Source organism: Salmo salar, chromosome 03 (assembly GCF_965601325.2).
Source record: "Salmo salar chromosome 03, fSalSal1, whole genome shotgun sequence".
In the NCBI taxonomy this organism is placed as follows: domain Eukaryota; kingdom Metazoa; phylum Chordata; class Actinopteri; order Salmoniformes; family Salmonidae; genus Salmo; species Salmo salar.
The window spans coordinates 58,973,937-59,046,025 of NC_138293.1; the positions used below are offsets into that span (position 1 = coordinate 58,973,937).

General features: G+C 41.3%; 2 protein-coding genes across 3 annotated transcripts; both read left to right on the top strand.

The window, feature by feature from the left end:
* Positions 1–21,572: 21,572 nt before the first annotated feature.
* Positions 21,573–52,431, top strand: LOC106600856 (uncharacterized). Its single transcript, XM_014192576.3, has 8 exons — positions 21,573–21,938; positions 30,721–30,750; positions 31,124–31,444; positions 31,604–31,915; positions 32,207–32,503; positions 37,243–37,563; positions 37,762–37,899; positions 38,085–52,431. The coding sequence occupies exons 1-8, from the start codon at positions 21,908–21,910 to the stop codon at positions 38,333–38,335; spliced, it is 1,701 nt and encodes a 566-aa protein (XP_014048051.1). The 5' UTR covers positions 21,573–21,907; the 3' UTR covers positions 38,336–52,431.
* An 8,335-nt stretch (positions 52,432–60,766) lies between these two features.
* On the top strand, positions 60,767–71,956 carry LOC106600858 (uncharacterized). 2 transcript variants are annotated; one of them, XM_082973627.1, is made up of 5 exons: positions 60,767–61,635; positions 67,313–67,636; positions 67,851–67,982; positions 68,225–68,321; positions 70,719–71,956. In XM_082973627.1, the coding sequence occupies exons 1-5, from the start codon at positions 61,233–61,235 to the stop codon at positions 70,948–70,950; spliced, it is 1,188 nt and encodes a 395-aa protein (XP_082829753.1). In that variant the 5' UTR covers positions 60,767–61,232; the 3' UTR covers positions 70,951–71,956. The 2 variants fall into 2 exon arrangements, with proteins under 2 accessions (XP_082829753.1, XP_082829754.1); XM_082973628.1 differs by lacking the exon at positions 60,767–61,635 and having other exon boundaries at positions 66,297–67,636.
* The last annotated feature ends 133 nt before the right edge of the window (positions 71,957–72,089 follow it).

A 72,089-nucleotide genomic window follows, 5' to 3' on the forward strand; every position in this document is an offset into this window, starting at 1 on the left:
GCCCAGGCATTGTAGGGAGGTCATACAGGCACGTGGAGGCCACACACACTACTGAGCCTCATTTCGACTTGTTTTAAGGACATTACATCAAAGTTGGATCAGCCTGTAGTGTGGTTTTCCACTTTAATTTTGAGTGTGACTCCAAATCCAGACCTCCATGGGTTGATAAATTGGATTTCCATTGATTATTTTTGTGTGATTTTGTTGTCAGCACATTCAACTATGTAAATATAAAAGTATTTAATAAGATTATTTCATTCATTCAGATCTAGGATGTGTTATTTTAGTGTTCCCTTTATTTTTTTGAGCAGTGTATAACAAACTTCACTTCAGAACATCTTTACCTCTCTTAAGGCTTCTGCAAACTGCAGCTGCAAACCCTGTCTGTGTGTGAACACTTAATAGCTGTCATGTCCTTGAATTGGAGAAGAGGATTTAAGGTCCCTCCCCCAGGCCTCCTCCTCCAATGAGCTTTGAGAGGAATTGAGGAGCAAGGGTGGAGGAAGAAAGTAAGAATTTGACAGCTCTTCCCCTCTCTCTTGTTCTGGGTTGGCCTTTAGTTTGGCCTGAAATCAACAGCCTTTCCATTTTCCTCTTTTTTCATTTTTTTCAAAACGCTCCTCTCCCTCCTTCCTTCCCTGCCTTTCACACCCTCTCTTCAGAGGTTGTTTTCAACCCTTAAAATATATAATTTTCTCGCTGTACTTGTGTGCACTCCTTCTAATGTCATTGAATTATATTGTCGCTAACCTTCCTTTCGTCACGCTTCTATCTATTTTCTCCGTAAGTAAGCAGAGCTACATTAAATAGTGTTTTATCCTCATGCCTCTTTTGTTCTGTTTAATGAGAAAGGTGCAAGTGAGTCTTCTCTCTCTATCCATCTCTCTTCTCCACTCTACTTAATGGATGTCCTCCATAAACACATTTACAATTCTTCTACGTTTTGGAGATTCCTCCTTCTATTTCAGCCATATCAGACATCAAACATGTTGCTCTCTCTTGGAGATCATAGCCTTTGAGAACTGAGTCTTTACTTAGCCTACAATTGGACTCTTTTGGCCTATTTTATGATGGCTGACAGACAGTGTAGCTGAAGGTCGACTTTTTATCATGGCCGTAACTCCATATGTTTCAAATTGGGTCTCAAATGACTGTTGAGAGTAGGAATAGTAGAATATATTAGGTGCAATTTAGAAACTTAGTTGTGCATCAGCAGTTTTCATCGTCTTATACAGTGACTTCAGAAAGTATTCAACCCCCTTGACATTTTAAACTTTTTCCACATTTTACAAGGTGGGATTAAAATTGATTTAATTGTCATTTTTTGTCAATGATTTACACAAAATACTCTGTAATGTCATAGTGATGGAAAAATTAGAACATTTGTAAAAATGAATATGAAAGCTGAAAGACTAATATATATTTTTATTTTATCTATTTAACCTTTTTTTACTGGACAAGTCAATTAAGGGACATGGGCAGCTGTGAGGAGGAGGGACTTGGTGGAGACAATCTAGCACTGAAGGTGTTCCTTGGTAAAGATTGCCACTCCACCAGATTTTGGAAGATCGGTCTTGCTGAAAAAGGTTATAAGCAGAAAGGTTAACATCAGTGTTCAGAACACTCTTTAACCATGTCTCAGTAATGACCAACACATCTGGATTGGAGCTGTGAACCCACACATTCAATTCATACATTTTACGTAATACGATTATAGTGTGCAGAAAACCCAGACTTTTACGAGAGCATGAATCAGCGAAGCAGAAATTAGATCACAAGTCAGAATTGGGGCTAGCAACAGTAAACGGGCCAGGGTATACATGCATATTTCCAGATATCATCAGCAGTAATACAATCAGGGTATGGCAGAAGACAGTAAGAGCTTTGCAATGTTGTTTTTTCATGACATTTGAATGTGCATCAGATGGCAACAAGATCATAATGTACAGCAATTTCATCAGGTAACATGAATACAAAGCCGGTGAGGGTGGGTTATGATGGGACGCAAAGAGTCCGTGTAACTAATACAAAGTCAGAGTCGCTAGTGTGGGAACAAACATGATCTGTCCCACGGTCGGGTGAATGAGCAAGTCATGGAGTCATGGAGCAAATAGCACAAGAAAAAAATTAAATGGCTTGGGGCTAGCCATTGTAAGTTCAAAGAGTCACTCACCCAACAAAATAACGTGAGAGAGCTCTCTATGAGTCCAGTAGGCTATAAAAGTCTAATTTAAATATATAGTAGCCCTATCCTAGTTAATTAAAGTGTTTCTGAGTAAAGCTCACACAATAAGATTCACAGGTTAATTAGCCTACATAAAATTCAGATCAATCCAAAGTCTGTGGTGTGTGTGTGCATGTATGTGTGTGTGTGCTAGAGGCGAGCGAAAGCTCGTGAAAGAGGGGGGAGTGTGGTGGGGGTACCTGTGCCAGACAGGGGAGACAGGCCAGAGCAGACGGGGAGCAGATCGGTGGGTGGGATCCAAGCAGCAGTGCAGCAGGCAATGAAGGAGAAGCTTTTGTCAGGAAGCTGAGTAGGAGAGGAAGCATTGAACCTTACCAGACCGGTGCGTGGTGGGGCAGATAAAAACATCCAAAGTGAAAAGCTTAATGAAAAACATTGGGCATAGACAAAACCAAGACGCGGTAAAAACGCTGAATTCGTAAGCCAGATCAAACAACAATTAAAGTTAAGAGCTAAAAAGTAAATGCTGCATGTGGACATATGGACATATGCAGCGTTACTTTTCCGGGTCACTGTAGTTGTCTGTATCTTGATTACATAAGTATTCCACCCCCTTTTAGAATCACCTTTGGCAGTGATTACAGCTGTGAGTCTTTCTGGGTAAGTCTCTAAGAGCTTTGCACACTTGGATTGTACAATTTTTGCACATTGTTATTTAAAAACATCTTCATACTCTGTCAAGTTGGTTATTGATCATTGCTAGACAGACACTTTTTAAAGTCTTGCCTCAAATTTTCAAGATGATTTAAGTCAAAACTGTAACTATATCATTGTATATTTGGCCTTGTGTTTTAGGTTATTGTTCTGCTGAAAGTTGAATTTATCTCCCAGTGTCTGTTGGAAAGCAGACTGAACCAGATTTTCCTCTAGGATTTCGCCTGTGCTTAGCTGTATTCAATGTATTTTTATCCCCAAAAAACTCCCTAGTCCTTTCAAATGACAAGCAAACCCATAACATGATGCAGTCACCACCATGCTTGAAAATTTGAAGAGTGGTGCTCAGTGTAGTGTTGTGTTGGATTAGCCCCAAACGTGACGCTTTGTATTCATGACATAAAGTACATTTCTTTGCCACACTTTTTTTTTTTTTTTTTTTTTACAGTTTTACTTTAGTGCCTTATTGCAAACAGGATGCATGTTTTGGAATATTTTTTCTTCTTTACAGGCGTCCTTGTAATTCTATCATTTAGGTTAGTATTGTATAATAACTACAATGTTGTTGATCCATCCTCAGTTTCCTCCTATCACAGCCATTAAACTCTGTAACTGTTTTAAAGTGACCATTGGCTTTATGGGTTTCCTTCTTCTCCAGCAACTGAGTTAAGAAGGACGTCTGTTTCTTTTAAGTGACGGGGTGAATTGATACACTATCCAAAATCGAATGAATAACTTCACCATGCTCAAAGGAATATTCAATGTCTACTTTTTTATATATTTTACCCATCCACCAATATGTGGTTTTCTTTGCAAGGCATTGGAAAACCTCCCTGGTCTTTGTGGCTGAATCTCTGTTTGAAATTCACTGCTCGACTGAGGGTCCTTACAGATAATTGTATATGTGGGGTACAGAAATGAGGTAGTCATTCAAAAATCATGTTAAACACTATTATTGTACACAGAGTGAGCCCATGCAACTTATTATTTTAATTTTTAAGCACATTTTTACTCCTGAACTTATTTAGGCTTGCCATAACAAAGGGGTTGAATCACTATTAACATCACGACAGTTCAGCTTTTCTTTTTTCATTAATTTGTAAAAATATCTGAAACATAATTCCACTTTGACATTATGGGGTATTGTGTGTAGACCAGTGACAAAAATACCTGTTTTAAATCAATTTTAAATTCAGGCTGAAACACAACAATATGTGGAAAAAGTAAAGGGGTGCAAATACTTTCTGTAAACATTGTACTGTATGTTGAAAAGGGTTGGGCTTAAGCTGCATCCCTGTCTCACCCCATGGCTCTGAGAAAGTACATCTGTGTGTTTATTGCCAATTTTAACAGCACAATTGTGACCAGATTCAGGAAACTAGGCCTATGTCTAAAGTCACGACTTCACAGGAGAGCCATTTGAACCTACATTTTTTTATCAAAGTGTGTTTTTGGGCAGAAATGCCTTCTCGAACATGTGACCTTTCATCAAATCAAATCAAGTCAAATTTTATTTGTCACATACACATGGATAGCAGATGTTAATGCAAGTGTAGCGAAATGCTTGTGCTTCTAATTCCGACTATGCATTAATATCTAACAAGTAATCTAACCTAACAATTTCAACTACCTTATACATACAAGTGTAAAGGAATGAATAAGAATATGTATATAAAAATATATGAATGAGCGATGGCCGAACGGCATAGGCAAGATGCAGTAGATGATATAGAGTACAGTATATACATATGAGATGAGTAATGTAGGGTATGTAAACATTATATAAAGTGGCATTGTTTAAAGTGGCTAGTGATACATTTATTACATCAATTTTTCATTATTAAAGTGGCTAGGGATGAGTCAGTATGTTTGCAGCAGCCACTCAATGTTAGTGATGGCTGTTTAACAGTCTGATGGCCTTGAGATAGAAGCTGTTTTTCAGTCTCTCTGTCCCCGCTTTGATGCACCTGTACTGACCTCGCCTACTGGATGATGGCGGGGTGAACAGGCAATGGCTCGGGTGGTTGTTGTCCTTGATGATCTTTTTGGCCTTCCTGTGACATCGGGTGGTGTAGGTGTCCTGGAGGGCAGGTAGTTTGCCCCCTGTGATGCGTTGTGCAGACCTCACTACCCTCTGGAGAGCCTTATGTTTGTGGGCGGAGCAGTTGCCATACCAGGCGGTGATACAGCCCGACAGGATGCTCTCGATTGTGCATCTGTAAAAGTTTGTGAGTGTTTTTGGTGACAAGCCGAATTTCTTCAGCCTCCTGAGGTTGAAGAGGCGCTGCTATTCCTTCTTCACCACGCTGTCTGTGTGGGAGGACCATTTCAGTTTGTTTGTGATGTGTACGCTGAGGAACTTAAAACTTTCCACTTTCTCCACTACTGTCCCGTCGATGTGGATAGGGGGCTGCTCCCTCTACTGTTTCCTGAAGTCCACGATCATCTCCTTTGTTTTGTTGACATTGAGTGAGATTATTTTCCTGACACCACACTCCGAGGGCCCTCACCTCCTCCCTGTAGGCCATCTCATCGTTGTTGGTAATCAAGCCTACCACTGTAGAGTCGTCTGCAAACTTGATGATTGAGTTGGAGGCGTGCATGGCCATGCAGTCATGGGTGAACAGGGAGTACAGGAGAGGGCTGAGAACACACCTGTGTGGGGCCCCAGTGTTGAGGATCAGCGGGGTGGAGATGTTGTTACCTACCCTCACCGCCTGGGGGCGGCCCGTCAGGAAGTCCAGGACCCAGTTGCACAGGGCGGCGCTTAATGACGAGTTTGGAGGGTACATGTTGTTAAATGCTGAGCTGTAGTCGATGAACAGCATTCTTACATATGTATTGCTCTTGTCCAGATGGGTTAGGGCAGTGTGAATGCGATTGCGTCGTGTGTGGACCTTTTGGGGCGGTAAGCAAATTGGTCTCAGGTCTCAGGGTGTCAGGTAGGGTGGAGGTGATATGGTCCTTGACTAGTCTCTCAAAGCACTTCATGATGATGGAAGTGAGTGCTACGGGGCGATAGTCATTTAGCTCAGTTACCTTCGCTTTCTTGGGAACAGGAACAATGGTGGCACTCTTGAAGCATGTGGGAACAGCAGACTGGGATAAGGATTGATTGAATATGTCTGTAAACACACCAGCCAGCTGGACTGCGCATGCTCTTAATATACTTGTCTGCTGGTCTCCGCATGTGCCTTAATATCAAACTTGTATGTCATCTGTAAATATGAATAAAATTGTTAAATTACGAGCCTAGTTTGTTTAGCCACAGAAAAAGAGAGCCACCTTCCCTCTAGCCATGATCGGCTGAGATAATGAGTGGGCTGGACATGCCGAGAGATGAGTTTGGATTTGTCTGCACTGTAGCATCTTTTTGTCTATAAAATGAGCTGCTCGTAATGCGTAGATAATCCTTTCTACTGCAGTTTTTTCGAAAGATATAACCTTAGCCATGGAGAACTGCATATATGTTGCTACTGCTCTCAATAACATTGCTGCCCTGAATTTATCAGGCACTATCGAGAAAGGTCAGTGGGAAAAAGTTGTGATGGACTACTTTCTGGAGGACGATCGTGCCATGCTGACTTGCTCTGACTCAGAAAATGAATCAGGAAATCCCTGATTTAGGTAAAAACTTTTTCATTGAAGAAGACATTGTAGAGTCTTGTGATGACAGTGATGGAGAAGAAATGGTGACAATCAGTGTTGTTGTCACGGAAGTAGTTGATCAAGTTTTGAAATCTGTGGAATGTCTGGTAAAAGCAGTGTATGTGTAACGGGTGTCGTATGAAGTAGACCAAGGTGCAGCGGGAAAATGTATACTCATCTTCTTTAATTGTGAAAAGAAGGAAAAACAAACAAAATACGTATACAAAACACAACAAACGACACTAACAGTCCTATCAGGTGCATAGACACCAAACAGGAGACAACTACCCACAATTCCCATTACCAAAACACCCCTATACATAGGACCTTCAATCAGAGGCAACGAGGAACAGCTGCCTCCAATTGAAGGCCAAATCAATAAACTAAACATAGAACTAGAAAGACTAGAAATATATAGAAATATACTAACATAGAACATAAACCAAAACATAAACATAAACCACAACACTCTAATCAAACACCCCTCTACAAAACACATAGCCCAACAAACCCCGAAACACTCTACACAAATACTCCCTGCCACGTCCTGACCAAACTAATATAACAAATAACCCCTTTACTGGTCAGGACGTGACAGTACTCCCCCCCTAAGGTGCAGACCCCGGATGCACCTCACACAAAAAACACAAAAACTCCCCCCCCCAAAAAATAATCTCAACTAAAGGGAGGGAAGGGAGGGTGGCCACCATCACCGACGGTTCTTGTGCTACACCCCCCCCCTCCCCAACCCACCTACTATGGAGGTGGCTCAGGCCTTACTCCCCAACCTAACCTGTCCACCCCCGCTAAATATTTATTAATTGTTACTCTTCCCGAAGTCTCTGGGCTATGGCGCATCGCTGAAGACCTCGGGCTGATGTGCGTTGCTGGAGACCTCAGGCTGATGCGCGTCGCTGGAGACCTCGGGCTGAAGGGCGACTCTGGCTGCGACGATTCCGGACTGTAGAGCGACTCTGGCTGCGCTGATTCCGGACTGTAGAGCGACTCTCACTGTGTCGATTCCGGACTCTAGGGCGACTCTCGCTGCGCCGATTCCGGACTGTAGAGCGACTCTCGCTGCGCCGGTTCCTGACTGGGGGCCGTCTCTCTCGGTTCCTGACTGGGGGCCGTCTCTCTCGGTTCCTGACTGTGGGCCGTCTCTCTCGGTTCCTGACTGTGGGCCGTCTCTCTCGGCTCCTGACTGTGGGCCGTCTCTCTCAGCTCCGGACTGTGGGCCGTCTCTCTACGGGGCACTGTCGCCGGAAGCTCTGGACGGGGCACTGTCGCCGGACACTCTGGACGGGGCACTGTCGCCGAACACTCTGGACGGGGCACTGTCGCCGAACACTCTGGACGGGGCACTGTCGCCGAACACTCTGGACGGGGCACTGTCGCCGAACACTCTGGACGGGGCACAGTCGCCGAACACTCTGGACGGGGCACAGTCGCCGAACACTCTGGACGGGGCACTGTCGCCGAACACTCTGGACGGGGCACTGTCGCCGAACACTCTGGACGGGGCACTGTCGCCGGAAGCTCTGGACGAGGCACTGTCGCCGGAAGCTCTGGACGAGGCACTGTCGCCGGAAGCTCTGGACGAGGCACTGTCGCCGGAAGCTCTGGACGAGGCACTGTCGTCGGAAGCTCTGGACGAGGCACTGTCGTCGGAAGCTCTGGACAGGGACTGCGCACTGAAGGCCTGATGCGTGGGGCTGGCTTAGGACGCGCCAGACCAGGGACATGCACCATAGGGCTAGTGCGAGGAGCAGGAGCAGGACGAGCAGGACTGGGCTGACGCACTGGAGGCCTGGTGCGTGGGGCTGGTAGTGGAGGTACCAGACTGGAGACACGCACCCCAAGGCTAGTGCGAGGAGCGGGAACAGGACGTACTAGACTGGGCTGACGCACTGGAGGCCTGGTGTGTAGTGCTGGCTTTGGACACGCCAGACTGGAGACACGCACCTCAGGGCTAGTGCGAGGAGCGGGAACTGGATACACCTGGCCATGAGTGGGCACTGGAGGTCTGGAGCGTACCTCCTGCACAACCCGTCCTGGCTGGATGGTAATAGCAGCTCTGCACGAGCGGAGTGCTGGCACAGGGCGAACTGGGCTGTGCAGAGGCCTGATGGTTGCCGTGCGTAGAGCAGGCGTAGGGTAGCCTGGGCCTAGGAGGCACACCGGTGGCCAGATGCGCTGCGCAGGCTGGGATCGCTCGCACCGGACTGTGCGTGCGCATGGGCGAGATCGAGCGCACTTCCGCATACTCCAGTGCTCTCCACTCCATACACTCCCCATAATAAGCACGCGGAGTTGTCTTAGGTCTACTGCCTGCCCTAGCCAAACTACCTGTGTGCCCCCCCAAATGTTTTTATTGGGGCTGCCTCTCTGGCTTCCTTACCAGCCGTGTTCCCCTGTAGCGTTCCCGGTCTTCTTTAGCCTCTCTTATCTCTGCTCTCCTGGCTGCCTCCACCTGTTCCCATGGAAGGCGATCCCTTCCGGCCAGGATCTCTTCCCAACTGTAGGATCCCTTGCCATCCAGGATGTCCTCCCATGTTCAGTCCTCTTGCTGCTCCTTCCTCCGCTGTTTGGTCCGTTTGTGGTGGGAAGTTCTGTAACGGGTGTCGTATGAAGTAGACCAAGGTGCAGCGGGAAAATGTATACCCATCTTCTTTAATTGTGAAAAGAAGGAAAAACAAACAAAACACTTATACAAAACACAACGATCGACACTAACAGTCCTATCAGGTGCATAGACACTAAACAGGAGACAACTACCCACAATTCCCATTACCAAAACACCCCTATACATAGGACCTTCAATCAGAGGCAACGAGGAACAGCTGCCTCCCATTGAAGGCCAAATCAATAAACTAAACATAGAACTAGAAAGACTAGACTAGAACATAGAAATATACTAACATAGAACATAAACCAAACCCCGGAACACTCTAATCAGACACCCCTCTACAAAACACATAGCCCAACAAACCCCGAAACACTCTAAACAAATACCCCCTGCCACATCCTGACCAAACTAATATAACACATTTTTTTACATTTTACATTTTAGTCGACGATCTTATCCAGAGCGACTTACAGTAGTGAATGCATACATTTCATACATTTTTGTTTTTTTTGTACTGGCACTCCGTGGGAATACGAACCCACAACCCTGGCGTTGCAAACACCATGCTCTACCAACTGAGCCACAGGGAATAACCCCTTTACTGGTCAGGACGTGACAGTATGATAAGAAGATAAATAGAATTCTGGCGTTTGATTGCAAATGCATAGGGCTGTTGTTTAAAACTGTTTTATAAAACTGTTGTATAAAAACTGTTGTATAAAAACTGTTGTATAAAAACTCTGGATTCTTCAAACTAAGGGCAACCATGGCATCGGTGACAGAGAGGGAGAAAGATCTGATGATTCTTATGGCATTGCACTCGGTCAGTGTGAACGATTGGTGTGTATTGCTAGTTAAAGCTTGCTGTTAGCTAGCCAGCTGGAGTTCGATGGCTGGCTTGCTAAAGTTACTCTATAGATTGGGATTTTTGTTAATTTTTTAGCTAGCTAACATTAATGTTACATGACTAAATAAAAGACCCCAAGTTAAAGCTTGTTGTTAGCTAGCTAACGTTAGCGGAAGTTAGATGGCTGGCTTACTAGCTAACATTGAACATATTTTGGTTAACTTTAGCTGGCTATGACAATCGGTTTGTATTACTAGTTAAAGCTTGCTGTTAGCTAGCCGGCTAGACTTCGATGGCTGGTTTGCTAACATTACTCTATGGATTGGGATTTTAGTTCCTTTGTTAGCTAGCTAACGTTAACGTTACATATCTAAACAAAAGACCCCAAGTTAAAGCTTGCTGTTAGCTAGCTAATGTTAGTGGAGGTTAGATGGCTGGCTTGCTAGCTAACATTAACTTACATGTATGAAGTGTTTGTAACATTAGTATCTGGAATTTGTCTTTCAGCATCAGTAGAACACGCCTGACTCACCTCCACCAGTCATACAAAGAGAATGGTCTAATGCATCCCATCAAAAAGAGAGCTGGCCCAAGCAAGCACAGGTTACACCTGAAGCATGAGGATTTGCAGCGAGTGGTGAACTTCATCAACAACTATGCAGAGGCCTCATCAAGTAGCGCTTCAGAAAGTCCAGAGGGAACGCTATGTCTGAGATTGCTGGTGTTGTGAAGGACAGCACTGTGACAGGGGTCAACATCCCACAGCTGGTTAGACTGGAGGATGGTATGGTGCTGGTGGAAAGCTATGGCTGGCAACAACACCTGACTCCGTACTTCAGGCTGCTGCCACAAAACAAGCAGTACCAGCACTTCAGGTGAATATCATTTTCATTGCATTGTATGAGGTTATTCTTATCTAAACTTGGGAGGTGAATTGATGTTGTGCAAGGTTGTAATGTCTTCAAAATGCAACGCTGTCATCCTTCCTCCCATAGATGGTCTGCCTGTACAAGGACCACCTGGACTGGACACAGCTAGACAAACATATCTTTTTGAGAAGATCAAGGTTTTGTGACGAAGAGGCTATGGACATCACATGCCCTGCACTAAAGTCAAGGGCAGGACAGAAACAGGCTCTCTGAATATAGATTCCATTGTTCATGTGTGGTCCGGACGGACCAGTCATCTGCACTATCTGCAGTGCCTCTATTCACATGACTCTCTCTTAACACACACGCCATACGTTGCTGCTACTATAATTTTTTTATACTGCTGCTCAGCCACTTCACCCCTGATTGTGTGCATACAACTACCTCGTTTGTCACTATCGTTATCGAAGTTGTTCGTGTACATACTGTATATGATTTTATTTATATTGACATTATCTATTTCTGATATTGCTACTATGCAAGTAACCATTGGCTGTACAGTTTACACCTTCTGTAGAGACCCATCCACTTAGCAAGACTTAGCAAAATATAGATTTTTATAAATGAATATTGATATGTGTGGTCGTAACATGATTTTGTGACATATCACACCGACTGACTAAACACAAAATGCTTCGTTTGTAAAGTATGTCTGAGTGTTGGAGTGTGCCCCTGGCTATCCGTCAATAAACATTTAAATTGGGCCATCTGGTTTAAGGAATTTGAAATGATTTATACTTTTACTTTTGACACTTAAGTATATTTTATCAATTCCATTTACATTTGATACTTTCGAATTTTTAAAACCAAATACTTTTAGACTTTTACTCAAGTAGTATTTTACTGGGTGAGTTTTACTTTTACTTCAGTCATTTTCTATTAAGGTATCTTTACATCTGGACACTTTCTGTTTTCATGGAATTTTTCCTTATTGTAGGCTACTACCACTTTTAGTCTTAATCTTTACTAAACTGCTCACTGTTTAGCACATGACCTCAAATGTGAATCCTTAATGAGACGTGTGGGGCTGGCATAAGAGGGTGTGAACAATGCTGAATGGGTGTAGACAAAGGAGAGCTCTCGAGTAAGTACCAAAACATTCAAAGGCCCTTTTCTCAAAAGTGAGTTCACAAGTTTATCAACTATCAAAGCAGAATTAAATTCCCATTGTTCCTTTAAAAAATGCAGTGTATTATTTACCATTTTGTATTGTATATATAAATATATATATACTTTGTAAGAAACCCAATTTCCAATTTTGCCAAACCGAATCCAGGTGGTGAGTCACAATTGTTGTTTGTGTACATTCATTTTATAATATCGTATGTTTTCCCCCCAACACCGCTTTCCATAAATTTGGATAGCAGACACTCATGCCAAATTGAATCAAACACTTTTTTTTATCAACAAAGCATGATAACATTTTGCTTTTGTTTTGTTTGTTTCTTTGTCTATTACGGTGTGCATGGTGTATACGTGGTCTGTTATACGATATTTGGGTAATAAGCCAATTTGACATTTGCTCAGGACATTGTTTTCGCTGAGGAAATGTTGGAGTCTGCTGTTGATGATACTAGAGTAGATTTTTCCATCGATTTTTCCAAGATTATACAATAACTATTGGGGTCAAATTTATCTCCACTTTTGTGGATTTGGGTGATATTGGCAAAGATCCCAGAGCTGAGGATAATGTTGAAAAATTGAAGAATATAATATATTTTCATTTAGTATACCATCAACACCACAGGAGTTTTTGGGTTGGAGCCTTTGTATTTTGTCCTGTAGCTCATACAATGTAATTGGAGAATTCAGTGCATTCTGATAGTCTTTAAAAGCTAATTCTAAATTTAGCAAATTATCATGTAAATGTGTTTGCTCTTGGTTTTTTGTTATATGGCCAAAAAAGCTGAAGAAGTGGTTCATCCAAATGTCTCCATTTTATATAGATAGCTCTTCATGTTGTTTTTTGTTTAGTGTGGTCCAATTTTCAGAAGTGATTTGATTCTATGGATTCTTCAGTCACATTGAGCTGTTTTCTGACATGCTGTTCTTTATTTTTTATTAGTGTATTTCTGTACTGTTTCAGTGTTTCCCCATAGGGAAGGCATAGGTTTTGGTTGTCTGGGTGGATAGGTTTCTCAATTTCTTTCTTAGGTTTTTGCATTCTTCATCAAACCATTTCTAATTGTTGTTAGTTTTCTTACGTTTTCTGTTAGAATTGATTTAATTTGATATGTTAGCTGATAGGTCAAATATACTGTTCAGGCTTCCTACTGCTAAGTTTACACCTTCACTATTGCACGGAGACATTTTGCCCAGGTGGGATTGGATTTGTTGTAAGCCAATAGTTTTTTGGTAGGTTTCTACACTACCCTTCTTCCATCTATAGCATTTCTTAATAGCATGCCGTTTGTTTCGCTTCGATACTTCATGTTCATGTTGACTGCGATTTTTCTGTGGTCTAATAGGGGTGTTAGTTGGCTGCACTACACAGCTGATTATAATAATCAACTAATCATCAAGCTGTGATAATTTGAATCAGCTGTAGGGCAAAAACCAAACGTGCAGAGTTACTTTTAACCACTAGGCTACCTGCCACCCAATGGTGGAGTTTGCCAAGCACCTGCCCGGCTTCACCACCCTCACTATGGTGGACCACATCACTCAGCTCAAGTCTGCCTATCTGGACATACTGGTGAGAACACACACATTGGGACACAGACACACAGACACAAACTAAAACATACATACATTTATTATAAACACCAAACCATCTACAGAAAGTGAACAACAATGGAAAATGTATTTGTGCTCCCTGTCCAACCAACTCAGTAGCATTGTGGTTCGTGTCCGTCCTGAGATTACAAGTTTGGGAGTTCAATCCCCGGCCGAGTCATTAAAAAGTCTCAGTGCAACAATCCTGCCATTTACAGTGGCTTGTGAAAGTATTCACCCCCTTGGCATTTGTCCTATTTTGTTGCCTTACAACCTGGAATTAAAATACATTTTTGGGGGGTTTGTATCATTTGATTTACACAACATGCCTACCACTTTGAAGATGCAAAATATTTTTTTATTGTGAAACAAACAAGAAATAACACAAAAAACTGAAAACTTGAGCGTGCATATAACTGTTCACTCCCCCCCAAAGTCAATACTTTGTAGAGCCTCCTTTTGCAGCAATTACAACTGCAAGTCTCTTGGGGTATGTCTCTATAAGCTTGGCACATCTAGCCACTGGGAGTTTTGCCCATTCTTTAAGGCAAAACTGCTCCAGCTTATTCAAGTTGGATGGATTCTGCTGGTGTTCAGCAATCTTTAAGTCATACCACAGATTCTCAATTGGATTGTGCTCTGGGCTTTGACTAGGCCATTCCAAGACATTTCAATTTTTCCCCTTAAACCACTCGAGTGTTGCTTTAGCAGTATGCTTAGGGTCACTGTCCTGCTGGAAGGTGAACCTCCATCCCATTCGCAAATCTCTGGAAGACTGAAACACGTTTCCCTCAAGAACTTCCCTGTATTTAGTGCCATCCATCATTCCTTCAAATTCTGACCATTCCCACTCTCTGCCAATGAAAAACATCCTCACAGCATGATGCTGCCACCACCATGCTTCACTGTGGGGATGATATTCTCGAGGTGATGAGAGGTGTTGGGTTTGTGCCAGACATAGCGTTTTCCTTGATGGCCACTAAGCTACATTTTAGTCTCATCTGACCAGAGTACCTTCTTCCATATGTTTGGGGAGTCTCCCACATGCCTTTTGGCGAAAACCAAATGTATTTGCTTATTTTTTTCTTTAAGCAATGGCTTTTTTCTGGCCACTCTTCCGTGAAGCCCAGTTCTGTGGAGTGTACGGCTTAAAGTGATCCTATGGACAGATACACCAATCTCCGCTGTGGAGCTTTACAGCTCCTTCAGGGTTATCTTTGGTCTCTTTGTTGCCTCTGATTAATGCCCTCCTTGCCTGGTTTGTGAGTTTTGGTGGGCAGCCCTCTATTGGCAGGTTTGTTGTGGTGCCATATTCTTTCCATTTTTTAATCATGGATTTAATGGTGCTCCGTGGGATGTTCAACATTTTGGATATTTTTTTATAACCCAACCCTAATCTGTACTTCTCTACAACTTTGTCCCTGACCTGTTTGGAGAGCTCCTTGGTCTTCATGGTGCCGCTTGCTTGGTGGTGCCCCTTGCTTAGTGGTGTTGCAGATTCTGGGGCCTTTCAGAACAGGTGTATATATACTGAGATCATGTGATACTTAGACAGGTGGACTTTATTTAACTAATTATGTTACTTCTGAAGGTAAATGGTTGCACCAGATCTTATTTAGGGGCTTTGTAGCAAAGGGGGTGAATACATATGCACGCACCACTTTTCCATTTTTTATTTAGCAGAATTTTTTGAAACAAGTAATTTTTTTCATTTCACCAATTTGGATGATTTTGTGTATGTCCATTACATGAAATCCAAGTAAAAATCTATTTAAATTACAGGTTGCAATGCAACAAAATAGGAAAAACGCCAAGGGGGATGAATACTTTTGCAAGACGCAGTACATTTATATCATTCGTCATTTATTTAAAGATTAATATTTAGGGTCTTACATATGACAGAATGTCGTGGAACACATAACACATGACCCTCTTTCTTCTTACCCCTCCCTCTCCTCCTCCAGGAGCGGAGCGAGTGATCACTTTGAAGATGGAGATCCCAGGCTCCATGCCTCCTCTCATCCAGGAGATGCTGGAAAACTCAAGAGGGTCTGGAGGGCCAGGGGGCCAGCAGGGGCCGCTCCAGCAGAGGAAGGGCCCCACCAGGCAGCTGCAGCCCCAGCCTGTCCCCCAGCTCAGCCCACAGCAGCCCCCCTGCACCCTCCCCTTAGACGGGGGTCCACCACCACCCCCCAGGCTGGGACAGCCAGAAGGCATGACTACAGACTCCCATACTGTGACAAACCAGGCCAGAGTGGTGGGGTTAGGAAGAGGGCCAAGCCTGGGCCCAACCAGGACGGACTTTGACACTTTGAGGGCAAACACAGGCCTCAATGGAAAGACAGCCTTCCTCCCACTCCTCCTATCTCAGACCAAACTTGGCACCAAAACGGGGCACAACCCGACCCCATACTTGACTGAACAATAGGGGTGCCACCATCTCACCTGGATGGCACTATCCCCATCACCCCCACCACCACCACCACCATAAACATGCCTCAGAACCAGCACCAGGGATTGGCAGCTGCAACACAAGGAGTTTAACCTCTAGGGGCTAGGGGGCAGTATTTTCACGGCCGGATGAAAAACGTACCCAATTTAAACAGGTTACTACTCTGGTCCAGAAAATAGAATATGCATATTATTAGTAGATTTGAATAGAAAAAGTTTCTAAAACTGTTTGAATGGTGTCTGTGACAACAACAAATTGAATCAGGAAGTGGGAGAATTTAGAAATGTAGTTTTTGTTTTGAATCCCTTGAAAAACTACAGTGGCATAGGATTTACGTTACACCTCCTAACTCTTCCATTGGCTGTCAACAATCTTTATGAACTGGTTTCAACCGTCAGCTGTTACCGGGCAGATAATTTTGGCTCAGTCAATCATTGGCCAGTCTGAGGAGAGGTGTCTTATGATGCGCGTGTATGTGACATCATCGTTTTTATATTTTTCTTCTGGGATGAATAGCTATTGCCCGGTTGTAAAAGTATCGCAATTTTACGTTAAAAAATACCCTAAAGGATTGATTGTAAACATCGTTTGATGTGTTTCTACAAACGGTAATGGAACTTTGAACATTTCGTCTATGGATTTGCGTCCACGCCACATGGCATTGTAAAGTGTTCTGGATGGGTCAACAAAACGGACGTATTTGGACATAAATGATGGACTTTGCAGAACAAATGAACATTTCTTGTGGAAGTGGGTGCCCATCCGAGTGCATTCCGCCGAAGATCAGCAAAGGTAAGTAAATATTTCGAACATATTGTTAGAGATTTGTCGACGCCGTGGTTGTAGGCTAACTGTATAGCTTAGCATTGAAGGCTAAGTTCTGTACTCAGAATATTGAACAATGTGCTTTTTCCGTAACGTTATTTTGAAATCTGACAAAGTGGTTGCATAAAGGAGTAGATTATCTCTAATTCTTTAAATAATTGTTATACTTTTTTCAACGTTTATGAGATCTTCTGTAAATTAAATGTGCCTATTCACCGGGGGTTATGGGGAGAAAACATTTTCTGAACGTCACGCGCCAATGTAAAAATTGGGTTTTTGGATATAAATATAAACTTGATCGAACAAAAAATGCATGTATTGTTTAACATGATGTCCTAGGAGTGTCATCTGATTAAGATTGTCAAAGGTTAGGGATTCATTTTAGCTGTATATCTGGTTTTGTGATGCTATCGTGCTTGGAAAATAGCTTTTTTTTTTTTTTTGCTGAGGTGCTATGCTAAAATAATCAAATGTTTTTCTTTCACCGTAAAGCCTTTTTGAAATCTGACAATGTGATTGGATTAATGAGTAGAGTATCTTTAAAATGCCGTATAATACTTGAATTTTAATTTTGAGATTATTTTGTTTTGAATATCGCGCCGTGCTATCTCACTGGTTGTTGTCCAACGGATTGTATCCTCAAGAGGTTTTAATCTGAGATGTTCTGTTTACTCTCCTCAGTGATGACTCTCTGTTCTTCCTCTCTCCCCCTCAAGACATTGGACAGGAATTCAGGCTCGGTGCCCGTCAGACCTGGGGTAAAGGGGTCGACAAGACGCACGTCTTTCTGCAGGGAACTAGACAGACAGACTGCTGGACACTGGACATTGCGCACGAGTCATCCCTAAATGTTGTCAGGGACAGCAAATGGGGGTGATCGGAGGGGGGGCCTGCCTCTCCTTCTCCTTTACAACTTTGAGAGACACATTTTTTCTTACAGAAGATATATGGAAAAAGTAAGGATTGCAATTTGAATTGTCCAGGTGGATTCATGCATAAAATAAGAGTTGCTATCTTTTTCTCAGTATTTTTCTCACTGTTCTAAGAACTTAGATGTTATTTGTGATTCCCCCCCACCTCCCCAGACCTAGTGTTTTGTTCTCTTCGTTTCACCCAGGAATATCAGCACACTAAGTAGTCACAGTGGAAATGTGTGTTTTTTTCTATCAAATCAAAAGATAAGTAGAACAAAAATGATGACACGATTTCAGATGCAATTCACTTTATGCACCAGACCTCTTGCACTGTCACGTTCACAAGTTGGATCAAATTGATACACAAAACACAAATTGGACCAGGTTGGGTTGGCATCTCTCTGTTTCGTTCCATTTACAGCATTTCGTTTTTTCATGGGAGAAAAAGAAAAGGAAACGTGGTGGTTTTATGATCTAGAGTCAAGTTGTTGTGGAGTTATAAAGATGACCTGTAAGAAAATAGCAGCCATGAAATAATGTACATAAGATGTATTCTTTGTTTTAAAGTACATGGAGTCTAGCCAATTTTCACTTTGTCAAAGCCTTTTATGCAGAGAGCAGCAGTAAATTAACAATGACCAATAAGTCTGTGTTCCCCTTCTCCCCCCTTTCCCCAAGGTGGTCCCTCTCTCATTCCACGTCTGGATAATGTATGTATTACCCCCCAACAGCACTGCCTCTGTACTGTAGCACATTGTCAATATCTATGTGCTCCCATTACCCCCCACCCTCAGTCACAAACTGTACCACGTTACCAGTATGCTCACATTGTAGCACATTGTCAGTAGGATGTATCTATCTATGTCCATGTAAACTCTGTGACACGATATCAGTACGCTCACAACACCACTGCCTCTGTATGTATACATGTTCCCCATTTCTCTACTCCCCCCACAACACAACAGCACTGCCACTGTATGATTGCATGTTCCCCATCTCTCTACTTCCCCCACAACACAACACAACAGCACTGCCACTGTATGTGTTCCATTCAGAGAGTGAATGGGCAGGACAAATGATTTAAGTGTCTTTGAATGGGTTATGGTAGAAGGTGCCAGGCGTGTGTCAAGAACTGCGATGCTGCTGGGTTTTTCACACTCAACAGTTTCCCCTGTGTATCAAGAATGGTCCACCGCCCGAAGGACATCTAGCCAACCTGACACAACTGTTGGGAGCATTCATGGGGGGTGGAACACAATATTAGGAAGGTGTCCTTTACGTTTTGCACGCTCAGTGTGTATCTGCAGTACCAGTCAAAAGTTTAAACACCTACTCATTCCAGGGTTTTTCTCTTTATTTTTAATATTTTCTTCATTGTAGATTAATAGTGAAGACATCAAAATTATGAAATAACACATATGGAATCATGTACTAACCAAAAAAACTGTTAAACAAATCAAAATATATTTTATATTTGAGATTCTTCAAAGTATCCACCGTTTGCTTTAAAAATAGCTTTGCACATTTCTGTCATTCTCTCAACCAGCTTCACGAGGTAGTCACCTAGAATGCATTTCAATTAACAGATATGCCTTGTTGAAAGTTAATTTGTGGTATTTCTTTCCTTCTTAATCCGTTTGAGCCAATCAGTTGTGTTGTGACAAGGTAGGGGTGGTATACAAAAGATAGCCCTATTTGGTAAAAGTCCATATTATGGCAAGAACAGCTCAATTAAGTAAAGAGAAATGACAGTCCATCATTAAGACATGAAGGTGAGTCAATGCGGAACATTTCAAGAACCTTTAAAGTTTCTTCAAGTGCGGTCGCAAAAACCATAAAGCACTATGATGAAACTGGCTCTCATGAGGACCGCCACAAGAAAGGAAGACCCAGAGTTACCTCTGCTGCAGAGGATAAGGTCGTTTGAGTTAACTACACCTCAGATCATATCTGAAATAAATCCTTCACAGGGTTCATGTAACAGACACATCTCTAAATCAACTGTTCAGAAGAGATTGGGTGAATCAGGTCTCCATGGTCAAATTGCTGCAAAGAAACCACTACGGAAGGACATCAATAATAATAAGAGACTTGCTTGGGCCAAGAAATATGAGCAATTGACATTAGACTGGTGGAAATCTGTTCTTTGGTCTCATGAGTCCAAATGTAAGATTTTTTGGTTCCAACTGCCGTGTGAGACGCAGAGTAGGTGCGTGGATTATCTCTGCAGGAGAGGTTCCCACCGTGAAGCATGGATGAGGAGGTGTGATGGTGTGGGAGTGCTTTGCTAATGACACTGTCAGTGATTCATTTAGAATTCAAGGCACACTTAACCAGCATGGCTACCACAGAATTCTGCAGTGATACACCATCCCATCTGGTTTGCGCTTAGTGGGACTATCATTTGTTTTCAACTGGACAATGACCCAACATACCTCCAGGCTGTGTAAGGGCTATTTTACCAAGAAGGAGAGTAATGGAGTGCTGCATCAGATGACCTGGCCTCCACAATCCCCCGACCTCAACCCAATTGAGATGGTTTGGGACGAGTTGGACCTCAGAGTGAAGGAAAAGCAGCCAACAAGTGCTCACCATATGTGGGAACTCCTTCAAGACTGTTGGAAAGGCATTCCAGGTGAAGCTTGTTGAGAGAATGCCAAGAGTGTGCAAAGCTGTCATCAAGGCAAAGGGTGGCTACTTTGAAGAATCTAAAATCTAAAATATATTTTGATTTCCATGTGTTCCATATGTGTTATTTTATAGTTTTGATGTCTTCACTATTATTCTACTATGTAGAAAATAGTACAAATAAAGAAAATCCCTTGAATGAGTAGGTGTGTCCAAACTTTTGACTGGTACTGTATATATATATATATATATATATATATATATATATATATATATATATATATAAATAATTGTATGTATAGCTCCATCATTGTGTTTTATGGGTCTGATATTCTTGGTTTAAAAAATAAATGAAATGGGGTTTGTGGTGTTGAGCTCAGTGTTGTGTGCCAGCGCAGTTTTGTGAACCGGACCAGAGATTAACCACATAAGCAGTTTGTGGGCTGGGATTTCCTGTTTCATGACAGTGTACTGCTTTTCTCTCTTATGTTAATGCTAATACCAGAAAGTGTGTAGAAGATCACACCTTGATCTTGTAATGCAATCGGACGCACAACCAGCATTTGGGGATAAAATACATAAACAACTGTTTTGATTATGCAAGATCATTGTGTGATCTTCGACATACTTTCCGGCATTAGCATTAACACACATTGTGTGTTTTTAAATGTTGTTTCTTAACTCCGGGGGGGCTCCACCATTTTTTTAAAACCTTTATTTAACTAGTCAAGTCAGTTAAGAACAAATTCTTATTTACAATGATGGCCAAAGAACAGCCTTGTTCAGGGCCAGAATGACAGGTTTTTAACTTGTCAGCTCAGCGATTCAATCTAGTAACCTTTAGGTTACTGGCCCAACGCTCTAACCACTAGGCTACCTGTCCACTTTCAGAGCAGCATTTTAGTGGACCTGGGACTATGGTAGATCACGTTACAAGAACAAACACAAGATTCAGAGAACATTTAAGGGTTATACTACAATTTTTGTTTGGGGGGGGTGACTTACTTTTTAGGTTCTGTGCATTTCTTATTGGCCCCTCAGTTTATTTTTGTGTTTTATGGGTTTCATACTATTTGATTAAAAAATGAAACAAATGGTGTTTGTGGTGTTGAGCTCAGTTTAGTGGAATCGGTGGCCAAACAAGAGACTAAACACAGTAGTGGGCCAGGATTTCCTGTTTTGTGACTGTGTGACTCTGAAAGTGTGTAGAAGATCACACATTGATCTTTTTTACATTGATGTAGCATTGCCAGACCATGGTAATTTAACTCTCAATTTTGGTTCAGCAGAATTTTGGTTGTATTGTTAGTTGAGTCCATTGTATTGTAACTTGAAAATAGTTACATCTAGGGTAAAAATTGCAATTTACTGCCAAGTGTTGGTGAGAATCATACCTGATATTGGAGGACATTACAAGGATCAAGATGGTGACAATTCTACTCTTTATGGCATTAGGTGAGTCTTTGTGTATTACAATAACTAAGTTGTCATAAAGGAAAGTCTTTCAAGTGCCTTACATGAATAAGAATAGAATCTATATATAGATTGGTATCTGTTGTCTCTGTGACCTCTGCGTTATCCAAGTACAGTATTATATTGTTTCTTTCAAGCTTAGCATTGTTTCAATAGGCTTTGATTTATGTAATGGATATACTAATGTCTGCAATTGAATTTTAATGTGCTAATTTGTGGATTTTGATCACCATGAATATTGCTCATGAGCGACTTGGTAGACAGTCACAAAATCAAACTGACCTGTAACAAAGGAGTAATTTCCAGTTCTCATGTCAAAATCAAATCAAATTTGTCTGCTTTCTTGGCTCACACAACTGTGACTTCAAAGTTAAAAATATATGTGCTTTGCGGAACTATACTGGAAAAGTTGAGCAATTTTGCAATTATTAACTTTGATAGAAAATGTAGCAAAATAGGATCTTGAAACTGCGGAGAGGATAACACCGGTCCATCTATGCAAAAATTACACTGATTAATTCTCTAGTGATATCGTAGTTTACATATTTATTCATGGTCTAGAATCCTCTTTCAAGTCACACGAGAAAATGTTTTTTTTTAAATGGCAAAACAAAGTTAAAAGGGTTGGGGTCAATTTCAATTCTTGAATTCACTCATGAAGTGGAGAATTTACATTGTTGATATTTTGAAATTAATTCAATCTTAAAGTTTTGGAATTGAAGTGTTTGGACTGTTTTGAATTGGAATTCAATTAGAAATACATTTTTGTACATTTCCCAGTTAATTGAATGAATGGGAAAGTTTTCAGACCCCTTCCCCTTTTCCACCTTTTGTTACATTACAGGCTTATTCTAAAATGTATTAAATAAAACATTTTCCTCATCAATCTACACAAAATACACTATATTGAAAAAGCGAAAACAGGTTTTTAGAATTTCTGAAAATTTATAAAAAGTAAAAAACATACCTTATTTACATAAGTATTCAGAACCTTTGCTATAAGACTCTAAATTGAGCTCAGGTGCATCCTGTTTCCATTGATCATCCTTGAGATGTATCTAGAACTTGATTTGAGTCCACTTGTGGGAAAGTCAATTGATTGGACATGATTTGGAAAGGCACACCCCTGTCTATATAAGGTCCCACAGTTGACAGTGCATGTCAGAGCAAACACCAAACCATGAGGTAGAAGGAATTGTCCGTACAGCTCCTAGTCATGATTGTGTCGAGGCACAGATCTGGGGAAGGGTACCAAAACATTTCTGCAGCATTGAAGGTCCACAAGAACACAGGGGACTCCATAATTCTTAAATGGCAAACTCTTCAAAAATACAGGATTGGGGAACAACCCCTCCAAGAACACAACACAGGAAACAATCACCGACAAGACAAACAGGAAATGCAGAGGGTTAAATAATAAACATAATTAGGGAAATCAAAAACAGGTGTACACAATAAAGACAAAACCAAACGAAACTAGCAAGCCGGTGACTTCGACCGCCGAACGCCGCCCGAACAAGGAGAGGGGCCGACTTCGGCGGGAGTCGTGACACAATCTCAAACCAAGAACCCAATGCTAACTCTCACAGAGCTCCAGAGTTCCTCTGTGGTGATGGGAGGACCTTCCAGAAGGACAACCATCTATGCAGCACTCCACCAATCAGGCCTTTATGGTAGAGTGGCCAGAAGGAAGCTACTCTTCAGTAAAAGGTACGTGACGGCCCGCTTGGAGTTTGCCAAAAGGCACCTAAGGGACTCCAAGACTATGAGAAACAAGATTCTCTGGTCTGATAAAACCAAGATTGAACTCTTTGGCCTGAATGCCTATCGTCACGTCTGGAGGAAACCTGGCACCCTCCCTACGGTGAAGCATGGTGATGGCAGCATCATGCTGTGGGGGATGTTTTTCAGCGGCAGGGACTGGGAGACTAGTCAGGATCAACGTAAAGATGAACGGAGCAAAGTACAGAGAGATCCTTGATTGAAAACCTTCTCCAGAGCACTCAGGACCTCAAACTGAGGTGAAGGTTCACCTTCCAACAGGACAATGACCCTAAGCACACAGCCAAGACAATGCAGGTGTGGCTTTGAGAGGAGTCTCTGAATGTTCTTGATTGGCCCAGCCAGAGCACGGACTTGAACCTGATCGAATATCTCTGGAGAAACCTGAAAATAGCTCGGCAGCGACACTCCCCAAACAACCTGGCAGAGATTGAGAGGATCTGCAGAGAAGAATGGGAGAAACTCCTCAAATACACGTGTACCAAGATTCTTGCGTCATACCCAAGAAGACTCGAGACTGTAATCGCTGCCAAAGGTGCTTCAACAAAGTAGTAAGTAAAGGGTCTGAATACTTATGTAAATGTGATATTTCCCATTTCACCAGTTCTTTCCATTAAAGGTGAAGGTCCAGGACCTGTGGTCGGCCTACTAAGGATAAAGGTTTTTCTCTCTCCTCGAGAAAGGTCCAGCTTGAGAGGTCCAGCAGGATAAGAGGCTAAGAACTAAGAGAGTGAGGGGGAGACAGGAAGCACCAGTGACTCTGTCAATAAAGAAGTGGTCAAATGATGCAGATGCTAAGTTACAGGACTGGTTTGCTAGCACAGACTAGAATATGGTCCGGGATTCTTCCGATGGCATTGAGGAGTACACCACATCAGTCACTGGCTTCATCAATAAGTACATTGATTCCGTCATCCCCACAGTGACTGTACGTACATAACCCAACCAGACGCCATGGATTCCAGGCAATATCTAAACTGAGCTAAAGGGTAGAGCTGCCGCTTTCAAGGACTCTAACTCGGAAGCTGATCAGAAATCCTGCTATGCCCTCCGACGAACCATCAAACAGGCAAAGCATCAATACAGCACTAAGATTGAATCATACTAGACCGGCTCAGATGCTCGTCGGATGTGGCAGGGCTTGCAAACTATTGCAGACTACAAAGGGAAGCACAGGCGAGAACTGCCCAGTGACACGAGCCTACCAGGTGAGCTAAATTACTTCTATGCTCGCTTCGAGGCAAGCAACACTGAAGCATGCATGAGAGCGTCAGCTGTTCCGGACGACTGTGTGATTGCACTCTCCGTAGCCGATGTGACTAAACCCTTTAAACAGGTCAACATTCATAAGGCCGAAGGGCCAGATGGATTACCAAGACGTGTACACCGAATATGCGCTGACCAACTGTCAATTGTCTTCACTGACTTTTTCAACCTGTCCCTGACCGAGTCTGTAATACCAACATGTTTCAAGAAGACCACCATAGTCCCTGTGCCCAAGAACACTACGGTAACCTTCCTAAATGACTACCGACCCTTAGCACTCACGTCTATAGCTCTGAAGGGCTTTGAAAGACTGGTCATGGCTCACATCATTCACACCCGTCAGAGGTGCGTGCTCAGTCCCCTCCTGTACTCCCTGTTCACTCAGGACTGTATGGCCAGACACGACTCCAACACCATCATTAAGTTTGCCGACAACATAACACTGGTAGGCCTGATCACCGACAACGATGAGACAGCCTATAGAGAGGAGGTCAGAGACCTGGCCGTGTGGTGCCAGGATAACAACCTCTCCCTCAACGTGATCAAGACAAATGAGATGATTGTGGAATACAGGGAAAGGAGGATCGAGTATGCCCATATTCTCATCGACGGGTCTGTAGTGGAGCAGGTTGAGAGCTTCAAGTTCATTGGTGTCCACATCACCAACAAACTATCATGGTCCAAACACACCAAGACAGTCGTGAAGAGGGCACGACAACGCCTATTCCCCCTCAGGAGACTGAAAAGATTTGGCATGGGTCCTCAGATCCTCAAAAAGTTCTACAGCTGCACCATCAAGAGCATCCTAACTGGTTGCATCACTGCCTGGTATGGCAACTGCTTGGCCTCCGATCGTAAGGCACTACAGAGGGTAGTGCGTACGGCCCAGTACATCACTGGGGCCAAGATTCCTGCTGTCCAGGACCTCTATACAAGGCGGTGTCAGAGGAAAGCCCTAAAAATGTTCAAAGACTCCAGCCAGGAAATAAAGGAAAGCCGCACACTCTAAGAGCTCAGATGCAAAAATGTAATAACCAACGTTTCGACAGCGAAGCTGTCTTCATCAGGGTATCATCACAAACACTGCGAGATGAGTCATTTATATAGTGTCAAGAGACACACAGGTGTTTGTAATCATGGCCAAGTATGGCCTAATATCATTGGTTAGCTCAAATATAAAAAAAAAAAATGGCATACAAAGAACATACAAAAAGACAAACAAATGGATAGCATACGATCATAGCATTTGTAGTCTAAAATGTATCTAACAATTACAATGGCAAAATCACAATTATCACAAGAATGGCTTCAGATCAAAGTCTATGTTGAGACTGAAGGGAGCAAGGGTCTTTAAATTAAAGATCCAGGCAGCCTCTCGTTTTAACAATAAATTATCAAGGTCACCCCCTCTCCTCGGGAGGGTGACATGTTCGATGCCAATATAACGCAGAGACGAAATCGGATGGTTTGCTTCCAAAAAGTGGGCCGCAACTGGGTAAGTTAAGTTTTTGCACCTAATGGTGCTACGGTGCTCTGAGATACGTACTTTTAATTCACGCTTTGTTTTACCCACACCCGCAAGCGGTACCGGAGCGACAAGCCTAGGTCCAAAAGGCTTCTTAACAGCTTCTACCCCCAAGCCGTAAGACTCCTGAACAGCTAATCAGATGGCTGCCCAGACTATTTGCATTACCCCCCCCCTCTTTTACGCTGCTGCTACTCTCTTTTTATTATCTATGCATAGTCATTTTAACTCTACCTACATGTACATATTACCTCAATTACCTCGACTAACCTGTATTGCCCGCACATTGACTCTGTACCGGTACCCCCTGTATATAGCCTCACTACTGTTATTTTACTGCTGTTCTTTAATTATTTGTGACTTTTATTTTCTATTTTTTACCTATCTATTTTTACTTAAAACTTCTTAGGGATCAAATCCCTTTAGCGGGATCAATTTGACAACATCCGGTGAAATGGCAGAGCCGTGTAATCCAGCCACCATGTCAGATTTCAAAAAGGCTTTACGGCGAAAGCAAACCATGCGATTATCTGAGGACAGCACCCCGCTTACAAATGCATGACAAACATATTTCAACCAGGGAGGTGCGACACGAAAGTCAGAAATAACTATATAATTCATGCCTTACCTTTGAAGATATTCTTCTGTTGGCACTCCAATATGTCCCAGAAACATCACAAATGGTCCTTTTGTTCGATAAACTCCTTTATATCCCCAAAATGTCAATTTATTTGGCGCGTTTGATTCAGAAAAACACCGGTTCCAACTCGCCCAACATGACTACAAATGATCTAATAAGTTACCTGTAACCTTGATCCAAACATTTCAAACAATTTTCCTAATCCATCCTTAGGTATCTTAAAACGTAAATTATCTATAAAATTTAAGACGGAATATACTGTGTTCAATAGCGGATAAAATCAACGTGGAGCGAGCTGCAGGTCGCGCGCCCCAAACAAAAGAGTCCACTTGGCTTGACTCTCATTCTGAATAGCTTCTTCATTTCTCAAAGGAAAAACATCCACCAATTTCTAAAGACTGTTGACATCTAGTGGAAGCCATAGGAACTGCAACCAGGTGCCTCATAAATCTAGTTTCCCATAGAAAAATAATTGAAAACACAGTAAACTCAACAACCAAAAAAAATACTGGATGGTTTGTCCTCTGGGTTTCGTCTGCCAAATAAGTTCTGTTATACTCACAGACATTATTTTAACAGCTTTATAAACTTTAGAGTGTTTTCTATCCAAATCTACCAATGATATGGATATCCTAGCTTCTGGGTCTGAGTCGCAGGCAGTTTACTTTGGGCATGCTTTTCATCCGGACGTGAAAATACCGCCCCCTAGCCCAAAGAGGTTTTAACACTTATTTTTCTTAAAACTGCATTGTTGGTTAAGGGCTTGTAAGTAAGCATTTCACTGTAAGGTCTACACCTGTTGTATTCTGCGTATGTGACAAATAAAATGTGATTTGATTTGAGAAAGCAGGGTATCACACCTAGGTGTGAAGGGCCACTTTTTTTTCACTTTGTCTTGGAGAGAGAGAAAAGGGTAACCAGTGAAGAATAAACACCATTGTAATTACAACCCATATTTATGTTTATTTATTTTCCCTTTTGTACTTTAACAAGTTAAACATCGTAAAAACACTTTATATATACATAATATGACATTTGAAATGTCTTTGTTCTTTTGGAACTTTTGTGAGTGAAATGTTTACAGTACCGTTCATTTTTTATTGTTTATTTAACTTTTGTTTATTATCTATTTCACTTGCTTAAATTCACTTATTAAAGAGACAATTAAGAGAGTAAAATCTCAGTAGCTGTAACATAAACTATATGTTAAACACAGTGTTGGGGAGTAGTTCCACTTCATTTAATTCAACTAGTAATTGAACAACAGTGAGGGAAAAAAGTATTTGATCCCCTGCTGATTTTGTACGTTTGCACACTGACAAAGAAATGATCAGTCTGTAATTTTAATGGTAGGTTTATTTGAACAGTGAGAGACAGAATAACAACCAAAAAATCCAGAAAAACGCATGTCAAAAATGTTATAAATTGATTTGCATTGTAATGAGGGAAATAAGTATTTGACCCCTCTGCAAAACATGACTTAGTACTTGGTGGCAAAACCCTTGTTGGCAATCACAGAGGTCAGACGTTTCTTGTAGTTGGCCACCAGGTTTGCACACATCTCAGGAGGGATTTTGTCCCACTCCTCTTTGCAGATCTTCTCCAAGTCATTAAGGTTTCGAGGCTGACGTTTGGCCACTCAAACCTTCAGCTCCCTCCACAGATTTTCTATGGGATTAAGGTCTGGAGACTGGCTAGGCCACTCCAGGACCTTAATGTGCTTCTTCTTGAGCCACTCCTTTGTTGCCTTGGCCGTGTGTTTTGGGTCATTGTCATGCTGGAATACCCATCCACGACCCATTTTCAATGCCCTGGCTGAGGGAAGGAGGTTCTCACCCAAGATTTTGACGGTACATGGCCCCGTCCATCGTCCCTTTGATGCGGTGAAGTTGTCCTGTCCCCTTAGCAGAAAAACACCCCCAAAGCATAATGTTTCCACCTCCACGTTTGACAGTGGAGATGGTGTTCTTGGGGTCATAGGCAGCATTCCTCCTCCTCCAAACACGGCGAGTTGAGTTGATGCCAAAGAGCTCCATTTTGGTCTCATCTGACCACAACAATTTCACCCAGTTGTCCTCTGAATCATTCAGATGTTCATTGACAAACTTCAGACGGGCATGTATATGTGCTTTCTTGAGCAGGGGGACCTTGCGGGTGCTGCAGGATTTCAGTCCTTCACGGCGTAGTGTGTTACCAATTGTTTTCTTGATGACTATGGTCCCAGCTGCCTTGAGATCATTGACAAGATCCTCCCGTGTAGTTCTGGGCTGATTCCTCACCGTTCTCATGATCACTGCAACTCCACGAGGTGAGATCTTGCATGGAGCCCCAGGCCGAGGGAGATTGACAGTTCTTTTGTGTTTCTTCCATTTGCGAATAATCGCACCAACTGTTGTCACCTTCTCACCAAGCTGCTTGGCGATGGTCTTGTAGCCCATTCCAGCCTTGTGTAGGTCTACAATCTTGTCCCTGACATCCTTGGAGAGCTCTTTGATCTTGGCCATGGTGGAGAGTTTGGAATCTGATTGATTGATTGCTTCTGTGGACAGATGTCTCTTATACAGGTAACAACCTGAGATTAGGAGCACTCCCTTTAAGAGTGTGCTCCTAATCTCAGCTCGTTACCTGTATAAAGATACCTGGGAGCCAGAAATCTTTCTGTTTGAGAGGGGGTCAAATACTTATTTCCCTCATTAAAATGCAAATCAATTTATAACATTTTTGACATGCGTTTTCTAGATTTTTTTGTTGTTATTCTGTCTCTCACTGTTCAAATAAACCTACCATTAAAATGAAAGACTGATAATTTCTTTGTCAGTGGGCAAATGTACAAAATCAGCAGGGGATCAAATACTTTTTTCCCTCAGTCTCACTGTACAGTGTAGCTGACCTTTTTACTCTAGTGTGAAGTAACTGGTAGCAAGGTAAACTATATTTTCAGAGTAGCCTCCTCAACACTGCTGACATTTTATATCACGAAATAACATAAGTCAACATCAAGTGGAGAAACTATTTCACAAAATAAAGTGTTGAGAGTCATTAATAGCAGAAAGCAGAAAGCAGGACTAGCTGATTTTTAAACAAAGGAATTGGGCCATTTTGTGTGAAACTGATACATTCTTTTATCTGTATACTAAACAGAAGTCTGTGAGAGTCTGGGAACTGTCAACCACAACAAGTTCACTACTTTACATGAGACACAGGGCAGTTTCAGGGAAGTTTCATAAAGGAAATCCTTAAGCTCGATATATACCTAACTATCTGGCTTTACAGATGGTGTAAATACCACAACAGCATATGCAAATAATGTTTGCTTGCCCGGTTTATGTTTAAAATTGTTTATAAATATGTAAATAACTATCTATATACAGCTTACTAACATTAACAAATGTAGCAATAACAATTCAGAAATGGTGAGCAAAGTTACATATAAAAAATGTAGGATTTTTAAAATGTACATTATTATAAGTTGTTATCCATTTACAAATGGCAACCTCAGTAAATAAGTGTTTAATTGTAATGTTTTGGTTGTATGTGTTTCTCCCCAACAGCTCATCAAATGGTCAAATCTTCATTGGCTGGTAAGTGTTCCTGTGGGGCGGCAGGTAGCTTAGTGGTTAAAGCGTTGGGCCAGTAACCGAAAGGTTGCTAGATCGAATCCCTGAGCGAACAAGGTAAAAATATGTCGTTCTGCTCCTGAACAAGGCAGTTAACCCACTTTTCCTAGGCTGTCATTGTAAATTAGAATTTGTTCTTACCTGAATTGCCTAGTTAAATAAAATATGTGAACACAAGTCTCAAAGGATTTAAAATCCTGTTAAAGTCCAAAAAGGTTAATTAACATGTTTGAAACAACTTTTAATAGAACAGCTTTGACAACTGGCAGTGTTAAATTGCGTATTTGCTTATTAATCATGAATAATTTTTCCTATCATCTCTTTTCCTCTTTGTGAGCTGGTGAAGAGATCAGGCTTGTCAATGGCACTAGTCGCTGCTCTGGGACAGTGGAGATTCTTTACGAGGGCCAGTGGGGAAGAGTGTGTGGCCAGAAGTGGGACGTCGACGATGCCAATGTAGTGTGTGGCCAGCTGGGCTGTGGGAGGGCTGTGAGTGTCCAAGGTAGTGTCCACTTAGGTCAGGGTAGTGGTGGCAGGCCCACTTGGCTGGATGATGTTGGGTGTATTGGCAGTGAGAGCTCCCTCACAGAATGCTCACATGGAGGATTGAAACACCATGACTGTTTACAGTCTCAAGATGCCAGAGTTGTCTGCTCAGGTAAGAAAAGTCCCTCTGTGTTGCTATTGTGGTTAATGTAGTCAAAATACCTTGATTATACTTGTGTCAACTTGGCATTGATTTAGTTGAATATGTAACTGAAATGCATTTATTTTCTCCCACATTGTCAAATGTTTTTAATTTTTCTTTAATTCCTAGTTAAACCTAATATCAGACTGGTCAATGGGAGTGACCTCTGCTCTGGGAGGGTGGAGGTCTATCAAATTGGTCACTGGCGAACCGTGTGTAATGACATGTGGGATTTGAATGTCTCTGCTGTGGCGTGCAGACAGCTTGGCTGTGGGAGAGCTGTTAGTGCCCCAGAGAGGGCTTACTTTGGTCAGGGCAGTGGGCCCATCTGGCAGGATGATGTTGGCTGCTCTGGCAGTGAGTGCTCCATCACACAGTGCCCACACACAGGAGGAACACATAACTGTAATCATGGTAACGACGCAGGTGTTATTTGTTCAGGTAAGGGAGTCTCTTTTCCTTGTCTAGACTTGAGTTTTGGTTTGAATGGTTTGAATTGTGCAAAAATGTCTCATCAGAGAGCAAATTCTAAAAAGCATATTACTGCATTATTATGGCCTGCTCTGCCACCTAGTGGAGACTTGACTGTTGCACAAATAATCTTAACCCAGGCCAGACTTGGTGCTATGTGACCAGATTGGGGCAGCCTAGATCAGAGCAGGTGTGTAATACAGTATGAAGACCAGTTGTGATTACTGTTGCCTAACTAAACTACATGTCTTTGACCAACAGGTGTTGTCTTGCAGAAGCCTTCACTCTCCTCAAACCAATCACATTCTGCCTTCTTAGATGGAGAGGAGGTCCAACTCACCTGCACTCTTCCATCCCGTATCCTCTGTAATGCTGTGGAGTTCATCTTCTATCTGAATGGAGACTCTGTCATGAATGTGACCGTTGGATCCTCACAGCCAAGGGCTACTTTAACAAATTTTAAGATGGATGCTTCACACCAGGGCAGTTACCGCTGTCTCTACAGAACCCTCTCCAACAGCCAAGCCATCAGCTCCCCTTACAGCAACGTTACTAAAGGTGAGGTAGTAGTTGGGAAACAAGAGTTGCTTAATCTACAGTGAGCTCCAAAAGTATTGGGACAGTGACAAATATGTTGTTTTGGCTCTGTACTCCAGCACTTTATATTTGAAATGATACAATGACTGAGGTTAAAGTGCAGACTGTCAGCTTTAATTTGAGGGTATGTTTATTAATATCAGGGAACCGTTTAGAAATTACTGTCACGATCGTCGTTGGAAGCATACTCGGACCAAAGCGCAGCATGATTAAAGTTCCACATATTTATTTAAGCGAAACTTCCAAACAAAAAGAAACAAACAATCAACGAACCGTGACATCAGCGGTGCCACATGCACTAACTCAAAACAAGATCCCACAAAACACAGTGGGGAAATGGCTGCCTAAATATGATCCCCAATCAGAGACATCGAAAAACAGCTGTCTCTGATTGGGAACCATACCAAGCACACCAACATAGACATAGCCATAAACCTAGAACACCCCCTAGTCACGCCCTGACCTACTATACCATAGAGAACCAAGGGCTCTCTATGGTCAGGGTGTGACAATTACAGCACTTTTTGTATCTAGTCCACCCATTTTACGGGACCAAAAGTATTGTGACAAATTCACTTATACAGTAAGTGTATTAAAGTAATCAAAAGTTGAGTATTTGGTCCCATATTCCTAGCATGGAATGACTACATCACGCTTGTGACTCTACAACCTTGTTGGATGCATTTGCTGTTTGTTTTGGTTGTGTTTCAGATTATTTTGTAGGGTATGATACTTGTGTCTAACTTTCTCACTCATCATTATTCACAATTCATTCAAGACTATCCGTAAACATGGTAGAACATTAATGCAGAAGTGTTTAGAAACATATTATTTTCTTATTTAAAATATAGGTAAATCCAAAATGACACAATACACTTACCATTCATTTCTATTGGGCTTATTATTGTGGCCCTGGTGGCACGAAAATCAAAGGTCTGACTGCATGGAGATGCTTGGGATATGGTCACTACAGGGGACCATGTTGTGGGTGTTTCAGGGGAAGGGGGTATATCTGACCTCCATCATCTAGGATGTGACAATGGTTAATCAGATCTCCCCGTTTCTGCCCATTTGTTTTGCGCAGTCTTGCAGGCCTTCTCATACAGCTGCAACTGTATATGCATTTGCAAATCAAGACTTTTCTTGAGTTGGGCTCTGGGACGGTGCAACTGCTGAGAATCTGAGTCTATGGTTGTTGTGGGGGAAAGGGGTTGAGTGTGTGAGTGTGTATCCCACAACTGTTGCGAGGGAGTTAAAGATGTTAGAGACAATACAGGATGATTCACAATAATTGTTTGCTAATATAATAATTGCTTGCCATACTGTAATTTTGGTAATGGTGACTGGTGAGAGGTAAAAATCCTTTGCATAAATTGCCTACATTACTACAAATATTAATAGCTAATTATGGAAAATAAGAAACAGGATTTTAAAATAGATATATAGATTTTTTGATGGCTATATATAATACAAATCGAGGTGAGGGCGATGGAAATGCATTTGGCGGTTGATCTGCTTCTCTTCTGTGGGTGGCACTGTGCTCTTTTCGAAGGATGGGTCCCGGTCTCTCCGGGGCTATTGGGATCCGGGGGGTGGTCTGCCGGGCATCGGGATGACAACCCAACTCTGGATGAGGAGAGGGGTTCTAGCGGGTGGAATAGTGGGGACCAATTGGATGTTTACTTAGTAGCAATTCAAATATCGTGGTACAGCTATATAGACACTCATTCATCATGTTACTTTTTAATGGTATGTTTACGAACATATATTTTGATAAATAGAATTGAAATTTGTGTCTCATTATGGTAAGTGGTGAAATAAGTATAGCCAGTTATAATTGTAATGGCTTAGCAGGTAATAAAAAAAGACGATCAGTATTTACCTGGCTAAAAGAGAAGAAATATAATATCTATTGTTTACAGGAAACTCATTCAACAATTTTAGATGAAGTTTTGTGGAAAAAGGACTGGGGGGCAAAATATATTTCTCCCATAGGCAAAGAAATTCAAAAGGGGTGATGATATTAATTAACAGTTATTTTGATCCAAATGTGCAAATTGTCCAAACAGATCATTAAGGTAGATGGATTATTTTAAATGTTATTGGACAGTAAACAGATTTGGCTTATTAACCTATATGGTCCAAATAATGATGATCCAAGCTTCATTGAAAGTATATATAAGAATTGATCAACTCTATAAGCAACACTAGACTCTATTGTTATGGTGGTGTAACGGCTGTCGTTGAAATGAGACCAAGGTGCAGCGGAGGATGTGTTCATCTTGAAAGGTTTTAATGACCGAATGAACACTATACAAAAAAGAAACCAAAAGAACGACCAGCAACAGTTCTGTCAGGAACAAACTCTAAACAGAAAACATTCACCCACAAACCCCAAAGGAAAAACAGGCTGCCTATGTATGACTCCCAATCAGCAACAACGATCTACACCTGTTCCTGATTGAGAGCCATACACGGCCGAAACAAAGAAAACCACCAACATAGAAAAAGAAACCTAGAACGCCCACCCATGTCACACCCTGGCCTAACCAAAAATAGAGAACAAAAAACCCTCTCTATGGCCAGGGCATTACATGGGGGGGATTTTAATACGGCTTTAAATACCTCTATGGACCGTAAAGGAAATCACCCTACAAACTATCACCCTCAGGCACTTAACGAAATCATGATTGTCATGTTGGAATTAGTGGATATATGGAGGCTTAAATACCCTGACCTAGTGAGATATACATGGCGGAGGCTTAATTAAGCTAGTCGTCTTGATTACTTTCTTATGTCATTCTCTCTGGCACCAAAAGTTTTAAAAAAAGTGTTGATAGGGGACAGAATGCGGTCGGATCATCACATAGTTGGCATATATATTACTCTTACAGAATTTTCACGTGGGCGAGGATATTGGAAATTGAACCAAAGCCTACTGGATGATAACTTGTTTAGAACTAGGACAGAAGAATTTATAACTTACTTTTTCCGACATAACATAGGTACAGCAGATCCCCTTATTGTATGGGACACTTTTAAATGTGCCTTTAGGGGACATGCAATTCAGTACTCATCTATAAAACAAAAGCAATTTAGATCTAACAGTACAGTTAGATGGCAATAAAAACTGTACGATAGAGGCACAGAATAAGTTAGAGGAAAAAGAATTGGAGGAACTTATTCAAGAAAGATCCAGTGTAATATATTATAAAAATAAAGCAAACTGGATGGAATAGGGGGAAAAATGTACCTAATTCTTTTTCAATCTTCAACATAGAAATGCTACCAATTTTTTTTTTTATTGAAACTTGTTACAAATGAAGGAGTCACGCATGATTCACCGAATGATATTTTGAAAGAGGAAGTAAAGTACTTTAAGAATATGTTTTCGTTTCAGTCTCCACTAACCAAAGCTAATTGTATGGATTTTGTTCCTATTAATAATGTAAAATTAACATTTGTACAGAAAGACTCATGTGAAAGCCAAATTACAGAGGAGGAACTTCTTGATGCAGTTAAAGCCTTTAAGGCAAGGAAAACTCCAAACTTTTTTGATATACTCAGAGGACCATTATTAGCATGTTATAACCAGTCCTATATAAACGGTAGATTATCGAACACGCAACAAGAAGGTCTTGCTTCATTATTACTGAAACAGGATCCAAGTGGTGTGTGTGTGTGTGTATCTATCGATCTATCGCATCGTATCGGATAGATCGATAGATAGATAGATCCAGACCATTTTAAAAATTGGAGGCCTCTTACACCACAGTGTTGTGCTCCAAAAATTCTAGCTAAATGCTTGGTGCATAGAATTAAAAAGTTATTGTCAGATATTATTCATCCTAATCAGACAGGTTTTTTTCATGGACGATACATTGGAGATAATGTAAGACAAGCACTGGAAACAATAGAATACTATGAAATATCGGGGAAACAAGGCATGGTTTTCATAGCTGATTTTGAAAAGGCTTTTGATAAAGTACGACTGGATTGTATATATAAATGCCTAGAATATTTCAATTTTGGAGAATTGCTTATAAAATGGGTTAAAGTTATGTATACTATCCCTAGGTGTAAAATAGTAAATAATGGCTACATCTCAGAAAGTTTGAAACTGTCAAGAGGAGTAAAACAAGGTTGTCCACTATCAACATGTATTTATTATTGCCATTGAAATGTTAGCTGTTAAAATTGGATCCAACAATAATATTAATGGATTAGAAATCCGTGGCTTAAAAACAAAGGTGTCATTGTACGCTGATGATTCATGTTTTCTTTTAAAACCACAATTAGAATCCCTCCACAGCCTCAAAGGGGATCTAGATACTTTTGCTATCCTCTCTGGATTAAAACCAAATTTTGCTAAGTATTATCAAATATAATATTACGTATTGGATCACAAAAAAACTGCAACTTTTGTATTACCTTGTAGTTTACCAATAAAATGGTCTGACGGGGATGTGGACATACTCTGTATACAATCCCGAAAGAAAAAAATGATCTCACTCCAATACATTTTTATGGAAAGTTAGCAAAAATAGATAAGATCTTGCTACTATGGAAAGGAAAATACCTGTTTATTTGTGGAAAACTCGAGAGACTGATTACCTTGTCCATCACACACATATTTCTCAGTCACAAGGTGTGAATATGGAATCACATGACTTTCAAATTGCTGTTTACTTTCTTCCCAGTGGTCCTGCTACAGCCCAACATCTCTCTCAGTTCTCCAAATGGAGGGATGTTTTGGGAACCTCAGGGGCCAGTGGTGATCAGGGGCCACTGCTTCTCCATCACCTGCTCCATTCAGCCACAGTATCCTGGAGGCCTCTTCTATCTGGACTTCTCTGGGTCCAACAGGACTGAAACTAAGCCAGCAGTCAACCACTCTGCCTCGTTCCACTTCCCTGTTGCAGAGAATACAGACCAGGGGAAATACAGCTGCAGCTATGTAGTCAACGTCTCCACCCGGTCATTCAGGTCGGCTAATAGGGAACTAGCTGTCACCATTAGAGGTAAAGTATTGGTGCATAAAGTAAGGGTGCATGCTTTAAAAAAACGTATTTAAAATTGTGAGAGAAGAATCATAGTATTGTAAGATGATTCATAATCCTTCATGTCACTTTTTTGTTTTTGTTTTTATATCCTATGAATTTGCCGTTACAAGTCTCGATATGTAGGTCTAAATCTTGAAATACCTACATTTTCTTCAGCATTCTTGGTCCCCATCATTGTCTCTGGAGGGACTGGTGGGGTAGCACTGCTGTTTCTACTTCTTCTAGTCATCTGTCTAGTCAGCTGGAGGACAAGGATGAACAGAAAGCCATCTACAGAGACTGACCAGGGAGAATGTAAGTGATATGACTATACTGTAAACTCAAAGGCTGAATATGAACTTGATTTACGCCTTGAGCCTGACAAGTTAAGCAGCATCTCAAATTTGGCCCAAAGACTTTTGAAATCATTTTCTTTGTAAGGCTTTTTTCCCCTTGAGTTTGCTGTAACGAATATTCATGAGCGAACTGTTATGCAACAGGTATTGACAACAGAGGGGAGGACAACGAAGAGGACTATGTGAATGTTGAAAACGTCTGTTACCAGAGAGGTCTGGAGGGAGTGAAGGGTGTAAAGAAGAATGAGAAGGAAAAAGGGCACAGCTATGGAAAATCAGAGGATGTCTATGTCAACGGGGAGGGAAACACTCAAAGAAATGGTGTTTGTGGGGGGTCTCATGAGAAAATGAACAGTGAAGATGATGAAGATGATTATGTTAATGTCTCTGCTTAGGACAATGCTGTAGGCGTGTTAGTTGGGTATAGCTTAAGGCCAAAAATGTAAAAGTAGGCTACAAAAAAAGTTGACTAAAATCATTCAAATCCGCCATTAAAATGCAACAGCTGTTTAGTGTATCTATTGGCTGGCTTTAGGACTGTGCAGCAATTAGCTCGGAGGGAAGCTGCCAACATGTGTGCCTTTCTCTCAGCGTTGAGCAGAGACAGTACCCAACAGCTTGCTTGAGGTCAGCTATTTAGGCAGTTCGCCGATTGTTTTGAATTTGATGTCGGCATTTGAACTCGGCCTTGTAAGTCTCACAGCCAGTTTTATGCACCGGCTACTTATACATTGGTGTCGGCATAGGCAGTGCATCCAATAGGCTAGGGGAAGATAAGCTTCCCCTAATGTAAATAGAATGACATTTCCAAAATTAGCTATTTAATTAATTGTGCCTTAAACAGAAATAAATAACATCATTACAAATACTACACCAGAGAATATGATTTGTGTCACGTTCGCTATCTTCAAACTCCCGATCACAAATAAACCAAGGCGCAGCGTGCATGGAATTCCACATCTTTTAATGAAAATGAAACTCACCAAAACAAGAAAACAGGAGACACCGCATAACACGGTGCCTGACTGGTCACACGCTCCCCACGGTAAGCACAGGGAGTTGGCTCAGGTCTCAACCCTGACGCCGCCAATCTCCCCGTGTGCCCCCCCCCCCCCCCCCCCCCATTTTGGGGGGGAGCTGCCTCTCGGGCTTCCGTCGTTGCCATGACTCCCGATCTCGTCGCTGTTCCTCCCTCACTGCTTCCACCTGTTCCCATGGGAGGCGATCCCTTCCGGCCTGGATCTCTTCCCACGTCCAGGATCCTTTGCCATCCAGGATGTCCTCCCATGTCCAACTCGTCTTCCCCGTAGGCGCACGCTGCTTGGTCTTTTTGTGGTGGGATCTTCTGTCACATTCGCTATCTTCAAACTCCCGATCATAAATACACCAAGGCGCAGTGTGCATGGAATTCCACATCTTTTAATGAAAATGAAACTCACCAAAAGAACAAAACAGGAGAAAAACGAAACGTGACGTTCTGGGGCTGCTCACAGGCAACTACACAAAAACAAGATCCCACAATCACAGGTGGAAAAAGGGCTGCCTAAGTATGATTCCCAATCAGAGACAACGATAGACAACTGCCTCTGATTAGGAACCATACTCGGCCAAAAACAAAGAAATAAACAACATAGAATGCCCACCCCACATCACACCCTGACCTAACCAAATAGAGAAATAAAACTTCTCTCTAAGGTCAGGGCGTGACAATTTGACCATAGAGAATCATAAGCTTCTTTTAAAAATGAGCTGTTTGTTTTAAATGAGTAATTTGGGCAGCAGGTGGCAAATAGCCTACAAAATAGTTGATTGTTGAGTTGCAGCAGTCAGTGAAAGCAGTTTAGTAGGCTTAGGCCGATCTCAATATTTTAAAATACAATCATGGGAAAAACATAGTTTAGAAAGCAAATGGCTATTGCTGAAAAGAGAAGACAAAGGAAAAACTCTAATTTGTCTTCTCAAGTCCCATTTGAGTAAACAGTAGCCTCTTATTGGCACCAGAGGAGAGCATCAACCATATCCCCAGCACCATATTCACTGTCTTTATCATTGGATCCCCAAACATTTGTTCTTAGTTCTACATTTTTTGAACGGGGCATGCTAAATTTAGATGGTGAGGAAAGCACTTTTAAAGATAACCAGGCATCCTCTATGAGGTCAATATCCTTCCAGGATACCCGGGCTAGGTTGATTAGAAAGGCCTGCTCACAGAAGTGTTTTAGGGAGCGTTTGACAGTGATGAGGGGTGGTCGTTTGACCGCGGACCTATAGCGGATGCAGGCAATGAGGCAGTGATCGCTGAGATTCTGATTGAAAACAGCAGAGGTGTATTTGGAGGGCAAGTTGGTCAGGATAATATCTATGAGGGTGCCCATGTTTACGGATTTAGGGTTGTACCTGGTGGGTTCCTTGATAATTTATGTGAGATTGAGGGCATCTAGCTTAGATTGTAGGACTGCCGGGGTGTTAAGCATATCCCAGTTTAGGTCACCTCTGCCAATATCCAGCAACTTCGCACATTCACTAAAGAGGAGTGGGACAAAATTCCACGGGCCACAATTAACAGCCTGATCAACTCTACACGAAGGAGATGTGTCGCGCTGCATGAGGCAAGTGGTGGTCACACCAGATACCGACTGGTTTTCTGATCCACGCCCTTTCCTTTTATTAGGTATCTGTGACCAACATATGCCAACATATGCATATTTATATTCCCAGTCATGTGAAATCCATGGATTAGGGCCTAATGAATGTATTTCAATTGACTGATTTCCTTATATAATCTGCAACTCAATAAAATAGTTGAAATTGTTGCATGTTGCTTTTATATTTTCGTTCAGTGTAAATGAACACTTACCTGCCAATGAATACAAAAGTATTTGATAAGCTGTTGGGGCAGGAACTGGAACACGCTGCCATACATGTAGATCCAGGGCATCCCAAACATGCTCAATGGGTGACATGTCTGGTGAGTATGCAGGCCACGGAAGAACTGTGAAATGTTCAGCTTCCAGGAATTGTGTACAGAGCCTTGCGACATGGGGCCGTGCATTATCATGCTGAAAGATGAGTTGATGGCGGCGGATGAATGGCACGACAATGGCCTGAGGATCTTGTCACGGTATCTCTGCTCATTCAAATTGCCATCGATAAAATGCTATTGTGTTTGTTGTCCGTAGCTTATGGCTGCCCATACTATAACCACACCGCCACCATGGGACACTCTGTTCACAATATTGACATCAGCAAACCGCTCGCCCACACACGACGCCGTAAACGCTGACTGTAATCTTCCTGGTACAGTTGAAACCGGGATTCATCCATGAAGAGCACACTTCTCCTGTGTGCCAGTGGCCATGGAAGGTGAGCATTTGCCCACTGAAGGTGGTTACGACGCCGAACTGCAGTCAGGTCAAGACCCTGGTGAGGACGACGAGCACTCAGATAAGCTGCCTTGTGACGGTTTCTGACAGTTTGTGCAGAAATTCTTTGGTTGTGCAAATCCAGTTTCATCAGCTGTCTGATTTGCTGGTCTCAGATGATCCCGCTGGTGAAGAAGCCGGATGTGGAGGTTCTGGGCTGGTGTGCTTACATGTGGTCAGCGGTTGTGAGGCCGGTTGGCCGTATTACAAAATTCTATAAACATGAAGTTGGAGACGGCTTATGGCAGTGAAATTAACATTTAAATCTCTGGCAACAGCTCTGGTGGACATTCCAGCAGTCAGCATTCCAATTGCATGCTCCCTCAAAACTTGGGGCATCTGTGGCATTGTGCTGTGTGACAAAATTGCACATTATAGAGTGGCCTTTTGTCTCCAGCATAAGGTACACCTGTGTAGTGATAATGCTGTTTAATCAGCTTCTTGATATTGTTGGAATCGGATAAACTTTGAACATTCAGATATAAAAAAAATGATAGAGAAGAAGCCTTGAATAGAAAGAGTGAAAGAGACTGGGTTTCATGTCAGAAGTTAATGGTTCTCTGTAGGAAGAACGATAGCTTTGGAATGTGTTGGGTGGAAGGGAGGAGAACAACGGGTTGAGATAGGGGAGACAGTTGGACATCTGTGGACTAGGGGAAGTAGGGGTTGAGGTCAGGAGGTGAGGTCAGTTCCCCTTAAGGGAGTAATCAGGGTTTAGTATCTGGTTACTTTCTTCCTGTTCAACCATAAGATGTAAGGATTGGAGAGAAGGAGGATTGTCTTAAGTGGGATGTATATAACTGTGATAGGGAAAAATGTTTTGCTGTCTGAATACACCTGTGTCAACCCTTTGAGAACAATTAAACTTGGTTAAGCTTCTCTAATGACCATTAGTTATTTACGCTGAAAAATAAGAACCTAATAGTTGGTGTTGTCGGCAGGATTCACCATGATTTTTAATCTAACCAAAGAGTCCAGATTGGTGGAACAGGAGCAGGCACAGCAAATAAGGTAGGAAAGTTCCTACACCTGTTACCACTCATTTTGACATCGTGGGGTAATGAGAATCGTAGGCTGAATAATTATAGGATACGGACCTCGAGAGACTGAGTTAATTTGGCAGGCCCAATGTGTAATGACCGGTCGTAGTTTTGTGGTATATGCTAGTACCATAAAGTAAAGAGTAAGTCCCGAGCAGGATAGATCCTGTGGAGGGTAAGCCTCATAGCGAGTAAGTCCTGAGCAGAATAGATCTGTGCAAGGTAAGTCTCATAAGTCCCGAGCAGGATAGTTACTTTCCTGTGGAGGGTAAACATTTTCAAGAGTAGGTCCCGAGCAGAATAGATCTGTGGAGGGTAAATCTTGTAAAATTTTGAGAGTGAGTCCTGAGCAGAATAGATCTGTGGTCGTTAAATCTCAGGGAGTCCTGAACAGAGTAGTCCTGCATTAGTCTCAGCTACAGGGGCCGGGAAGCGAGATGTGTGAGTGTGTATGAATGTTTGGACGATACTAGTAAGTATTCAGCAGAGAGAGAGTGTCCAAATTATTAAAAAGGCTAGTCTGTTATTATTTAACACCGTTGGGGGGTGACGCCGGGACAATAAAACAAAAAATGGTTTCTAAAGGCCAGGATACTCCCGGGGAGGGAGGAGTAGAAAAGGAAAATGTTACCATAGCCTTAGAGTATGATCAAAACCAAGAACCAAATAAATGGTGGGGAAAATTTGCGAAATTGGACAAAATTGGTACACATTTTCCGGTAGATGGAAAGTTTAAAAATAGTCAAGAATGTATTGATGCAATCGTACTGTGGAACACTGAGATCAGAGAACGGTCGAAACCACAATACGCAGGCATCCTGATCACAGCATTTTATCAGCAGCGGATAAAACTAGAAAAATAAAGATCTGCTAGGTAAATAGGACCAGGCAGTAGACAAGAATGAGGCGACAAATAAAAAAATAGGAATGTCCAAAGGGCATGCACATAGATTAGATGAACAGAAACTGGAATTGGCTAATGAGCTAGAAATGAGTCAAAACCTAAATCAAGAGTTAGAGACAGACCTTGAGGATAGGCAAAACAAAATTAAACAACTCAGGGTTACGCTTCAACAGTATCAGAACACGTGTGGCGGAGTATATGCAATTGCAACTCCTCCGCCGTTCACTCCATGCTATAAGGTGAAACAGGTCACAACTGGGGGAGAACCATTATACCCCTCTCTTAAAGAGGAAAAATAGTGATATGGGTTGCGAGAGGAGGGGTACAGGCACATAACTAGTCCGGACATAATGGTCCCGGACTGGATAGTGGATCAACACGATCCAGGTAATCATAGAGAGGTGAGACCAGTACGAACACACGCAACCCTGGTTACATATTATCTGGGACAAATAGTACCAGGGGAGAACAACACTATTCCAGATGATGCACAGCCCCAAGTACAGATACAAATACAGCATCATCAGCCACTGAGCGTGATCGAAATGCGTAGTATTATGAAAGAAGCACCAGATCCAGTAAGAGAGGGACAGGAATGTATCAGTTTCTTGAGGAGACAAGGTCAAATTTTTGGGCTCCATGCTGGTGATTACGGTCATATTGTACGCTCGCTGTTGCCAAGGGCCATGTTGCCAACACTCGCACAGGGGTATAGAACGTCGGCTTGGTCCTCAGGACGAGAAGCGTGTGACCCAGCGACAGCCAATGATGAAATTGAAGGATTCTTAACTACGGTTGGGAATGTGTTGTTTCTGACCAGATGCTAGTAAAATTAGTAACTGTACTCAGGGTGCAAAAGGAGTACGTGATTATGTGGACCGGATGGATGATGCGTTGCGTACTAACCAAACAATGGGGGATCGATATGATCAAAATGTAGGAATATGTACGTCAGCTTTGATGACAGGTTTGAAACCTGTTACCGAAACGGCTATTGCAGGGGTGGTGGATCAGCATTCTCACTGGGAAGAGATAGTACAAGCAGCGTTGAGAGTAGAATCTAATTCCATTTACTCCGCAGCAGTACGAGTGGTTAATGCTGCCACTGTGAAAGTCACTAACAGTGGTTACAATGGCCCAAATAAGACAAATGGACAGGGAGGGAAACGTGGTGGAACCACGTCAAGGTGTACAGCTGTAGATTCCTGTTTTAGATGTGGTGCCGTTGGTCATTGGAGAAATGAGTGTAGGGAGGTACTGGAACCTGCTACTTTGGGAGGAAATGCCACTGTAAAAGCGTTTGCTTCTTTGTCAAAAGAGCAGCAGCAAACCCTCTTAAAAGCAGTGGGACAGGAACATTTTGCATAGCAGTACATCGTTTGATCAATAGTGGTTCATAGAGATGACGGTTTTATGTGAAAGGAGACGTAGGCGGTCACGTCTCACACAACTTTCTAATAGATACAGGTGATCAGATATCACTGATTCCATACGATGAAAAATTGGCTAAATTTGCGACAGGGAAAAGTATCACGTTCTGCGGGGTAACAGGAGCACAATCTAAGGCGATACAACTATTACCTATGTCATTAAACCTAGGACCAATGACAATACCAGTATCATTTTATATGGCTATGGGTATAAAACCGATTTTGGGGTTGGATAATATTTGCGAGATGCCGGGGGAATGGATTCTGAAAGGTAACAAATTAAAATTGGCAGCAACAACGGCGAAAGCAGAGCAATTGTTGTTTCAGGACCATCCATTATGGGCAAAACATGCATTAGATTGTGGTCTAATCAAAGGTTGCCTGTTGTGGTTGAGGGAGAACCGCCGCCACCAATGAAGCAATACCCTATTAAACCGGAGGCTGAAAAATCGGTGGCGGAGGACCTTCCAATATTACTTGAACGTGGCATGGTGATCCGCGGACCAGCTCGATGCAACATCCCTTTACACCCAATAAAAAAAGGACTAAAATGGCGTATTACTGTGGATTTTCGGGGCATAAACAAACATGCTGTGAAAATCACACCAGTGGTAGCAGATTTGGCAGACCTATTGGCATCTATTCCCTCCGACTCAGAATGGTACAGTGTGTTAGACATGAAAAACGGATTTTGGTCTGTGCCGGTGGCTTAGGAGTCATGACACTGGTTCGGGTTCTGTTGCCAGGGGGAGCAATTTACGTGGGCTAGAGTACCGATGGGATTTACAAATAGTCCCCCTTGGTATCATTCTGCATTGAAACAATCGTTAAAAGGGTGTACATTTGAAGGTTCTGTGTTGGTACAATACGTGGATGATTTGTTATTAGTGTCAAAAGAGTCATATGCGAGACCTCGCCACATTGGTAGACTATTTGGCAGATCAGGGTCATAAGGCATCGTATGAGAAAGCACAACTAGCAAAGCAAGAAGTAACATATTTGGGGATTGCGATTTCTAAGGGCACGAAACACATTACCCGGGATCGGGTAGAAACCATGTGTTCTTTGGCACGGCCAAACACTCCTCGCACGCTCAGGAAAACTTTAGGAGTTTTCAATTTTGTTAGACATTTTATTCCGTAATTCTCTAAAATTGCTGAGCCACTTACAGAGTTGACGAAAGGGGGGAAGGGTTCCCAATGAGAGGATAGAGTGGAATCAAGAGTGTGAGGAAGCGTTTGTCGAGTTAAAGAAGCAATTGTGTCAAGCGCCAGCATTGTGATTGCCAAACCTAAAATTACCTTTAAAAAATGTTGTTCATGAACATGAAGGACATTGTAGCGCGGTGGTTATGCAAAAACATGGGGGTAGAGAGAGACCACTAATGTACTGGAGTATATCGCTAGACAAGGTGGCAAAAGGAATACCACCGCGCCTTAAGGCGGTACAAGCGACTGAAATGGTAGTGCATAACACGGCTTCCATTACAATGGGTCAAAAAGTAGATTTGTATGTTCCACACGCAGTTGCAACCATAGTGAACAGCACGAAAGCACAACATGTTACTAGTGCAAGATGGACAAAATGGGAGTTAACGTTAAATGAAGGTAAAATAAAAAATTATTTTAAAAAAAGTATGGCCTGGGTTAAAACCTGTTGGGGCTCGGGGGCAGTATTGAGACATTTTGAAAAAAATATGTGCCCATTTTTAACTGCCTCCTACACCAACTCAGAAGCTAGGATATGCATATTATTAACACATTCGGATAGAAAACACTCTGAATTTTCTAAAACAGTTTGAATGGTGTCTGTAAGTATAACAAAACTCATATTGCAGGCAAAAACCTGTGAAAAATAGATCCAAAAAAATGTGAATTTTGTGACTGTACTATTTAGTGTCATTGTTTTATAGATACCATAGTGAGAAAGGATTCATTTCGCAACACCTACGGCTTCCACTAGATGTCAACGATCTTTATAAAGTTGTTTGAAGCGTCTATGATAAACAGAGAGCAAATTAGAATGCAAGGAAGTTGACATGTCATCACTTCATTTTTTTGCGCCTGTGCATAAATCTGAGAAGCGTGAGTTTGTCATCATTGTTTATCTAGACATAGGATAGGTTGTGTGAAAATATTACTGATGTTTAACGTTAAAAATGGACCAAAAGATTAATGCTAAACAACATTTGACATGTTTGAACGAACGTAAATAGATTATTTACTAGGTTTTTTTAGCTTTTCGGCGTGATTTTACACCCCCCCCCCCCCCCCCCCCCACCACGTTTTGTGGGAGCATAATGAACGCTAAGTACTTGGTGTTATTTGGACATAAATTATGAACTTTGTCAAAAGAAACCACATTTGTTCCGGACCTGGGAAATCCTGGCAGTGCCTTCTGATGGAGATAATCAAAGGTAAGGGGATATTTACAATGTTATTATCGATATTAGATGATGCTAACTGTATAGCATAGCTTATTGTTCTTAGCATAGCACCCCGTTTATTGCAAAATATGATTTCCCAGTAAAGTTATTTTGAGATCTGGCCATTCGGTAGCAATTACGAGATGATAATATATTATTCTTTGAATGACAATATTATAATTTACCAATGTTTTCGAATAGTAATTTTGTTATGTTCACCGGAAGCATTTCAGAGAAGAAAAACATCTGAATTTCACGCTACTGTAAAATGCTGTTTTTGGATATAAATATGAACTTGATGGAACAAAAAATGCATGTATTGTATAACATAATGTCCTAGGAGTGTCATCTGATGGAGATTGACAAAGGTTAGTGCATAATTCTAGCTGGTTTCTGCTTTTGGTGACGCCTGGCCTTGAATTGAAAATGGATGTTTGTACTTTTGTGTCTATGTACTGTCCTAACATAATCTAACTTTATGCTTTTGCCGTAAAGCCTCTTTGAAAATCGAACAATGTGGTTAGATTAAGGAGATGTTTATCTTTTAAATTGTGTAAAATAGTTGATTGTTTGAGAAATTGAAATTATTAGATTTTTGATGTTTTGAATTTCCAGCCTTGTTAGCAATCCCGACTCGGGGTTCATTGCTAACCTGTAGCCCCAACAGGTTAAGATTCTTTGTACAACAGTCAAGTCTCCACTAGATGGTAGAGCAGGCTAAAATACTGAAGTTATATGCTTTTTCGGGTTTTGGCTATGATGAGACCTTTCTGCACATTTCAAACCAAATCCTGATAAAATTGTAGTCTAGACAAGGAAAAGAGACTCCCTTACCTGAACAAATAACACCTTCGTCGTTACCATGATTACAGTTATGTGTTCCTCCTGTGTGTGGGCACTGTGTTATGGAGCACTCACTGCCAGAGCAGCCAACATCATCCTGCCAGATGGGCCCACTGCCCTGACCAAAGTAGGTCCCCTCTGGGGCACTATCAGCTCTCCCACAGCCAATTTATTTTCCTGACACCACACTCCGAGGGCCCTCAACTCCTCCCTGTAGGCCGTCTCGTTGTTGTTGGTAATCAAGCCTACCACTGTAGTGTCGTCTGCAAACTTGATGATTGAGTTGGAGGTGTGCATGGCCACGGAGTCGTGGGTGAACAGGGAGTACAGGAGAGGGCTGAGTACGCACCCTTGTGGGGCCCCAGTGTTGACGATCAGCGGGGTGGAGATGTTGTTACCTACCCTCACCACCTGGGGGCGGCCCGTCAGGAAGTCCAGGACCCAGTTGCACAGGGCGGGGTCGAGACCCAGGGTCTCGAGCTTGATGACGAGTTTGGAGGGTACACTATGGTGTTAAATGCTGAGCTGTAGTCGATGAACAGCATTCTCACATAGGTATTCCTCTTGTCCAGATGGGATAGGGCAGTGTGCAGTGTGATTGCGATTGCGTCGTCTGTGGACCTATTGGGGCGGTAAGCAAATTGGAGTGGGTGTCAGGTAGGGTGTCAGGTAGGGTGTAGGTGATATGGTCCTTGACTAGTCTCTCAAAGCACTTCATGATGACGGAAGTGAGTGCTTCGGGGCAATAGTAATTTAGCTCAGTTATATCAGTTATTTAGCTCACATGTATCCCTCTTGGTGCCACAGGCCTTCCAGTGGTAGGGTTATACCACAACCCTTCAATGTCTACTTGGCACCCCTGTTCTAACCACTCCCACATTTCTTTCCTGTTAGTTTGCTGCTGTAAATCTTTGAGACTCACAATTGCCAGCCTTCCTATTCACAATATTCACATGTGGTTCTCTAACACTTTCTCTCACCAAGGCAGCCGCCTTAGCCATTTCGTCTGCCCTACGATTACCTATGGCGATTTTATCTGTGTGACTAGTATGAGCTTCACATTTCACCACTGCTAATTTACTGGGTAACTGACATGCTTCTAACAATGCCTCTACCTCCAGTCCATTTTTTATTGGTGTTCCTGTCACTGTTAACCTGTTGGGGGTAGGGGGCAGTATTGACACGGCCGGATAAAAAACGTACCCGATTTAATCTGGTTACTACTCCTGCCCAGTAACTAGAATATGCATATAATTATTGTCTTTGGATAGAAAACACCCTAAAGTTTCTAAAACTGTTTGAATGGTGTCTGTGAGTATAACAGAACTCATATGGCATGCAAAAACCTGAGAGGATTCTATATGGGAAGTGGCCTGTCTGACAAGATCTTGTTCTTCTTGTCTCTGTTTATTGAAGACTGAGGATCTTTGCTCTAACGTGACACTTCCTACGGCTCCCATAGGCTCTCAGAGCCCGGGAAAAAGCTGAACGATATCGAGGCAGCCTCTGGCTGAAACACATTATCGCTTCTGGCAAGTGGCCGATCAGAGTACTATGGGCTTAGGCGCGTGCCCGAGTCGACCCCATGCTTTATTTTCTTTCGTCTGTTTACCTAAATGCAGATTCCCGGTCGGAATATTATCGCTTTTTTACGAGAAAAATGTCATAAAAATTGATTTTAAACAGCGGTTGACATGCTTCGAAGTACGGTAATGGAATATTTAGAATTTTTTTGTCACGAAATGCGCCATGCTCGTATCCCTTATTTACCCTTTCGGATAGTGTCTTGAACGCACGAACAAAACGCCGCTATTTGGATATAACTATGGATTATTTGGGACCAAACCAACATTTGTTATTGAAGTAGAAGTCCTGGGAGTGCATTCTGACGAAGAACACCAAAGGTAATAACATTTTTCTTATAGTAAATCTGACTTTGGTGAGTGCTAAACTTGCTGGGTGTCTAAATAGGTAGCCCTGTGATGCCGGGCTATCTACTTAGAATATTGCAAAATGTGCTTTCACCGAAAAGCTATTTTAAAATCGGACATATCGAGTGCATAGAGGAGTTCTGTATCTATAATTCTTAAAATAATTGTTATGCTTTTTGTGAACGTTTATCGTGAGTAATTTAGTAAATTCACCGGAAATTTGCGGGGGGTATGCTAGTTCTGAACGTCATATGCTAATGTAAAAAGCTGTTTTTTGATATAAATATGAACATGATTGAACAAAACATGCATGTATTGTATAACATAATGTCCTAGGTGTGTCATCTGATGAAGATCAAAGGTTAGTGCTGCATTTAGCTGTCTTCTGGGTTTTTGTGACATTATATGCTAGCTTGAAAAATGGGTGTCTGATTATTTCTGGCTGGGTACTCTGCTGACATAATCTAATGTTTTGCTTTCGCTGTAAAGCCTTTTTGAAATCGGACAATGTGGTTAGATTAACGAGAGTCTTGTCTTTAAAATGGTGTAAAATAGTCATATGTTTGAGAAATTGAAGTAATAGTATTTCTAAGGTATTTGAATAACGTGCCACAGGATTCCACTGGCTGTTACGTAGGTGGGACGATTTCGTCCCGCCGGCCCTAGAGAAGTTAACCTAATTAGGCAAGTTAGTTAAGAACAAATTCACTGGATGTTAGCCAGGTGGGACGGTAGCGTCCCACCTACCCCAAAGAGGTTATTAAGATGGATGCTACACACCAGGGCAGTTACCGGTGTCCCTACAGAACCCACTCCAACTGCAAAGCCAACAGCTCCCCTTACATCAACATTACTAAAGGTGAGGTGGTAGTTGGGAAACAAGTGTTGCCTAATCTATATGTTTGCCTAATCTATATGTTTAAGATTCAGAGCCTTGATAGAGACAAGAGAGTGATTACCTTGTCCATCAACACACAGTTCTCAGTTACAAGGTGTGAATATGGAATCACATGACTTTCAAATTGCTGTTTACTTCCTTCCCAGTGGTCCTGCTAGAGCCCAACATCTCTCTCAGTCCTCCAAATGGAGGGATGTTTTGGGAACCTCAATACTAATCTTAGTATTGTAACATTACTTTTCATCCTTCATATCACTTTTTTTTTGCTTTTATATTATATGAATTTGCTATCTACAATTATTGATCTGTAGGTCTCAGCCTTGAAATACTGACCTTTTCCTCAGCATCCATGGTCCCCATCATCGCCTCTGGAAGGACTGGTGGGTTAGCACTCCTGTTTCTGCTTCTGCTTGAAACGTAAACAATATATCACTGTACTGTAAACTCAAAGGCTGAATCTGAACTTGATTTACGCCTTGAGTTTGAAAAGTTAAGTTAAGCAGCATCTCAAACATCGGCCTAAAGACTTTTGTTGATGCATCATTTTGTTTGGATGTTGTTTTTTTTATTCCCCAGACTTTGCTGTTGCGAATATTCATGAGCACACTGTTATGCAACAGGTATTGACACCAGACACAACAGAGGGGAGGACAACGAAGGGGAAAAGGAGGAGGACTATGTGAACGTTGAAAACGTCTGCTATGAGAGAGGTCTGGAGAGAGTAAAGGGTGAAAAGAAGAATGGGAAGGAAAAAGGGCACATCTATGGGAAATCGGAGGATGTCTATTGTCGTGGACGAATCAGAATTAGTTGGGTAACATAGATAATTAAGATGTTTTATTAGTATAATATGCTTATTTGAGGTACTTGTCATTAGAAAGTGTCCATTGGACTCTGGTGTCTTTTCAGTTGCATGTCTACCTTAGCTGGGGCTCAGACACTTGGGGCCCAAAGAGAGGAGAGGTCAGACTTGTCGTCATGGGAATGTGTCTTTACCTATGCTTAAACCATGTGAAGGGATGGCGTGATTATTGGGGAACCAATGACTTGTCTCCACAATGTCTGTGAGCAAGTCACACCCTCCTTTTCCTTATTGTGGGGAGGTTTATGGCAGTGTCTGGGACCATGGTCTCTTAGATCTCACACTTATCCTGTGATAATATTTGGCCTAGAGGCTCACTCCCTCCAGTGAGCCTGTCCAGGAGTGGGGTCAAGAGGGGGTTTGCTTGAGATGGGAGTATCTAGAGTTGACAATTGATATATGCCATTGGATGAAATAGTTCTGTTCAATACCGTACCAGGGAGGGACAGTTCTAAGGAGACCAGATACTGGGCTATACCATTAATCCTGTTGACATAGCAGTTACTGTCTGATGTGTTTTATGGATATCTGTCATACAAAACGTAACCTTTGTGAACTGTTACTAAGTATCTGTGGTTTGTCAATGTACGTTGAAGGGGCTGTATCGTTGCTATAAAAGATCCCTGAGCCATTCTGTAAGCACCTCATTAAATGATTCATTCGAGAGAATGCATTGGTGGGGTCAAGAACTTTTGCAAAAGTATCTTAAGTATTAAAGATGTAGTTTTAACTCGGACTGGTGTGTTTGTAAATCCTCATTTGGTAATGCGGAAATTAGCCACCACACTATGTCAAAGAGGAGGAGGGTGTAAGGGAGGGAAAGGGTGTTTGTGGTGGGTCTCATGAGAAAATGAATAGTGCAGACAATGATGAAGATTACTTTAATGTCTCTGTCTATGACAATGCTGTACCACATGACATGAATGAAAACGTTTATCAAAACTATTAGGAAAAGTAACAGTGTGCAACAGTAGTAACAGTATGCAACCTGTCACTAAAGTGGCGGCAGGTAGCCTAGTGGTTAGAGCGTTGGACTAGTAACTGAAATGTTGCAAGATCGAATCCCTGAGCTGACAAGGTAAAAATCTATCGTTCTGCTCCTGAACAAGGCAGTTAACCCACTGTTCCTAGGCCATCATTGAAAATAAGAATTTGTTCTTAACTGACTTCCCTAGGTAAAAAAAATAAAAGTAACTAATTTGCATCAACACATTGATTTGGTCCTTTGTGACATGTAAATAATGTTAAATAATAATTCAGATGCAATAGTATTAGAACTATAGTTGACACTTAAATTAGACATTATATTGCTTTATTTGATTTAGCTTTTTGTAACCAATCGAAATGTTCAGCATATTTGATCCATTGGGTCGAGGGTGCGGTGTCACTTTGTGTCTTTGATCAGTTCCTGTGTTGTTGAGGAACTAGCATTATGTGTTTAACTGTTGGGTGATTTGCATTAAACTGAACTGGATCCTCATTGCATGTTTTGGAGATTAACTTTTATGTCTCCACTATTTCTTTGAAGGGGAGTAGAAGGTGTTCCACCAAGTGAGACGAGGTCCAACCATAAAAATAATATGAGCACTGGGAAGTAAAAGGTGTGACTCTCGACTCGCTATTTTGGGCCTTTGCCTTCCTAATCTACTTCCTTAGGTCAAGACCATCAAGCTCTCACTTTTGATTCTCCCTGGTTTGTCTATCAATCAAACAGGGTACATGGGCTTTACTGGCAACAAAACTGTTTACCCAAGATACAACAGCACAAATTAGGAAGTAACAGGAGCTGGGCCCAGCAAATTCACCAGACAGTTTCCGACAGAGACTGGCCATCACACATTTTACAAGAAAGCTTGTTCAGTTCTACAAGAGAAAATACCTTTCTTAATTTCTAAAATGAAGATCAAAATATTGAAAAGTCTCCTCTATCTGACAATGGGTGAGTTTAACTTCCAAAACGTTCATATCTGTCAGCAAAGGGAGAACACTGCTTTGCTTGAAATTAATGTTTTTAACAGCTGCTTATTGGATAAAAGTACTCAGCGATAAATCCTACATTCAGTTGAGAAATGTGTTTCAAATGTTCATGTCAATCTAAATCAATGTCAATTGGAGATTTGCTTGAATCTCAAGTAAAGATTTGGATCTCTGTCAGTAAGGGGGAAGAATGAATAGAGTAATCTGTCCAGACTATCATAAATTGCCAGCAAATAGTCAAATGACCTATCAATGTTTAGTAAAGGGGGGGATTTTCTCAATCATATCATTGACCAATAAGGAAAGATTGACATCTGCCAGATAATTGATACATGCAATTAATGTAATATTGGTTGTATATACAAACAGAGATGCCTAGAAGCCTTGGGAATGAGAATTGATCATACAACCTTCCTCCATGGACTGGATACAGGACAAGAGAGATAACAAAGGCATTTAATTACATTTATAACATGTTTAGGTGTAACCTTCTCAACCCAAATCCAACCACCATTGACCAATCAAATGATACCAAGTTTACAGTAACCTAAACACTCCCAGGACCAATCTTCACAGGGTGTCACAGCACAGACAGAATTACTGAGAAGACAATAAACAAGTTCACACCGAGATCTATTCGAAGAACCTCCCTAAAGTCAAGAACCACAGACAGATAGGACAACCGCCAACACAAAACACTTTAAGTTATTTTTAAAGATCCTTACTGTCATTTTATTTTTTGTAATTTCAAATGGATTTCTAAGTCTTTTTGTAAATGATTGTAAAGCCCAATATGGATTATACAAACAGAGATACAAGTTACCAAAGAGATCATCCATCCATATAGATAGCATCAGAGTTATCCTCAGTGAACAAGTTTCAGATAGATAGCAGACATGGATACTATAGTATTATTCTATCCTATTCAATCGTCAGTCCTCTGAATACTGTAACAGAGCGATACATCTTGGCCTCACAGATGGGGAAGGGCTTACCTGTCCTTGGGCATTGTCCTTTGTGCTATCCTTGTGTTCTTGGACCATTTGTCATGCAGCTCCAGTATAACATGAAAGTAGGTCACTTCTGAAGTAGTGGTGGTGGCTGGTTAGAAATACAGCAATAGTTTAAGGCAAAAAAACAACAACCTAAATGTGAGAGAGGTGTAAGATGAAATCCAACCAAGGTCACATAGTGGTCATCACTTTATTCTAGGGTTCAAAATCTAACAAACAAACTAAATGGATATATGAGCCACTTATAAGCAGTTAATAGTTCATCATTATAGCATAGCACATGCTTTAGGTTCAATTGAATTTAGATCATGCTAAATAGAGATTCTCACTATCCATCATGCTTCCCCTTTTTAGAAGCAGGGTTTTTTTAAACACGTTCTCTGGGGAGTGGTTGACAGGGTTAACTTGAAAGAGAAACATTGGGTTTGTGAGATATTTTTAAAACAGACATTTCATCTCACATACTGAACATGTTTCTTGAGTCTGAAGTTGAACAGAGAAGTAGGGAGGTGTTAACTAGCCAATGGATGTTGTTGCACTACCTTTGTCTAAGGGACTTGGGTCTGAACCTGAATGAATGTGTGCATTTATGTGAGAAATCAGTTTATGCTCATACAGTTGAAGTCGGACGTTTACATACACCTTAGCCAAATACATTTAAACTCAGTTTTTCACAATTCCTGACATTTAATCCTAGTAAGAATTCCCTGTCTTAGGTCAGTTAGGATCACCACTTTATTTTAAGAATGTGAAATGTCAGAATAATAGTAGAGAGAATGATTTATTTCAACTTTTCTTTCTTTCATCACATTCCCAGTGGGTCAGAAGTTTACATACACTCAATTAGTATTTGGTAGCATTGCCTTTAAATTGTTTAACTTGGGTCAAACATTTTGGGTAGCCTTCCACAAGCTTCCAAAAATAAGTTGGGTGAATTTTGGCCCATTCCTCCTGACAGAGCTGGTGTAACTGAGTCAGGTTTGTAGGCCTCCTTTCTCCCACATGCTTTTTCAGTTCTGCCCACAAATTTTATACAGGATTGAGGTCAGGGCTTTGTGATGGCCAGTCCAATACCTTGACATTGTTGTCCTTAAGCCATTTTACCACATCTTTGGAAGTATGCTTGGGGTCATTGCCCATTTGGAAGAGCCATTTGGGGCTATGCTTTAATTTCCTGACTGGTGTCTTGAGGTGTTGCTTCATACTATCCACATAATTGTCCTTCCATATGATGCCATCTATTTTGTGAAGTGCACCAGTCCCTCCTGCAGCAAAGCACCAACACAACATGATGCTGCCACTCCTGTACTTCACGGTTGGGATGGTATTCTTCGGCTTGCAAGCTTCCCCCTTTTTCCTCCAAACATAATGATGGTCATTATGGCCAAACAGTTCTATTTTTGTTTCACCAGACCAGAGGACATTTCTCCAAAATGTACAATCTTTGTCCCCATGTGCAGTATTTTTATGGCAGTTTTGGAGCAGTGGCTTCTTCCTTGCTGAGCAGCCTTTCAGGTTTTGTCTATATAGGACTCGTTTTACTGCGGATATAGATACTTTTGTACCTGTTTCCTCCAGCATCTTCACAAGGTCCTTTGCTGTTGTTCTTGGATTGATTTGCACTTTTCGCACCAAAGTACGTTCATCTCTAGGAAACAGAACATAGCCTCCTTCCTGAGCGGTATGACGGATGCGTGGTCCCATGGTGTTTATACTTGCGTACTATTGTTTGTATAGATGAACGTGGTACCTTCAGGCGTTTGGAAATTGCTCCCAAGGATGAACCAGACTTGTGAAGGTCTACAATTTTTTTCTGAGGTCTTGGCTGATTTCTTTTAATTTTCCCATGATGTCAAGCAAAGAGGCACTGAGTTTGAAGGTAGGCCTTGAAATACATCCACAGGTACACCTCCAATTGACTCAAATTATGTCAATTAGCCTATCAGAAGCTTCTAAAGCCATGACATCATTTTCTGGAATTTTCCAAACTGTTTAAAGGCACAGCCTACTTAGTGTATGTAAACGTCTGACCCACTGGAATTGTAATACAGTGAATTATAAGTGAAATATGCTGTCCGTAAACAATTGTTGGAAAAATTACTTGTGTCATGCACAAAGGAAATGTCCTAACCAACTTGCCAAAACTATAGTTTGTTAACAAGAAATTTGTGGAGTGTTTGAAAAACAAGTTTAAATCACTCCAACCTAAGTGTATGTAAACTTCCGACTTCAACTGTAGGTCAGAGGCAGGCAACCCTGTTCCTGGAGAGCCGCAGGATTTTGCTTTAACTGACCTTGAAAGCCCAGGTGTGTTGAATTTGTAACCCGTTTCTGGAAACTAATTGTATGTCGCGGGTCACTACTTCACAGGAGAGACGTTTGACCGAAATGCTTTCTTGAACATGTGAAGTTTCATGTGCCTTAATAACAAACGTGTATGCCATCTGTAAATCTGAATAAAATTGTTAAATTATGAGCCTAGTTGGTTTATCCACAGAAAAAGACAGCAACCATCCCACTAGCCATGATTGGCTGAGATAATGAGTGGGCTGGACATGCCAAGAGATGAGTTTGGATTGGTCTGCCGTATAGCACTCTGTCTATTTGAGCTGGTTATTATGTCTCGGTAATCCTGTCTAACACTGCTATTTATAAATGTATCGTTTGTAAAACTGCATAAGTGTTGCTCTCCACTCTGGAGGACCGAGTTTTGATATCAGTGGAATTCGAGCATGATAGCTAAGGAGATAGAGAAAACATCTGTCTCTTGATTACATCTTTAAACTAAGGGCAACCATGGCATCTGACAGGAGACGTGTCCATCCATGAATGATGTATACGGGTAAAATAGTCTAGCTAGCTAAATTTTCAGATATTACACGTTTCTAATTCTGACAGAAAGTGGTTTAATTTCAAGTTAAAGTGTACCGTTAGCGAGCCAGCCAGCTAACATTAGCTAGCTATCTAACATTACATGTATGATCTTATTATTTGCATCACAGAGCCTTTTGCTTGGCTAGCTATAGCCTAATGTTAGCTAGCTATCATTGAACCTAATTGGTTAGCTACCTGTAGATTCATGCAGGGTAGTAACATCATGAGTTGGGATTATGGTTCATTGTTTACCTAGCTAACTAGCTAACATTAGCTGGCTGGCTCACTAGCTAACATTACGTGTATGATCTTATTATTCATATCTCAGAGCCATTTGCTTGGCTAGCTATAGCCTAATGTTAGCTAGCTGTCATTGAACCTGGTTGGTTAACTACCTGCAGATTCATGCAGAGTAGTAACATCATGAGTTGGGATTATGGTTCATTGTTTACCTAGCTATCTAGCTACATGTCTTAACAAAACATGTCTATGCAAGTAACCATTTTGGGTGTGTTCGTAAATTCAGTCTGGCCATCTACTCCGATTTCAGAGCACTCTCGTCTGAGTGTGCCAGAGCGCAGAATAACTAACACCGTTAAATATGGCCGGTGTCAGTAAACATTGGCAAAAAAAAAGGAATTAAATTGTTGCCAGCAGCACAGTTAAACTATGGATAACATGAAAACAGCCTAACCAGCTCTGCTAGGGTGAGTAAATTGGTCAGAGTGGGGTGTTCTCTCATTTGTAGCTAGCAAGCTAGCCAATGTTAGCCAGTTGTTGTGAGATCAGAACGTTCGGATCAAACCTACTCATCTGCCAGAGCGTCTAGTGTGCGCTCTGAACGCTCCGAGAGCGAAACGCTCTAAATTTATGAACGGACAATCGGACAGCACAGTTGCAGTCACCAACGCTCTGGATAACATAACAGCCTAACCAGCTCTCCTCGGGCGAGTAATGTTCAGTGAGCTGGAAGTAGCTAGCAAGTTAGCTTGGTTGCTTGACTGCTGAACTTAGTACAGAACGCTCAGGATCAACACTTAATGAGATGGGTGGGGCTAAAACTTAAGAGGGTGTGAACGATGCTGAATGGGTGTAGACAATGGGCTCTCCAGTAGTAGTACAAAAAATATTCAAAGGACATTTTCTCAAAAGTGAGTTTACAAGTTTATTAACTATCAGAGAAGAATTGCTTTCCTATTGTTCCTCAACTGTAGTGTATGATATATATACTTGTGTAGCTCTGAGTCTCTACTTGTATCCAATGTAAAAATAAAAAAAAACACAATTTCAAATTTTACTACATTAGACTGATTTGAGTTGGTCGGTCGCATTTAGTCAATCACTGAACTGACCAACTGAGCTAATTGATCAGTTCAGTTATTGACTAAATTCAACAAACCTGGTCTTCCAGGCCAGTTAACTCCAAATCCTGTGTACCCCTGGCCTAGGTGTTGAATGTACATGTGCCCAGAGAGACAGCAACATTACCTTCGTCCAGGGCCAGCTCTGTCTCTCTTGACCTTTTATTCATTCCTGGGGGAGCTGTGTGTCCGCGCATGCTCGCATTTTAAAAGGGAACATTGCTCATGGCCACCAAACAAAACCAGCCACCTCACAGCTTGCAAGCTGAGAATTACCTTAATGTGATGTGCTTATCAACCAGGATCAGCACCTGGGGGAATGTAGTGTGCAGTCTAAACTACCTAACCTATTCCCTAACAGGAAGTCACACCTCTGACTGAGGTCAGAACAACCTGAATCCTGGCTTAGGAAGGCCACCAAAAATCCTGAAATTTCCATCCCTAACTATAACATTTTCTGACAAGATAGATCTGCCAAAGGGGGCGGAGTTGCAATCTACTGCAGAAATCTCTGAAGCTGGAGTCTTATATCTCCCTCTCTAACTTTAAGCATCAGCTGTCTGAGCAGCTTACCGATCACTGTACCTGGACACAGCCAATCTGTAAATAACACAACCGACTACCTCATCCCCATATTATTACTTACCCTCTTGGTCTTTTGCACCCCAGTATCTCTACTTGCACATCATCATCTGCACATCTATCACTCGAGTATTAATGCTAAATTGTAATTATTTTCGCTTCTAGGGCCTATTTATTGCCTACCTCCCTACTCTTCTACATTGTACATACATTTTTCTATTTTTCTTTTCTTTTGTGTTATTGATTGTACGTTTGTTTATGTGTAACTCTGTGTTGTTGTTTTTGTCGCACTGCTTTGCTTTATCTTGGCCAGGTCGCAGTTGTAAATGAGAACTTGTTCTCAACTGGCCTACCTGGTTAAATCAAGGTGAAATAAAAAAATACAAAATAAAAATCTCTCACACAGCATGCTTCTTGAGCATGTGGATTGATGCTTGTGACAGTTCATGTGATTTTGCTGACAGTATCAAGTGGTTTCAGCTGTACATTTACTGCATACATATATTTTGAGACTGCCTACCACTAATTTCCTACATTTGTTTTTCTCTATTAGTTTATCCACTGAATGTGTTACCTGCTGGTAAGTGAATCTCCTTGAGATAGTTGTGGCAATTACTTTTTTCACATTGAATGAACAAAAAAGTCTATAGCATATTCTTTATAAAAACAAGTCAGTATGCTGCACAAATTAGATACATTCGCTGAGTTGTTAAATACGTTTATAAAAAAAGATGGCCAATTAAGCAAAACTGTGAATTTTGATGAATGACTTCCCATGTCTTTTTACCTGACAGTCACTTCCCAGATCAGGCTGGTCAATGGTAAAGATCGCTGCTCAGGAAGAGTGGAGATCTATTACAGTGGCCAGTGGGGAACAGTTTGTGACGATTCCTGGGATATTAAAGATGCTGAGGTGGTGTGTAGACAGCTGGACTGTGAGGGTACAAACCAAGTCCTAAGTAGTGGCCAATATGGTCCAGGCAGTGGAAATATCTGGCTGGATGACGTTGCATGCACTGGTAGTGAACGTCATCTCACAGAGTGCCCGCACAGCGGATTTGGAATAAATGACTGTGGTCATATTGAGGATGTTGGTGTTGTCTGCCCAGGTAAGGGTGTCACATAGTCTTGCCATTCCAATTTCTTTCATGACACATCTGTTCATTGTTGATATCATGAAATGCATGATGTCCTGAGGTTAATTTCATCATCTAAAAACCACCCAGTTCCGTGCCTTGTAAATGACCTTGACTTTAATTGTTGTCTTTTTCCGCCTCCAAGCTGCCAAGATCAGGCTGGTCAATGGTTCTGATCACTGCTCTGGGAGAGTGGAGATCTATTACAGTGGCCAGTGGGGGACAGTGTGTGATAATGACTGGGATATGAATGATGCTGCGGTGGTGTGTGGACAGCTGGGTTGTGGGAGTGCTGTAGGTGCCCCTCTTCGTGCTCATTTTGGTCAAGGTAGTGAACCAACCTGGCTGGATGATGTGAACTGCAATGGAAGTGAAAGCTACCTCTCAGAGTGCTCACACAGAGGTTTTGGAGTTGAAAACTGTAATCATGGTGAAGATGCTGGTGTTTTCTGCCTCTCAGGTAGGGAGTGGTTTTATCATGTTGTGACATGAGTGCAGAAACAGTAAAGAGAGATAAAAAGATGTTAAACAAAGCCTGGGGTCTACCCTTCCGACACCATTCATTTAGGATACTGCTGCTTGTGATTTTAATGTATGTATGTTCAGTTATGTGCAGTGAACAGGAAAGAACTTGAAATGCAGTCCTACATGTATCTGTGTCTTGTACCTAATACACAGAACCTTTGTACAGGTTTAACCCTGAAGAGACCTACCCTCTCTAAAACGCCTTCGCATTCAGCTTTTTCACCTGGTGAAAAGGTTCAGTTCATCTGCTCTGTCCCACAGCGAATTTCCATCAGTGCAACATTTGACTTATATATGGGAGGATCTTCAATAATGACCCAGGCAGTTGAATCCACTCAGACCAGGGTGATTTTCACATTGTCCAGTCTGCAATCTGCACACCAGGGAAGGTACAGTTGTCGACAACAGATAACCCAGAATGGTCAGAATATTATCAGCTCTTCTTCAAGCAACTCCATGGACATCACTATTGGTGAGTAAGACTGCGAACACACTTACAGTTGAGGGCACTAAAACGTTTTATAAAAACGTATTTTGCAGAACAGGTTTCTGTAACATACTATCACTAGTAGACGCTAGAGCAACTTGTTGCACACGCATTGCAGCAATTTCTGCCAAAAACTGTTCAATGCCCGCTTCTGCAAGGTTACATAAGCAGTGCCTTCAGAAAGTATTCACACCCCTTGACTTTTTCCATATTTTGTTGTTACAAAGTGGGATTAAAATGTCAGCAATCTACACAAAATATTCTGTCAAAGTGGAAGAAAAAGTTTATCATTTATAAAAAAAAAACAATAATGGAAAATAAACACTAATATATCTTGATTAGAAAAGTAACAAATCCCTGAGTCAATACATGTTAGAATCACCTTTTTACTGAGATCTTAGTTGTGCAATTTAACATCTAACTAAGATGTTTGGTGCAGTATTTCTCAAGTGAAAGAATGTGCATGAAAACGACTTGTCTCTCGTTGAATGACAACAAACGCTTCATTGAAGAATCCCTACTGCTGACCAATCACCGACGAAGGGGCGTAGACTTTAGCCACCGACTTTCGGCTTGCCTCGGGAAAGAAATGTGTGTGCACGAACAGCCAAAAAGAACATTGCAGAAGACCAAAACGAACCAAAATGTCCACAAACTGTTCTGAGCTGTTTCGGATGGGAAGCATGCCTTAACTCTCAACAGTAAGTTGAGACCCCGACGGCCTAGGACCCTAATTGACCGCTTATGTCGCTCATGCCTGGAGCCGGCCCTGTTGGTAGGGATAAAGTGTCTAGGCAACAGTATAGATAATAAACAGTAACAGCAGCATAAGTGATGAGTCAAAAAGGGTCAATGCAGATAGTTAAATAGTTTACCAAAAGCTACCCTGACTAACTATTTAGCAGTCTTATGGCTTGGGGGTAGAAGCTGTTCAGGGTCCTGTTGATTCCAGACTTGGTGCATTGGTACCGCTTGCTGTGCGGTAACACAGAGAACAGTCTATGACTTGGGTGGCTGGAATCTTTGACAATTTTTAGGGCCTTCCTCTGACACTGCCTGGTATAGAGGTCCTGGATGGCAGGAAGCTTGGAACCAGTGATGTACTAGGCCGTAGGCACTACCCTCTGTAGCGCCTTGTGGTTGGATGCCAAGCAGTTGCCATACCAATATATTAACATGTGACTTGTTATGTGACTTATTATGTGACTTGTTAAGCACATTTTTACTTCTGAACTTATTTAGTGCATTAGTTCCGCTTGCCGAGAGAACAGAGAGAACAGTCTATGGATGGAGTCGCTGACAATTTAGAAAAACATAATGCCACTTTTACATTATGGGGTATAGTCTATATGCCAGTGACACAAAATCTCAATTGAATCAATTTTAAATTCAGGTCGTAACACAACAAAATGTGGAAAAAGTCAAGAGGTGGGAATACTTTCTGAAGGCACTGTGGGTTAATATTTCACCACATACACAACTGCCATCTCTTGTTTAGCATTAAAACCTTTTTAGGATAGGGGGCAGCATTCGGAATTTTGGATGAAAAGCGTGCCCAAAGTACCCTAGCTTCTGCGTGCTACTAAGGCCCAGAAGCTAGGATATGCATATAATTGGTAGATTTGGATAGAAAACACTCTAAAGTTTCTAAAACTGTTAAAAATAATGTCTGTGAGTATAACATAACTTATTTGGCAGGCGAAACCCTGATGACAAACCATCCAGGCTTTTTTTTTTGGGAGGCGACTCTGATTTCAATTGGTTTCTATGGGAACCTAGATTTCTGTGGCACTTGGTTGCAGTTCCTATTGCTTCCACTAGATGTCAACAGTCTTTAGAAATTGGACGATGTTTTTCTTTAGAGAAATGAAGAAGTTTGGCTATTCAGAACGAGGGTCCAGCCTAGTCCTCTCTAATGTTTGGTGTGCGCTACAGTTCACATGCTTCACGTTGTTTTTATCCGGTATTGAACACAGTTTATCCCGTCTTAAATTTGATCGATTATTTACGTTTTAAAATACCTAAAGTTGGATTAGGAAAGTTGTTTGAAATGTTTGGACAGCGTTTACAGGTAACTTATTAGATATTTTGTAGTCATGCTGGGCGAGTTGGAACCTGTGTTTTTCTGAATCAAATGCGCCAAATAAATTGACATTTTGGAGATATAACGAAGGAATTAATCAAACAAATGGACCATTTGTGATGTTTATGGGACATATTGGAGTGCCAACAGAAGAAGTTCTTCAAAGGTAAGGCATGAATTTTTATCATTATTTCTGAGTTTTATGTCGCGCCTAGCGGGTTGAAATCTGATTTTCATGTGTTGGTATGCTGGGTGCTGTCCTCAGATAATCGCAAGGTTAGCTTTCGCCGTAAAGCCTTTTTGAAATCTGACACGGTGGCTAGATTAACTTTTTAGGATATAGGGGGCAGTAGTTTCGATTTCAGATGAAAAGCGTGCCCAGAGTAAACTGCCCAGAGTCAAATATTTGCATATTATTAGTAGATTTGGATAGAAAACACTCTGAAGTTTCTAAAACTAATGATGTCTGTGAGTATAACAGAACTCATTTGGCAGGCAAAAACCTGAGAAAAATCCAACCAGGAAGTGGGAAATCTGAGAATTGTAGTTATTCTTTTGAATCCTTATCAAAACTACAGTGTCTGTGGGGTCACGTTGCACTTCCTAAGGCTTCCATTGGCTGTCAACAGCCTTTAGAAAGTTTTTTCATCCTTCTCCTGTTACTGGGCAGAGAATAGTAGCTCAGTCAATGAGTGGACTGCCTATGGACAAAGGGCTTGGTGATGTGCGATCCCGCGAGCGTGCCATTCCTTCTTTTTCTCCTGGAATGAATACGCTATAGTCCGGTTGGAATATTATCAACGTTTTATGTTAAAAATACCCTAAGGATTGATTGTAAACAACGTTTGACATGTTTCTACGACCGGCAATGGAACATTTTGACTTTTTGTCTCTGGTACTGCGCTCGCGCGTTATGCCTTTGGATAGTGATCTGAACGCACGAACAAAACAGAGGTATTTGGACATAAATATGGAGTATTTCGAACAAAACAAACATTTCTTGTGGAAGTAGGAGTCCTCGGAGTGCATTCTGACGAAGATCAGCAAAGGTAAGAGAATATTTATAATACTAATTCAGAGTTTTGTTGATGCCAGAACTTGGGGGATAGCTGTATAGTTTGCTTCGATGGCTGAGCTGTGTACTCAGAATATTGAACAATGTGCTTTCTCCGTAAAGTTATTTTGAAATCTGACAAAGCGGTTGCGTCAAGGAGTAGTGTATCTATAATTCTTTCAATAACAGTTGTAAATTATATCAACGTTTATGATGAGTATTTATTAAATTGATGTGCACATTCACCGGTAGTTTTGGTGGGAATACATTTTCTGAACATCACGCGCAAATGTAAAATGCTGTTTTTGGATATAAATATGAACTTTATCGAGCAAAACATACATGTATTGTATAACATGAAGTCCTATGAGTGCCATCTGATGAAGATCATCAAAGGTTAGTGAATATTTTAGCTGTACCTTTGATTTTTGTTATGCATATCCTTGCTTGGAAAATGGCTGGGTGGATTTTCTTGTAAAGTTTATGTCCTAACATAATCTAATTTTATGCTTTCACTGTAAAGCCTTTTTGAAATCGGACAATGTGGTTAGAGTAACGAGAGTTATCTTTAAAATGGTGTAAAATAGTTGATTGTTTGAGAAAATGAAATTATGAGATTTTTGCTGTTTTGTATTTCGCGCCATGCTATTTCATTGGCTGTTGAATAGTGTGGGATGGTCACGTCCCACCTAGCCCAGAGAAGTTTTAACAAGAAGTTATGCTTTAATTTGGTGCATTGCACTTGTATGAAAGTTAAATATTTCTAATAATTTGTTTTGAATTTCGCGCTCTGCAATTTCACCCGATGTTGTCGAAACGTTCCGCTAGCGGAACCCCTATCCATAACAGGTTTTAAGAAGACGTTTTGACATGTTATTGATAGCTGACAAGATTGTTTCCCAGTTCAGGCAGCATTCCAAAGGCAAAAAGAGAAAGCCTGAAGCTAACAAAATAAAGTGCAGGTTTGTGCTTTAGACTACATGAAGACTGAGTTTTTCAAGTTTTTACAGTCAATCTTTATGCTGGAGCAGCTTCAAATATTACATTTAGTGGTTTTAAGTTTACCAAACCAACATACAGATGCGGTCAAATATATGAAGCAACTTGTTGAATTACTATTTTTACCTATAGGCACCTGCAACTAACCACAGGTGAGATAAATGTCACATTAACGAGAATCATTGCCTCAAACCAAATTAATTAGAATTTTAAATAATTTAATCCAGAACATTTTATTATTTGTATTATAATGAAACGTCGCAATTTCAGTTTAGGTCTGTGCAATTGTAAATCAAACATATACATTGGAAACACCAGCGTTTTTTCCATTTCAACATATTTTTTAAGAAATAGTGACTCGTACAAGGGTGCCATTACATTTGACCGTGTCTGTACATTCATCGCAACCCGTGCTGCTGTTTTTGCATACCTCCACCGCAGCCCCTAACTAATTGTTGTTCTGCCTTCTTTTTATGAGGGGGGGGGGGGGGGGGGGTGTTAGATACCACAGCAAACAATTATTTAACTGGCTTTATTATGACTATATTACACCTTGATTTCTCTGTGACCAATCAATCAATCAAATTGATTCATAAATCCCGTTTTACATCAGCCAATATCACAAAGTACTATACAGAAACCCAGCCTAAAACCCCAAACAGCATGCAATGCAGATGTAGAAGCACGGTGGCTAGGAAACTCCCTGGAAAGGCAGGAACCTAGGAAGAAACCTAGAGAGGACTGGCCTATCTAGGTCTGAAGGGTGGCCAGTCCTCTTCTGACTGTGCCGGGTGGAGATTATAACAGTACATGGCCAAGATGTTCAAACGTTCATAGATGACCAGTAGGGTCAAATAATAATAATATTAATCACAGTGGTTCTAGAGGGTGTAACAGGTCAGCACCTCAGGAGTAAATGTCAGTTGGCGTTTCATAGCCGATCATTCAGAGTTAGAGACAGCAGGTGCGGTAGAGAGAGAGAGAATCGAAATCAGCAGGTCCGGGACAAGGTAGCACGTCTGCTGAACAGGTCAGGGTTCCATAGCCGCAAGCAGAACAGTTGAAACTGGAGCAGCAGCATGACTAGGTGGACTGGGAACAGCAAGTAACCCTCCAAAAGCCCCAAATAAATCTGAGATCTGCCACAGAGGTTGCCTGGGGTGACGGAGTTGACATAATCTGCTCCATTACAACACAGCACTTGGGTGGAGCATTCAAATTACAGAAGACTTTGGGCTCTTTCAGAATGGACAAAACCACAAGTAGCAACTCTCAACGTTCCTAAAGTGGTCTTTAGCCATGAGGGGTTATACCGATGTCAGTATGAGACGAGGGTATCCAGTTGAGATTTCAGCTCCCCTCAAAGTGACTCTGTTGAATTCTCTGTTATAGGTGAGCAACTAAATGCATGAGTTTGGATATCTCTTCATAATGTATTCTAGCATAGTGTTCTCTTGCCGAGAAAGATTACTGTTATGCTGCAGTCACAGTGCACACATTAACAACCTGCTCTTGTCTTTTGCTAGTCGTCTTGTTACAGCCCAACATCTCTCTCAGTGCTCCAAATGGAGGGATGTTCTGGGGACTTCAGGGGCCAAAGGTGACCAGGGGCCACAACTTCTCCATCACCTGCTCTATTCAGCCACAGTATCCTGGAGGCTTCTTCTATCTGGACTTCTCTGGGTCTAACAGGACTGAAACTAAGCCAGCAGTCAACCACTCTGCCTCCTTTCACTTTCCTGTTGCGGAGTATACAGACCAGGGGAACTACAGTTGTGTTTATGAAGTTAAAGTCTCCAACCTGTCATTCCATTCTATCAAGACAGAGTTGCTGACAGTCAGCATTCGAGGTAAAATACATTTTAGTTTCATGTTTTCAAGTGCATTACCATGAAGGCCGTATTTAAGGATTGTGAGTAGAAACAAATATAGATATTATCAGTCCTATCAGTCATGCAATATTTTTTTAAGACCAATGTTTACATTGCAGAATAATTTGATAGCTATACGAATTCTGAAATGTAGTATTTTGAAGGATGTTGATTATGGTGTTTCTCTCCATAGCATCCATAGTCCCCATTATTGCCTCTGGTGCAATAGGTGGGCTACTGCTCCTCCTGCTGCTGCTCATTCCTTGTCTAGTCTGGAGGAAGATAAGCAGCAGAGAGCAGTCTTTTATGAGAAACCTGAGAGAAAGTAAGATCTAGCTCCTCTAATCAGGATTCAGGTTAGGGTTGCAAAATACCCTCCAACCAGGATATCATGAAAACCTGGACATTTTCAATACTGGAATTGTTCAACCCTAATTTTGTTATGATTTTGTACTGTTTATGATATCTATTCCTGTTTATGTCCACTGATGTCATTTTTATGAATCTAACTGATCAATCCCTCAGCTGCCAATAACATTAGCACATATGGAAACACTGTCGTTGCAGCGAGTGAGGAAAATGATGAAGAGGACTATGTCAACGTAGAAACCTTTGTCAACAAGAGCAAAGATGAAGACTTGAAAAAAGGATGCCATGCAAGAATGTACGTGAAAAGGGAGTTGCTTACCACCAAAAATAATGATTAAAAAAATGTCTGCAGTTATGAAAGTGTAATGTGTGCCAAAATCCTGACTTGAAGTCCAGGGTCCGGATTCACAAAACCTTCTTAAGAAGAAATATCTTCTTAACTGGCATTTTTTCCTTAACTATAGACTTAAGAAGAAATTTAAGCAAAGTTGCTATTCCCCAGTAAAGTTATTGGAAATGTTCTTAAGGTTTTTCCTAAGTTTCTGCCTAAGAAAAAAGTTAAGAAGAAACGGGATTCTTGAAAATAATGCTTTAGGATTTCTTATTGGAAATGTACTTAACTTTATGACAGCTAAACCCTTGTCTTCAGACGAATGGGTACTTTTGTAACCATGAATGTTTTCTTGCACCACAAAAACAGTTGGCTACCGGATATTTAAATACAGCAAGAATACAAATTAAACACGTATTATCTAGCTAGCTGGTAATTAACAATATGTTACAAAATTCTAGAAGTGTTAAATAGCTAGCGCTATCTCGTCAATTTGCAAAGAAGAACTTGGCTAACTTAGCTAACGTTAACGTCGTTAGCTATGTTAGATATAATGTCTTTACACGTTAGCTAGCTAACGTAGCTAACTAACTTACCGGTCGGGCAGTGCCTCTACCACCATCTCTATGATGGACGACACCTTCACCTCCAGCTGGTCCACATGAATAGTCTCTCAGCTCCCTTCTTCTTAGCAGCTTACTTGATGTCGGAACACTTATTTTTTACGGCGTCACTGTCCCTTGCCATACCCCGGATGGCAGAGACAGACACGGCCACTCTCGCCCATCCTCTCTTTTTGATCTTTGCAGTGAACCTGCAGTTATCAAGTCTCCCCAACAGCAATCTTTTCCCGGCTACTATTTCCTCCCCCAACACGTCAAGCTCTTGTTTACTGAAGTTTTTATTGCGCTTTCCTTGGTTATCCATTTTTGGGTTTGATGTACAGTAGCTAACGTTAGTCTGATGGGTATAATGTGTGAAAAATAATGTTTTTTTGATTGTGTGTAAAGGGTTCACGAGACAACTATACATATTTTTCTCGAGACATAAAGCAAAAAAAGAAATGTAATAAAATTGAAATATCAACACTTCATTATAGTGGGCCAAATCCTATCATCCCTGTCACATAGACATATTTATTGGTTTCAAGCATGTCAGTAATGTCAATGCCACATAAGAAGATATTTACAAAGTTCCTAAGAAAACTACGAATTCCTAAGAACATTTTGAGGAATTGCATTTACGAACTATCTTATGAACTTCTTTTTTTTTTCTAGGCAGCTTCTTAATAATTAGGGCTAGCGGGACACCTGTCGCCAACTTCCGGTGAAATTGGAGGGCGCGCAATTCAAATAAATTATCATTAAAATTATGGATATTAAACATCTAGGTACATACAAGTGTCCTATATCAGTTAAAAGCTTAAATTCTTGTTAATCTAATTGCATTGTCTGATTTACAATAGGCGAAACAGCGAAAGCATGCCATGCGATTATTTGAGGACGGCGCCCCCATCAAAATATTTTTCAACCAGCACAGGCTTCGTAAAATCACAAATAGCGATTAAATATTCACTTACTTTTGAAAATATTCCTCTGATTTGCAATCCAAAGGGTCCCAGCTATAACTTGTAGTGTCGTTTTGTTAGATAAAATCCTTCTTTATATCCCAAAAAGTCAGTTTAGGTGGTGCCCTCGATTTGAGTAAGCCACTCGTTCAACTTGCAGAGAAAGGAATCCAAAAAGCTACCGCTAAACGTTGTTAAAACAAGTCAAAATACGTTCCTATTCAATCCTCAGGTACCCTAAAATGTAATTAAACTAATATTTCATACGGAAAGAAGTATGTTCAATAGGAAAGTAAAATTACCAGGTGCGTGTCCTCTTCATTGCGCGCGCACAGACTGATTTCCAACTCTGACTCCCAGTACCAAAACTCAAAATTCTTCCTCGTTTGGGAAGAAACAAGCCTGAAACCTTGAACAAAGACTGTTGACATCTAGTGTAAGCCATAGGAATTGCAATCTGGGAGTTGGAATTGCATAAGAACCACAGCTTTCCATTGTAAGAGCATGAGCTCTCAAAAAAAAAGTATATTTTTGGTTTTTCTTTGGATTTTCTCCTACCATATCAATTGTGTTATAGTCTCATACATTATTTTAACATTTCTACAAACTTCAAAGTGTTGTCTATCCAATGGTACCAATTGTATGCATATCATGGCTTCTGGGCCTGAGTGACAGGCAATTTACTTTGGGCACGTCAGTCAGACAGGAAGTGGAGAAAAATAGACCCTAGTCTGAGTAACGTTTCATGAATCTGACCCCAGGCATGTAACTCAAATGTTTGTATTCATTCTCAGGAATTCTCCAGGAGCCATGAACAAGTTTGGAAACCAAGGTGAAGGGCCAGAGGCAAGTGAGGAAGATGAGGCCGACTATGAAAATCAGGATATCTTCACAGATAGGGCTTTTGCTGAAGATATCTACGATGAAGACAGTGAGTCTTTAGACCTGGAGCAGCTCACTTCATGTAAAGCTGGTGGGGAAAATGACAATGAAGAAGATGACCACATATACGCAAACTATGAGTGAAGGCCTTGTAATACGAATGTTGATGCAGAGATATTGATGCCAGGAGAGGCATGAAAGGTTAGCTTTGTGAGTTGAATTTTAAGGGCTTAAAAAAACAACTTTTTCATCAAAATATTCACTTAGTAGATATGAGTAAAGGCTTTCTTTGAATATGAATTAGAATTTCAATGTAAATAGTTTGGGTGTATGAGTTCTAGTTGTATTATTGCCAGGTAATTGTATGAGTTTTCTGACTTGACTTTGTTATATATATTTTTAAATTATGACATTATTTACTTCAGTTTAAAAATAGTGGTTGTCTTGATGAATTGGCTGAACGCATTGAACATAATCTATTATTACATTTTCTAAAGTAAATATATTAATACTTTAGACTATTTCTCTTCTATAACATTCATTGTGCTGTCAAGGAGTTGTGCTGTCAAAGAATAGTCCGTAGCAATGACTGGTTGTGATGTGCTAAACTTGAGATCTACACTCTTAGAAAAAAGGTCCCAAAAGTTTTTTTTGGGCTGTCTCCATAGGATAACCCTTTTTGGTTCCAGGTAGAACTCTTTTGGGTTCCATGTAGAAACATCTGTGTAAATGGTTCTACCTGGAACCAAAAAAAGGGTTCTTCAAAGGGTTGTCCTATGGGACAGCCGAAGAACTCTTTTAGGTTCTAGATAGCACCTTTTTTTCTAAGTGTACAGTATGGCAAAATGCAAATACATTTGTACTGTATGTATAGAATCGAACAATAATTTTGATTTCAGTGTACATTTTCGATTATTGTGTGTCTGGCTTTAAAGAACATGAAATCCATGAAACCTGACTACTTTTTACAAAGCTTAAAACTTAAATTGTTGTTGATTAACAGAAATTGTCTTGAAAATATGTGGAGATTTAAATACTGTACAACTATATGTTCAAGAATTAGAAATAGATCTCTGGATGCAGAAGGCCAAAATCGACCCTCACCAACAACTTTCATTTTGAAGAAACGTATAAAATGGAGACCTTTTTTTTTTTTAAAGAAGAAACCCGCACACTGCTCTTGATTGTATGACACGGAACCCAAACCGGCTGCGTGCGTGCGCCATCGTGCATACATTTATTTTGTCCCCCCACACCAAACGCGATCACGACTCACAGGTTAA

What these genes read in the sequence shown, in the direction of transcription:
- LOC106600856 (XM_014192576.3), top strand. Translation starts at nt 21,908, where the DNA reads ATGGTGACAATTCTACTCTTTATGGCATTAG. An exon ending in TCTACTCTTTATGGCATTAG is followed by an intron (nt 21,939 to 30,720) that starts GTGAGTCTTTGT and finishes TCTCCCCAACAG; the next exon opens with CTCATCAAATGGTCAAATCT. An exon ending in TGCCAGAGTTGTCTGCTCAG is followed by an intron (nt 31,445 to 31,603) that starts GTAAGAAAAGTC and finishes TTTAATTCCTAG; the next exon opens with TTAAACCTAATATCAGACTG.
- LOC106600858 (XM_082973627.1), top strand. Translation starts at nt 61,233, where the DNA reads ATGTATGTTCAGTTATGTGCAGTGAACAGGAAAGAACTTGAAATGCAG. An exon ending in GCTGACAGTCAGCATTCGAG is followed by an intron (nt 67,637 to 67,850) that starts GTAAAATACATT and finishes TTCTCTCCATAG; the next exon opens with CATCCATAGTCCCCATTATT. An exon ending in TATGAGAAACCTGAGAGAAA is followed by an intron (nt 67,983 to 68,224) that starts GTAAGATCTAGC and finishes CTGTCGTTGCAG; the next exon opens with CGAGTGAGGAAAATGATGAA.